This window comes from Lactuca saligna, chromosome 5, assembly GCF_052625555.1.
Source record: "Lactuca saligna cultivar CGN05327 chromosome 5, ASM5262555v1, whole genome shotgun sequence".
Lineage (NCBI taxonomy): Eukaryota > Viridiplantae > Streptophyta > Magnoliopsida > Asterales > Asteraceae > Lactuca > Lactuca saligna.
In genome coordinates, this window is record NC_136421.1 from 147491092 (window position 1) to 147563180 (window position 72089).

General features: G+C 39.7%; 1 protein-coding gene across 1 annotated transcript; it reads right to left on the reverse strand.

Moving 5' to 3' along the window:
- Positions 1-49337: 49337 nt before the first annotated feature.
- LOC144998252 (uncharacterized) lies at positions 49338-52574 on the reverse strand. The gene is made up of 8 exons (XM_078958054.1): positions 52363-52574; positions 52059-52150; positions 51693-51840; positions 51433-51564; positions 51123-51260; positions 50343-50918; positions 50042-50196; positions 49338-49780 (listed from the first exon to the last, which is right to left on the reverse strand). The coding sequence occupies exons 1-8, from the start codon at positions 52423-52425 to the stop codon at positions 49666-49668; spliced, it is 1419 nt and encodes a 472-aa protein (XP_078814180.1). The 5' UTR covers positions 52426-52574; the 3' UTR covers positions 49338-49665.
- Positions 52575-72089: the final 19515 nt, after the last annotated feature.

The following is a 72089-nucleotide window of genomic DNA, read 5'->3' on the forward strand; positions in this document are numbered from 1 at the left end:
AGTGTAGAATTCTCTCTAAGTTATTCCAAGTGTTTATGGTGTTGTGTGAACCATTTGAGGTGTCACACTTGGGGCACTAGGCACTCAAGCTTCATGAAGACATTCTACATCAAAGAGGTATGTATTCTATCTTGTTATATTCATAGTTTTGTATGCTAGATTAGGATAATACCTTGGATGTTCATATTTGCATGTATAATAGAGAAAACATAGATCCAAGGTATTTAGGGTTGCATGTACACTTAGGAGTGTTAGAATGCTCAAAACCCAACAATACTTCCACGTTGACCTCTCGGATTCGGTTGGCTTGCACTCCGGATTGATAGCACTGGTTGGCAAGTTTGCCAACCATGATCAGAAGTGCTCGGTCTGCTGATCCCCCGCCTCTGACATCATAGAAGTCTCAGAACATGTCGTAGGGAGGGCGTAAGCTTTGTTGTTGGCTCCAATGATGGAGGTGACTTCCCCACACAGGAGTGGGTCCTTAGAAGTTCCTCATGTGGACGGGAGGTTGTGGGATTGGTGGATTGATAATTTCTGGCTCCGAATCTATGCCAGAGTCATCTCCTTCCTCCAACTCTATAGGCTCTTCGTCTTCTTCAGGATCTTCTTCGATCCATCCTCCGTTACCTTGGTTGGGGTAGTAGGGGTCATTGGGGTGATGGAATCCCGCCATTGAGTCTGTACGAGAATAGGGTTAAGAATTGACTATAAGCTAAAGCACATGAAACTTACTCTTAAGTTTAATGGTTGATGACAACATAAAAACTCCCTTAGTATTATGTAATGATGTGGTTTTGGTAAGTTTTAAAATTGTTGTCCACTGCTGACACTCCTTGGCATACGTTAATCGTCTCTCGGACAAATATAGCTGATCAGGCTATATTCTTCCCAGTTCCGATTACATGTCCCAAGGTGTACCTGCACTGCACAACTTATTTATAATACTTCTAAATTTATTTGATATGAACTGTTATTAGTATGAAATGAGTTCATGCTTACCTAAAAACTAAATAAATTTAATTTCAAAAGTATGACTCTTCTCAGAGTGTTTTTTCCCTGGTGAGTTTACAGTTGTATACCAAAAAGAAATGGTTTTGATATACTTAATTCCCTATAAACAAAGCTCTGATACCAATCTGTCACACCCCCAAACCAGAACGGTGGAAACATTCGGGGGCGGAGGACGTCATATTCAGTATCATAACAGTTCATAGAAAGGAAAGTACACACCACCATACATATATAAAGGTTTTAAAAATGTTTACATAATTGTATTCATTACATGTTCAAAAGATAAATACATAAACAGCTTTCAAAAGAAGTAATTAACGCCAGCGCGTCAATCCCAAAAGGGTATTTCCAAACCTGCTTAGCGGTTCCCTGAGAATACAAGTTATTTCAAAGAGAAAGTGTCAACAATTAAGTTGGTGAGTTCGTAAGTGGTTTAGAAAAATTTAATGTCATTCCAAAATGGGTGTATGTTTTCCAAGAAAATCCCTTATTTTCTTAATAGTTGTTTAATGTTCAAGAATAAAGATTGGAAGCAAGTCACATGCTTTTAAACATAGATCTATATAATAAATCTATCAGAGGATTTCCGTTTGTTAGATAAAGAACAGTTTTAATAACTACTCGTTCATCAATCAGAAGTACTATAATAATTGTGTATCCGATGAGTTTTATAACCATACTAAACATAATATGCCTGTAGCGACGTTCTTCAGGCGTCGCAGCGTTATGATAACTGTCACCCCAAAGGACGGACTGTAGCTAACAGTCAGGGAGCGGGATCATGACTTCCCGTATAGATCTATACACATTTGACACGTTCTCCTAACGGGAGACTCTGGTTATAGACAGGACTTGCAACATTACTTTCTAATAAGAAAGTAGTGTTTGAAGATATACACATCTCATGGATTCTCAACTAAGTCTGTATTAAAGTGATAGTTTTGTATGCAAAGTTTATCCTTTTTCACAACGTTTTACAAAGCATAAATCATAAGTTTTTGGAATGTATAAAATGACTTAGCAACGAAAGGTACTTTGAAATCACTATATACTTTGTATAAGTCTAATGCACGCAAAGTATTACAAGAGTTTTCCCATAGTAGTAAGGAATTACAAGTGGTTTATTCGATAAAACAAGTGAAGTGAAACTTTATAAAATACACGATAATAACCGTATGTTTACTTGTATTCCCCCCCTTATGGAGTATAAAAACATTTAAAATGTATTTAAAGTGTGTTTGAAAGGGGTATGAACTCACTTGATAGTTTGAAGAAGGTGTGATGAAAATCGAGCAGAACTTTGGCTTGAAAAAGCGGATTTTCTCGGGATTTCTCGGGAGTAAAATCGACCTTCGAGACTTGCACAAAATGACCAGGGCTTCGGGGTAGTTCGAGCACGGAAAATGATGCAAAACGCAAGAAAAGTGAGAGAGAATGAGCAATTTTTCCGGGAACCCTCGCATCCCTTTTATAGGAGGCTGGAACTGCCTCGGTACGCAGGGCGTACGCGTACGTCACGCATGACCGAGTCCTCGACTGCCTCGGACTTCGGATGGGATGGGGGTAGGCTCGCATAGGGGCGACGTGAACGATCCGAGGCCAAGGCGTTGAGTGCGCTGGGCGTACTCGTGTACGCAGGGCGTACTTGCGTGACTCAGACTTCGGATAATACCGAAGTTTTCAATAAAAATATATATTAATTATTTATCAAACTTCAAAAATTCATATCTCCTTCATACGAACTCCGTTTTCGACGTTCTTTATATCCACGCGTAGGTGAGACTAAGATCTACAATTTTCATTTAGATTCCGTCAGAAAATTCCAAAATTATTTTTATTATTTATTTATTAAAATGACGTGATTAAGGAATTTCTTTAAAAATTCATAACTTTTTCATACGACGTCCGATTTGAGCGTTCTTTTTATGCACGTTTGTAGTTTAACGATATCTATGACTTTCATTTAGACACCTAAGGTCAAAAAGTTTTTTATTGAAACTTTGCGTTTTTACGTAACTTCATATCGCCGGTTTTTGTCGGAAAACTTAGAATGGTCATAACTTCTTCGTTATAACTCGGATTTTTGTGTTATTTATATGTTTGGAAACCTTAAGACGATATTTACTACATAGCATACTCCAAACAGAGCTTTTGAATACTTCATTTTTCGATGATATTCTAATCCCTTTTTTCAAAGAGGTTACAAGACTCGATCTTTGATGACTTGAAATGACGGGTTGTTACACCGGGGACCCAAGTTCCCTGTCTTCATAAAGTGTATCACACCCTTCCAGGGTAAGACCTTCAGTAGCACCATATCGTCGACCTAGAACTCCAAATCTAATCAATGGCGATCGACATAACTCTTCTGCCGACTCTGAGATGTCTGCAATCTCTGACTGATCTGTTGGATGAGCTCTATAGTCTGAAGGACTACGTAAGTACCCCCATGACTTTGTAACCAACCTCCCCTCAACAAAATGGGGTAGGACATCTCGAACCATATATAATCTTGAAGGAAGGTGCACTAATTTTGGAGTGATAGTTGTTGTTGTAGGAAAACTTTGTAAGTGGGAGGTAGGAATCGAAACTCCCACCAAAATCCACGACACAAGCCCACAACATATCCTCAAGTGTCTGAATGGTCCGCTCACTCTGGCCGTCGGTCTACGAATGATAAGCAATGTTGAAATGTAGCCTCGTACCTAGTTCCTTGTGGAACTTCTGCTAGAATCGGGAAGTAAACTGAACATCTCGATCTTATATAATGGAGACTGAAACGCCCTGATGAGCAACAATCTCACGAACATACACATCGGCCAACTTCTTGGCCGAGGAGCTCTCCTAGATGGCCAAAAAGTGGGCACTCTTGGTCAATCGATCCACGATGACCCAGATAACATCAAAAAACTTTACAGTCTTCGGTAGCTTGGTGATAAAATCCATGGTGATATGTTCCCACTTCCACATGGGAACTTCCAAAGATTTCAGCTTTCCATGCGGCCTCTGATGCTCGGCCTTGACCATCCTACAGGTTAATCACCTCTCAACATACCAAGCTTTCTCCTTCTTCATACACAGCCACCAGTAACATAGTATTAAGTCCTGATACATCTTAGTGGCTCCTAGGTGTATCGAAAAGCGAGACTTATGTGCCTCCTCCAAAACTACCTGTCTGATCCTACGAGAAACTGGAACCCATACCTGAGCACACCGGGTCAATAATCCCCAACTATCCGAGACAAATCTATTGATCTCGACCCTAATCCTCTCCTGTTTCTAGTTCTCCTTGTAACGCCCTGTTCTAAATCATTTCCAATGTGGGGGTAGTGAATCGAAGACCGGGTATCATCAAGCTTAGGGCCTTTGAGGAAAAGATATTTAGACCTATGTGGGTGTGGGAAATGTAATTTGGATGATCCGGGAGTTCGGTTTGTGTTTTAGCGCCAATGGGTATTTCGGTAACGTGTTAGTTCGGGTTTTTATGAAATTTGGATTTTTTTCAGAAAGTTTTAAGGAAATGATGAGTTGATAGAAGTTTATAGCTTCTCATTACCTTTCCATGGATATAAAGAATGTCAAAATTGGAGTTAGAACGAAGAAGTTATGCCCATTTGAAGGTTGGTCGGTTTGGGTTATGGTGAGTACACTAAGCGTACAGAGGGGCATATGTTGGGCGTACTGAGGCATCCTGAGTATGTTGAGCGTACATAGGGGAGTACGTTGGGTATACTGAAGCACCCTGAGTATGCTAGGTGTACGCAATCAGTACCCAAACCCTATTTTCGTGGTTTGAGCCCTATTTAAGCTCCTTAACTCCCCCAAACCCACTCCATTCTCAGCCTCCACCCCTCCAACACCCCTTCCATGAAACCCTAACCCTTTTGAGCTTTGTGTGCTAAAAGAAGGTGTTTTTGAGTGCTTTATAATATGCATGGTGCACCTTAGAGAAGAAGGAACTTCTTGGATAAGTTTTGGTTGCATTAGAGCTTATAGATGTGGACTTTTTTCACCTTGATGTATCTTCTAAAGGTATAAAGTTTGAATCTTGATGATGCATATTTTAGATTTAACTAGTTTTGGATTTTATGAGCTTTTCGTCATTATATTGCACAAAGTTTAGATCTTGAAAGTTTGTGAACTTGTTATTGATAAAGTTGGGAACTTTATCCATCTAAACATCATTTTGATTTAGATTTGAAAGTTGGAGACTTGTACTTAATGGATTAAGTTGAAAAATATGAACTTTTGGGTCCTTTGAGACTTAAAGACGTGATCAACTTTTAGAATTTGGAACAAAATTCCTTGGACGATGGTTTTGAACAAAAGTTTCATTTCTTTGTTGTTGAAAAATCGGTGTTCAAACTGGTTTTTGAACTTTAGATTGACCCTTTGAAAAATCAATTTTCTTTTGAGTAGGTTTCTTTTGATCAAAATTCTTATTTTGAGAAAACGACTTAACTTATTTAGTTGGTTTTTGCTTAAAAACTTTTTGCTTTTGAAAGTTTTGAAATTTTCCAATAGACTTTGTTTCGTGCCTTTGACATCAAAACTTCTTCCTCTTTTGCAAATTTTCGAACATTCTCAATGAATATTTGTGCATTTGTTTTCTGAGTTTTCAAAATTGGTTCATTTGTTTGAGTATCAACTTTTGATTTTTCTGATTTAACTTCCCAAACTTGTTTAGGTTTTTATCGGTAAAAATCGTTGAGTTCTTGTTTGGGGTATTTTTTACCGTGCTTTGGTTAGATAAAAACCCTTCTTTTTGTTGCTACTTTGTTATCTTCCTCAACAATTTAGTTGATTTTAGGATTCACTTTGTCACCATTTCTAGCGGTAACAAACACTTGATTAGGGAACACAACTTCATCAGTGCATTTGAAATTCGGATAAACAACAGAGTTGGATTCAAGATAACGAGGACCATTTTCTTTCATCACCTTTTCGAAGTATTTTGTTTCCTCATAAACCTGTTCGACAACAACTCGGGGAATAGTTGTTTCAATCAGAACATTGTCACAACTAGAATTTTAGCTTGGAAATTCTATGCCTATGTAACCATTCAACTATTGTAAATCATATACTCTAAGTAAATCTCTCTCAATGCTCATTTAGATTCATCAATTATGTTCATCAAAGAGTCTGAAGCCCTAAGAACCATGGTTTAAGTCCATATTGGACTAGGATTTCCTGATTGGGCCTAATGGACCAATAAGCATCCAATTCAACCATTTTGGGCTTGGAAACCTTATTTGGAGTCTAATTGGACCCACTTCCATAAACTTAGCCTTTTGGGCCATTTTGGGTCCAAAACAAATTAGTTTACCCTTAATGGGCCTTATGGGCCATAAACTCCCTTTTTTCTTTCAAAATGGGCCATAAGCTATCTAATGAGCCCAATGGGCTGAAAATTTTATGTTTAGGTTCCAAAAAATCCTAGCTAGATTTTAATGGGCTCAAACTATTCCATCCCTACCCCTCTTGGACCAAACATCTCAGCCCAACATCAATTACCAACAAAGGGGGGGGGGGGGGGGGGGGGGAATGTGATGATAGTTAACTTAGGAGGTACCACCTCCATATTGTTTAACATGTAACAATGTTAGATCCCCCATACTTCCATGCAAGTCACCTCACCAACTCTCTCCCCTCTCCTCTTGATATTTCGGCCAAGAACCAAACACACACACACACAAAAAAATTCTCTCCAAAACATCTCTAAAAATCATCCTCTTCATCAAAGATCTCAAGGTTTGGCTTGTGCTCCAAGAGTAATCTTCAAGGTTGCAACTTCTTGGTAACTGTTTATTATATATAAACACATATTATCCATCTTAATGCTAAATTTTTTTTCTTACATAACCTCCTTTCATGTTCTAACTCATTAGAATCACCTAAGTTCGAAAACTACTCAAGGAATTTGCTAGGGCCGAAAATCACTTCATCTCTTTCCATTCTTCTTCAAAAACCGAAACATCAAGCAAAGACGAGTTCATATGTCACACACCAAAACCGGAACGGCGGAAACGTTCTGGGGCGGAGAACGTCATGTACAGTATCACAATAAAGCATAATAGTAAACAAGAAACAACACCATCCATTGCATTAACAATATAATTTAATACAAGTGTGTTCAGTATAGTTTATAAGACATCAAAAATATGAATCAAAATAAGAGATGGGTCTTGAATGTCCTCCATCTTCTCAAAAGCTGGCATTTGTACCTGTCTACTGATGACCTGAGAATACAAGTTATTTTGAAAGAGTTTATCAGCTTTAAAGCTGGTGACTTCATAAGCATTTTAGTGTCATTGTTTGTAAGTGTTTGATGCATTAGTTTGTAAAAGTATGTAGTAAATGTTTGTATCTCCTAGAAAATACTATATTTTCTACTAAAAGTAGCCTTCTACCAAGGCATCAATGTTTTGTATGTTTGTTTATTGTAAAAGTGCATATTTTCCCCAAGTGTGACTATCATTAACAAAATATAGTTTATACATTACCGATTATGTAAAAAGATCACAATGTGAATGCAATGGGAAAACAATAAAGTACTGTAGTGTTATAGTATAGTAACTACTACTGTACTAACTACCTTAAACCGATTGTTAATTAATGTATAATGTGATTTAATTGTAACCATACTTGATCGACTTGTAAAACATGGTGCTCGAAGACGTCGAAATGGTATGACATTCATCACTCGTAGACCTGCAGGTCCCACTGTAGCTAGCAGCAAAGTGTAAGACAGTCAGTCCCATATAGATCTATACATAAATTCAGGCTTTCCCTCCAGGAGACTCTAGTTACAAAACGAGCCATAGCAGTGATGCCATGCCACGAAGTAGTGACTCACATTTATGTTATAGTATTCTTGTATATGTAATGTATGTACTAGTGTAGTTTATGTTCTCTCTGTCTAGTATGTAGTATGTTTTCTTTTATAGTGTATAGTATGTATTGTTTCTCATTATAGTATTCTCTATTTGTTTCTCTTTATAGTATGTATTGTTTCTCATTATAGTATTCTCTATCTGTTTCTCTTTATAGTATGTATTGTTTCTCGTTATAGTATTCTCTATTTGTTTCTCTTTATAGTATGTATTGACTCATGTATGAACTGACTCTTTGTATGTTTCATGGAACTAGAAATAGTGAGTAGAGACATCCTAAACTATACCTATTATAGTTTACTAGTAGAATTGTTTGTATAAATGGACATGTTTGTACACCTTTGCTACCCAAAGGTATTGAACTGAGATAAAATCTTTTATGTCTATACATATATACATTATATATAACTATAAATCAAACGACACTCGGAAAAACAACAGGGTACTCTAAGTCCACAACCAAACAAGGAACAGGAAATAAAGTGAGTTATCAGTCCTAAGTCCTTCCAACCTTACTTATATAACTATATATGTATTAGAACGGTTTTGACAATATATAAGTTTGAAAGAGTTAAAAGAAAAGGTTTGGCATATAAGAACAAGTTGGATAAAGAGTTTTGCATGTAAAAGAGTTTGATAAACATTTTGAAGTAGTTTGTTTGATAAAACAGTTAAAAGTATAGTAAATCCATTTGTTTGATAGTTATTAATCACATGTGATTGATATAATAACTATAATGTTTCAACTTGTATCACCCCCCCCCCCCACATAAAAGCATTTAAAATCATTTAAAAGTATATTAAGGGATAAGAACTCACTTGTAGTGAGTAGATTGGACGAACGAGTTGTATAGGGTGCTAAGTGCCAAGTGAAGACTTGAGCACACACGGATCCTATTTATCACATAATGATACATATATGTATACAATTAGTGTTTAAACAACTAATTATGCAAGTAAAGACACCCTAGGACATGGAAAACACTTCAATTCAAGTGCTAGAAGAACAAAGGGTTTCATCTAAGGGGTGTAGGGCCTCACATAATGTAACGACCCGTTTCCGGTATGTTAATTAATTTGATTTGGGCTAAGTTTTCAAGAGGGACTCGGCGAGTTCTAGCCTGACTCGCCGAGTCGGGTCGCGCATCTTGTGCACGCGGGAGCCGGCGACTCGGCGAGTCCATATCCTGGACTCGGCGAGTCCGTCCGTCTGGGTGAAACCCTAACTCCCCGGGTTTGCTCACTATTTAAACCCCATTATAGCCTCCATCTCGTCACTTTCCCCCTGAGAGCACTGTGAGAAACCCTAAACCTTCCTCTTGTGAGCTTATAAGTGATCTTGTTCCATTTTGTGAAGGGGTGAAGAAGGAGAAGAAGAAGGAAGCAAGGAAACGAGTTCTAGTGCCAAGATCCAAGATCAAGTGTGAACTTATTGAGGTATTTTCGGAGTTCTCTTCTGGTTTCATGTTTAAACTTCCATTAGAACTCTTTTAAGGGCTATTTGATGCTTGTTCCAAGCTTTATGCTTGCTTGAATGTGTTATTAAGCCGAAATACCTTTGGATCTGAGTGTTGGGGTGTTGTAGAGTCCAGATCTACTGTCTTTTTGGAGTTACATTGCTTATTAGCCATGGATCTACCCTTATTGTGCATATTTTAGTCTTATTTCCCTCATTCATGTGGTTGTGCACGTAAAGTTGGAAACTTTACGTGGTAAAACAGCTTAATGGACCTAGATCTATCATTTGCATGTGTTGGATTCAAGAGAAATCGAGTAGAAATATGTTGCATGGCGGCGACTCGGCGAGTCGGAAGAACGACTCGACGAGTCAGGTCGCGAGTCCCGAGTTCCTCAGTTTCTTCAGTGTCGAGTGGACGGGGTGAGTTAGGGAGTGGACTCAGCGAGTTAAGAGTAGACTCAGTGATGGAGGGACTCGGCGAGTTTGTTCATACAACTCGGCGAGTCCAAGGCAATCTTCTTGAGGATCAAGAACAACTCGTCGAGTCTGTTCATCTGACTCGGCGAGTCGGATGAAGATCATCTGAGTTCTTGGATCCAGAGGGTACTCGTCGATTCGATGCCACACTCGACGAGTAACAGCATGTAAGAGTTGAGCGGAGAGTCTAGGACTCGGCGAGTCGGGTATCCCGACTCGGCGAGTCAGCCCTGAGTAAGTCAACTTTGACCAAGGGTAAAAGAGTCATTTTACCCTGAGTGTAGTGCTAGTGATTGATTGAGTGTGTTTATGGATTTGTAGCCGAGGAGATTCAGGAGCAGCAGCCGTTAGCTTTCCGAGCCACACTCATCCGCTAGCTTACGAGGTGAGTTTCCTTCCCGTAGGGGCGGGTCTAAGGCCACAATGCCGGCCCATCCAGTTAATAGTAGTTTCCGGACTTCGGTCCGATGTAGTAGTTAGTATGTTTGATGCCTTCGTGGTTCAGACATAATTCATGTGCTATGTGTTATGTGTTTTACGTTCCGGGTTGCGGCCCGATGCAGTATGCAATATGTTTGTTATGATATGCTATGCTATGCTCAGTCAGTTCCGGGCTTCGGTCCGATGCAGGGGACACGGTCCCAGTCAGTTCCGGACTTCGGTCCGATGCAGTCAGTTCCGGACTTCGGTCCGATGCAGCCAGTTCCGGACTTCGGTCCGATGCAGTCAGTTCCGGACTCCGGTCCGATGCAGTTAGTTCCGGACTCCGGTCCGATGCAGTTAGTTCCGGACTTTGGTCCGATGCAGGGGACAGGGTCCCAGTCAGTTCCGGACTTCGGTCCGATGCAGTTTCCGGGCCCCGGCCCGATGCAGTGGGCAAGGCCCAATATGTGTTTATATGTTGTTGTATGGTATGTGGTAAGTTGGGGGAGCTCACTAAGCTTCGTGCTTACAAATTTCAGTTTTGGTTTCAGGTACTTCCGCAAGCAAAGGGAGGAGCTCTGGGTGACGGCATCGCACACACCACCGTTTCAGCTTTAGTCTGGATTTGATTTAGTTGTTGTTTTTGGATATAGTATGTTACAGTTTCCGCACAGTACTTTATTATATTTTGGGGCATATCACGCATGGTTTATTTATATGATACTCTGATTATAGTTTTGATGGTATTAAAAACGAAATTTTTTTTGGGTCGTATTTCTGGGTCGTTTCAAGTTGGTATCAGAGCCCTGGTTTGAGGGATTCGGATACACTCTCGGGTGTATCTGAACTCAAACTAAGGGGAAATAAAAGATTTTTAATAAAATGTTTTTACAAAAGAATTTTGAAAACACTTAGAAGGAAAAGAATTGTTTTAAGATAGAGGTGTGTGCATGCGGTCAACCGAGCTCAAGTAAGTACTCCCAAATTACCCATACAAGTTATTTGTTCAATTTCAGTTTAGTAGAACAACATGCTAGAATAGGACTAAGGGTGTAGGTGAATGCCTTATGTGCCTGCTTATGTGTTACAGCTCTATGAATATTGCATGCTAGAATTGAGTAGACAGCAGTAGGATAGCCTGTTTAGGTTATGCCTGATAGTATGAGCTTAGCATCCTGTGCTAGTGCAGTTTCTTGTTATAAGAATAGCTTGCGTGAGTCTGTTTCCCTTGTCCGAATGCTGCTTGCTTTGTGCTTAGTGGGATTCCGAGTAATGGGAGTTAGCCATTAGGTGGACACGTCACACCACATGTAATCAGGTTTGAATAATCCCAGAGTGCTGGAACTGGCCCTACTGCGCAGCTCTTGTTTGAGTCCAACCGTTGTAGGGACGGATCTTTTACTTGAAGGATTATCCGATCCTCATCACATGTGATGGTGTTCAGGTGATGGCTAACTGGCAGTGCAAGGAGACCTACAGCAGCTGAGGACCAGTCGTATTGAGCTCGAGTTTTCTCTAGGGCAAGCCTAGGGTGAGAGTAGCAGAGAATAGCAGCGGTAGAAGTGACTTGGGGAAGTCGAGGCAGTTCTTGAGGAAAGTACGGATAGATGTGGAAGGTAGTAGGGGCCCATACTACTGGAAGCAGAGGATCCGTACTCGAATCAAGGAAGGCCAAGATTAAACCAGGAAGCTAGTAGTCGTACCATGATCCCTTGAAATATTTCAATGTTCTGATGTTGTTATGATATGTTTCAGAATGGTAGTTTTGCGTCCGAGGCCAGCAGCCGGCAGTTCAGATGCCGGAGGAGGATCAGGATCGGGATCCGACCCGGAGGTCGGACAGATGGATGAGCAGACCAGAGAGTTCCTTTCTTCTGAGATTACTCGCATCATACTTGAGCAGACTCCTGTGATCTTCGGTTCGATCAAGGAGGGCATTTTGGAGATGATGAATGAGAGACTGAGTACCTTCCGTACTGAGATGGCGGCCGTGATGGGGTCGCGCACACTCACTTTCAGGGAGTTCAGGGCATGCGGGGCTCCTGACTATCACGGGGCACGGGACCCCATAGCGAGTACCAGGTGGTTGGCGGATGTGGCCAACGCATTCCGCACTAGCAGATGTCTCGAGGAGGACAAGGTCAGATTGGCATCCTGTCTCCTGAAGGACAGGGCACGTGACTGGTGGGAGGAGGTAGGACATACCATCGGGGATGATGCGGCATTGGATGCCATGACCTGGGCTGATTTCTCTACCAGGTTCAGAGCAGAGTTCGCACCGGTCATTGAGGTGCAACAGTTAGCCAGGGAGTTCCAGGATCTTACCCAGACTACCGAGACAGTGGCGGAGATCACCGCCAAGTTCAGGGAGCGGGCCCTTCTTGTTCCTCAGTATGCAGCAGATGAGGAGATGAAGAAGGCTCGTTATCACGAGATGTTGCGGAGCGACATTCGTATGTTTGTGAGCCGGTCCAGTTGCAAAACACTGGACGACATGATTGCTAGAGCCAGAGAGAGGGAGATTGATCTCGAGATGGAGAGGAAGAGGAAACCGGAGGCGGTTTCGGGTGCAGGCAGTGTGGGCAAAAAGCCCAAGGTTTCAGATCACAGGTCCAGGGGTTAGCAGAGCCACGGTCGATGTGGCAAATGTGGGAGGTTGCACGAGGGGGCGTGCAAGGCAGGGAGTTCCGGCTGCTACAAGTGCGGTCGGACCGGGCATATGAGTAGGGACTGTACGGCCCCTGCCACTACGGTTACAGCATCGGATCTGATTTGCTTTCAGTGCAATCAGAGGGGACACAAAAGGTCCCAGTGTCCCAGTTTAGCTGCAGCAGGGAAGGTGCATGCACCCGCCCCTGCTACTTTGAGGATCACGGATGGCCGTCAGGGCCGAGCTGATGCGCCGGTGGCGAAGAGCAGGGCATTTCAGATGACAGCAGAGGAGGCGCGAGCGACTCCAGATGTGGTGACGGGTATGTATATTTCTTTCATCTTTTAATTATTAATATATCGTTTGAATATTATTTGATGGTACGCTTTATTTAGGGTCGTTCTCGGTGAACGGCATCCCTGCTTTGGTATTGTTTGACTCGGGGGCCACCCGATCATTTGTATCGCTTGCGCTTAGCAAGAGATTTAGCAGAGCTCCGGGGGAACTGGATTGTCCATTAGAGGTTGAGATAGCAGATGATAGGACCGTGAGGGTCGACAAAGTATATAGAGGGTGTTCCCTTCAGATATTTGAGGAGCAGTTTTCAGTGGATTTGGTTCCGATTCCCCTGCGCGGGAATAAAGTTATTGTGGGAATGGATTGGCTAAGCCCCAATGGGGCGGTGATTGATTGTGAGCTTCAGCTAGTGAGGGTTCGCACTTCCAGTGGGGGAGAGATAGTGGTTCAAGGCGAGAGGCCCCAGCGAGGATTGACCTTCTGCTCTGCCGCTAGGGCGAGGCGCTACGTTCAGCAGGGTTGCGCCGGTTATGTAGCCTACGTCTTGGATGCCCGGGATAAGGGCAAGATGACGATCGATGATGTTCCTATTGTTCGAGATTACCCGGATGTGTTTCCCGAGGATTTGCCGGGGATACCTCCGGAGAGGCAGGTTGAGTTCAGGATCGACCTGGTTCCTGGTGCGGCTCCGATAGCCAAAGCACCATATCGACTTGCTCCCCCTGAGATGCAGGAGTTGTCTACACAGCTTCAGGAGCTGTTAGACAAGGGTTTCATTCGACCGAGTAGTTCGCCTTGGGGAGCGCCGATCTTATTTGTGAGGAAGAAAGACGGGTCGCATCGGATGTGTATTGATTACCGGGAGTTGAACGAGGTAACGGTGAAGAACCGTTACCCACTTCCGAGGATAGATGACTTGTTTGATCAGCTCCAGGGAGCGTCTTGGTTCTCCAAGATCGACCTACGCTCCGGTTACCACCAGATGAGGGTCAGGGATGAGGATGTACAGAAGACTGCTTTCAGGACCCGGTACGGTCATTATGAGTTTGTGGTGATGCCATTTGGGCTCACCAATGCCCCAGCCGCGTTCATGGATCTCATGAACCGCGTGTGCAGACCGATGCTGGATCGGTCAGTGATAGTGTTCATCGATGACATCTTGGTGTATTCCAAGATGCAGGGACAGCACGAGGAGCACCTGCGGGAGGTGTTGGAGACTTTGAGGAGGGAGAGACTGTTCGCTAAGTTCTCCAAGTGCGAGTTCTGGTTACGCGAGGTGCAGTTTCTTGGGCATCTCGTTAATCAGAAGGGTATTTTGGTTGACCCGGCCAAGATTGAGGCCGTGATGCAGTGGGAGGTCCCGAGGTCTCCATCTGAGATTCGGAGCTTCCTAGGATTGGCAGGGTATTATCGGAGGTTTATTCAGGATTTCTCCAAGATAGCAGTGCCGCTCACCCGACTAACCAAGAAGTCGGTAGTTTTTCGTTGGGGGCCTGAGCAGCAGGCGGCGTTCGAGACTCTCAGGCAGAGATTGTGCGAGGCTCCGATCCTTACCTTGCCAGAGGGTGTTGAGGATTTCGTGGTCTATTGTGATGCTTCGATCACAGGTATGGGAGCAGTGTTGATGCAGCGAGGCCATGTGGTGGCTTATGCCTCGAGACAGTTGAAGCCTCACGAGGCTAATTATCCTACCCACGACTTGGAGCTGGGGGCAGTTGTATTTGCCCTCAAGATTTGGAGGCATTACCTGTATGGGGTCCGCTGTACTATCTACACGGACCACAAGAGTTTACGATACCTTATGGATCAGCCGAGTTTGAATATGAGACAGAGGAGATGGTTGGACGTGCTGAAGGACTATGACTGTGAGATTCTGTATCATCCAGGGAAGGCCAACGTGGTGGCCGATGCCCTGAGCCGTAAGGTGTCGGCGGCCCCTATCAGGGATTTGTGTATGAGGATGACGGTAATCACTCCTTTGTTGGAGCGGATCAAGGAGGCTCAGATGGAGGGTCTCAAGGAGGAGAGGCAGAAGTGCGAGAGGATAGTGGGTCGAGTAGCTTCGTTCGACTACGACAGTCGGGGTTTGATGACGCTTCATGGTAGGGTGTGGGTACCGTACTGGGGTGGGGTACGGCAGGTATTGATGGACGAGGCTCATAAGTCTCGATTTTCTATCCATCCAGGGGCGACGAAGATGTATCGAGATCTTCGACCTGATTATTGGTGGCCCTGCATGAAGCGGGACGTCGCTTGGTACGTTGAGAGGTGCTTGACCTGCCGGAAGGTCAAGGCGGAGCACCAGAGACCTCACGGCAAGATGCAGCCATTGGATATTCCCGTGTGGAAATGGGAGGACATCACCATGGATTTTATCACCAAACTTCCCAGGACCGCACGTGGAGTAGATTCGATATGGGTAGTGGTGGATCGGTTGACGAAGAGTGCCCATTTTATCCCGATCCAGGAGAGTATATCGGCGGAAAGGTTAGCCGATATCTATGTGCGAGAGATTGTGGCACGTCATGGAGTGCCGGTATCGGTAGTGTCGGACCGAGATGTTCGCTTCACGTCCAGATTCTGGAAGCGGTTTCACGACGAGATGGGTACTCGTCTCCATTTCAGCACCGCTTTCCATCCTCAGACTGACGGGCAGAGCGAGAGGACGATTCAGACTCTCGAGGACATGCTTAGGGCATGTGTTCTGGATTTTGGGGGCTGTTGGGATACGTATCTTCCCTTAGCGGAATTCTCATATAACAACAGCTATCATGCAAGCATTGATCGACCTCCTTTTGAGATGTTATATGGCAGGAAGTGCAGGACCCCGATTTGTTGGGGCGAGGTCGGTCAGCGGGTCATGGGGAGCACCGAGGTGGTGCTCAAGACGACGGAACTGATCCAGCAGGTCCGTAGTAGACTGCAGACTGCGCAGAGTCGGCAGAAGAGCTACGCCGACAAGAGGCGTTCAGACTTGGAGTTCCAGGTGGGAGACATGGTTCTTCTGAAAGTCTCACCTTGGAAAGGTGTCATCAGGTTCCGGAAAAGGGGCAAATTGGGCCCCAGATTTATTGGTCCTTTCAGGGTTTTGGCCCGGGTGGGTCGGGTTGCTTACCGGTTAGATCTTCCTGAGGAGCTCAGTTTGATACACAACACCTTCCACGTGTCGCAGTTGAGGAAGTGTTTAGTGGACGAGACAACGGTCGTTCCCTTGGAGGATATCCAGGTCGATAGCGGCTTGAATTATATCGAGAAGCCGATAGCAATTTTGGAACGGAAGACCAAGACCTTGAGGAACAAGGTAATTCAGCTGGTAAAGGTGCAGTGGCAGCATCGGAAGGGGTCTGAATGGACATGGGAGGCTGAAGAAGAAATGAGAACGCACTACCCGGAGTTATTCGCAGATCCAGCCGTAGCAGACTTCGAGGACGAAGCCTGAAACAAGTGGGGGAGATTTGTAACGACCCGTTTCCGGTATGTTAATTAATTTGATTTGGGCTAAGTTTTCAAGAGGGACTCGGCGAGTTCTAGCCTGACTCGCCGAGTCGGGTCGCGCATCTTGTGCACGCGGGAGCCGGCGACTCGGCGAGTCCGTCCGTCTGGGTGAAACCCTAACTCCCCGGGTTTGCTCACTATTTAAACCCCATTATAGCCTCCATCTCGTCACTTTCCCCCTGAGAGCACTGTGAGAAACCCTAAACCTTCCTCTTGTGAGCTTATAAGTGATCTTGTTCCATTTTGTGAAGGGGTGAAGAAGGAGAAGAAGAAGGAAGCAAGGAAACGAGTTCTAGTGCCAAGATCCAAGATCAAGTGTGAACTTATTGAGGTATTTTCGGAGTTCTCTTCTGGTTTCATGTTTAAACTTCCATTAGAACTCTTTTAAGGGCTATTTGATGCTTGTTCCAAGCTTTATGCTTGCTTGAATGTGTTATTAAGCCGAAATACCTTTGGATCTGAGTGTTGGGGTGTTGTAGAGTCCAGATCTACTGTCTTTTTGGAGTTACATTGCTTATTAGCCATGGATCTACCCTTATTGTGCATATTTTAGTCTTATTTCCCTCATTCATGTGGTTGTGCACGTAAAGTTGGAAACATTACGTGGTAAAATAGCTTAATGGACCTAGATCTATCATTTGCATGTGTTGGATTCAAGAGAAATCGAGTAGAAATATGTTGCATGGCGGCGACTCGGCGAGTCGGAAGAACGACTCGACGAGTCAGGTCGCGAGTCCCGAGTTCCTCAGTTTCTTCAGTGTCGAGTGGACGGGGTGAGTTAGGGAGTGGACTCAGCGAGTTAAGAGTAGACTCAGTGATGGAGGGACTCGGCGAGTTTGTTCATACAACTCGGCGAGTCCAAGGCAATCTTCTTGAGGATCAAGAACAACTCGTCGAGTCTGTTCATCTGACTCGGCGAGTCGGATGAAGATCATCTGAGTTCTTGGATCCAGAGGGTACTCGTCGAGTCGATGCCACACTCGACGAGTAACAGCATGTAAGAGTTGAGCGGAGAGTCTAGGACTCGGCGAGTTGGGTATCCCGACTCGGCGAGTCAGCCCTGAGTAAGTCAACTTTGACCAAGGGTAAAAGAGTTATTTTACCCTGAGTGTAGTGCTAGTGATTGATTGAGTGTGTTTATGGATTTGTAGCCGAGGAGATTCAGGAGCAGCAGCCGTTAGCTTTCCGAGCCACACTCATCCGCTAGCTTACGAGGTGAGTTTCCTTCCCGTAGGGGCGGGTCTAAGGCCACAATGCCGGCCCATCCAGTTAATAGTAGTTTCCGGACTTCGGTCCGATGTAGTAGTTAGTATGTTTGATGCCTTCGTGGTTCAGACATAATTCATGTGCTATGTGTTATGTGTTTTACGTTCCGGGTTGCGGCCCGATGCAGTATGCAATATGTTTGTTATGATATGCTATGCTATGCTCAGTCAGTTCCGGGCTTCGGTCCGATGCAGGGGACACGGTCCCAGTCAGTTCCGGACTTCGGTCCGATGCAGTCAGTTCCGGACTTCGGTCCGATGCAGCCAGTTCCGGACTTCGGTCCGATGCAGTCAGTTCCGGACTCCGGTCCGATGCAGTTAGTTCCGGACTCCGGTCCGATGCAGTTAGTTCCGGACTTTGGTCCGATGCAGGGGACAGGGTCCCAGTCAGTTCCGGACTTCGGTCCGATGCAGTTTCCGGGCCCCGGCCCGATGCAGTGGGCAAGGCCCAATATGTGTTTATATGTTGTTGTATGGTATGTGGTAAGTTGGGGGAGCTCACTAAGCTTCGTGCTTACAAATTTCAGTTTTGGTTTCAGGTACTTCCGCAAGCAAAGGGAGGAGCTCTGGGTGACGGCATCGCACACACCACCGTTTCAGCTTTAGTCTGGATTTGATTTAGTTGTTGTTTTTGGATATAGTATGTTACAGTTTCCGCACAGTACTTTATTATATTTTGGGGCATATCACGCATGGTTTATTTATATGATACTCTGATTATAGTTTTGATGGTATTAAAAACGAAATTTTTTTTGGGTCGTATTTCTGGGTCGTTTCAAGTTGGTATCAGAGCCCTGGTTTGAGGGATTCGGATACACTCTCGGGTGTATCTGAACTCAAACTAAGGGGAAATAAAAGATTTTTAATAAAATGTTTTTACAAAAGAATTTTGAAAACACTTAGAAGGAAAAGAATTGTTTTAAGATAGAGGTGTGTGCATGCGGTCAACCGAGCTCAAGTAAGTACTCCCAAATTACCCATACAAGTTATTTGTTCAATTTCAGTTTAGTAGAACAACATGCTAGAATAGGACTAAGGGTGTAGGTGAATGCCTTATGTGCCTGCTTATGTGTTACAGCTCTATGAATATTGCATGCTAGAATTGAGTAGACAGCAGTAGGATAGCCTGTTTAGGTTATGCCTGATAGTATGAGCTTAGCATCCTGTGCTAGTGCAGTTTCTTGTTATAAGAATAGCTTGCGTGAGTCTGTTTCCCTTGTCCGAATGCTGCTTGCTTTGTGCTTAGTGGGATTCCGAGTAATGGGAGTTAGCCATTAGGTGGACACGTCACACCACATGTAATCAGGTTTGAATAATCCCAGAGTGCTGGAACTGGCCCTACTGCGCAGCTCTTGTTTGAGTCCAACCGTTGTAGGGACGGATCTTTTACTTGAAGGATTATCCGATCCTCATCACATGTGATGGTGTTCAGGTGATGGCTAACTGGCAGTGCAAGGAGACCTACAGCAGCTGAGGACCAGTCGTATTGAGCTCGAGTTTTCTCTAGGGCAAGCCTAGGGTGAGAGTAGCAGAGAATAGCAGCGGTAGAAGTGACTTGGGGAAGTCGAGGCAGTTCTTGAGGAAAGTACGGATAGATGTGGAAGGTAGTAGGGGCCCATACTACTGGAAGCAGAGGATCCGTACTCGAATCAAGGAAGGCCAAGATTAAACCAGGAAGCTAGTAGTCGTACCATGATCCCTTGAAATATTTCAATGTTCTGATGTTGTTATGATATGTTTCAGAATGGTAGTTTTGCGTCCGAGGCCAGCAGCCGGCAGTTCAGATGCCGGAGGAGGATCAGGATCGGGATCCGACCCGGAGGTCGGACAGATGGATGAGCAGACCAGAGAGTTCCTTTCTTCTGAGATTACTCGCATCATACTTGAGCAGACTCCTGTGATCTTCGGTTCGATCAAGGAGGGCATTTTGGAGATGATGAATGAGAGACTGAGTACCTTCCGTACTGAGATGGCGGCCGTGATGGGGTCGCGCACACTCACTTTCAGGGAGTTCAGGGCATGCGGGGCTCCTGACTATCACGGGGCACGGGACCCCATAGCGAGTACCAGGTGGTTGGCGGATGTGGCCAACGCATTCCGCACTAGCAGATGTCTCGAGGAGGACAAGGTCAGATTGGCGTCCTGTCTCCTGAAGGACAGGGCACGTGACTGGTGGGAGGAGGTAGGACATACCATCGGGGATGATGCGGCATTGGATGCCATGACCTGGGCTGATTTCTCTACCAGGTTCAGAGCAGAGTTCGCACCGGTCATTGAGGTGCAACAGTTAGCCAGGGAGTTCCAGGATCTTACCCAGACTACCGAGACAGTGGCGGAGATCACCGCCAAGTTCAGGGAGCGGGCCCTTCTTGTTCCTCAGTATGCAGCAGATGAGGAGATGAAGAAGGCTCGTTATCACGAGATGTTGCGGAGCGACATTCGTATGTTTGTGAGCCGGTCCAGTTGCAAAACACTGGACGACATGATTGCTAGAGCCAGAGAGAGGGAGATTGATCTCGAGATGGAGAGGAAGAGGAAACCGGAGGCGGTTTCGGGTGCAGGCAGTGTGGGCAAAAAGCCCAAGGTTTCAGATCACAGGTCCAGGGGTCAGCAGAGCCACGGTCGATGTGGCAAGTGTGGGAGGTTGCACGAGGGGGCGTGCAAGGCAGGGAGTTCCGGCTGCTACAAGTGCGGTCGGACCGGGCATATGAGTAGGGACTGTACGGCCCCTGCCACTACGGTTACAGCATCGGATCTGATTTGCTTTCAGTGCAATCAGAGGGGACACAAAAGGTCCCAGTGTCCCAGTTTAGCTGCAGCAGGGAAGGTGCATGCACCCGCCCCTGCTACTTTGAGGATCACGGATGGCCGTCAGGGCCGAGCTGATGCGCCGGTGGCGAAGAGCAGGGCATTTCAGATGACAGCAGAGGAGGCGCGAGCGACTCCAGATGTGGTGACGGGTATGTATATTTCTTTCATCTTTTAATTATTAATATATCGTTTGAATATTATTTGATGGTACGCTTTATTTAGGGTCGTTCTCGGTGAACGGCATCCCTGCTTTGGTATTGTTTGACTCGGGGGCCACCCGATCATTTGTATCGCTTGCGCTTAGCAAGAGATTTAGCAGAGCTCCGGGGGAACTGGATTGTCCATTAGAGGTTGAGATAGCAGATGATAGGACCGTGAGGGTCGACAAAGTATATAGAGGGTGTTCCCTTCAGATATTTGAGGAGCAGTTTTCAGTGGATTTGGTTCCGATTCCCCTGCGCGGGAATAAAGTTATTGTGGGAATGGATTGGCTAAGCCCCAATGGGGCGGTGATTGATTGTGAGCTTCAGCTAGTGAGGGTTCGCACTTCCAGTGGGGGAGAGATAGTGGTTCAAGGCGAGAGGCCCCAGCGAGGATTGACCTTCTGCTCTGCCGCTAGGGCGAGGCGCTACGTTCAGCAGGGTTGCGCCGGTTATGTAGCCTACGTCTTGGATGCCCGGGATAAGGGCAAGACGACGATCGATGATGTTCCTATTGTTCGAGATTACCCGGATGTGTTTCCCGAGGATTTGCCGGGGATACCTCCGGAGAGGCAGGTTGAGTTCAGGATCGACCTGGTTCCTGGTGCGGCTCCGATAGCCAAAGCACCATATCGACTTGCTCCCCCTGAGATGCAGGAGTTGTCTACACAGCTTCAGGAGCTGTTAGACAAGGGTTTCATTCGACCGAGTAGTTCGCCTTGGGGAGCGCCGATCTTATTTGTGAGGAAGAAAGACGGGTCGCATCGGATGTGTATTGATTACCGGGAGTTGAACGAGGTAACGGTGAAGAACCGTTACCCACTTCCGAGGATAGATGACTTGTTTGATCAGCTCCAGGGAGCGTCTTGGTTCTCCAAGATCGACCTACGCTCCGGTTACCACCAGATGAGGGTCAGGGATGAGGATGTACAGAAGACTGCTTTCAGGACCCGGTACGGTCATTATGAGTTTGTGGTGATGCCATTTGGGCTCACCAATGCCCCAGCCGCGTTCATGGATCTCATGAACCGCGTGTGCAGACCGATGCTGGATCGGTCAGTGATAGTGTTCATCGATGACATCTTGGTGTATTCCAAGATGCAGGGACAGCACGAGGAGCACCTGCGGGAGGTGTTGGAGACTTTGAGGAGGGAGAGACTGTTCGCTAAGTTCTCCAAGTGCGAGTTCTGGTTACGCGAGGTGCAGTTTCTTGGGCATCTCGTTAATCAGAAGGGTATTTTGGTTGACCCGGCCAAGATTGAGGCCGTGATGCAGTGGGAGGTCCCGAGGTCTCCATCTGAGATTCGGAGCTTCCTAGGATTGGCAGGGTATTATCGGAGGTTTATTCAGGATTTCTCCAAGATAGCAGTGCCGCTCACCCGACTAACCAAGAAGTCGGTAGTTTTTCGTTGGGGGCCTGAGCAGCAGGCGGCGTTCGAGACTCTCAGGCAGAGATTGTGCGAGGCTCCGATCCTTACCTTGCCAGAGGGTGTTGAGGATTTCGTGGTCTATTGTGATGCTTCGATCACAGGTATGGGAGCAGTGTTGATGCAGCGAGGCCATGTGGTGGCTTATGCCTCGAGACAGTTGAAGCCTCACGAGGCTAATTATCCTACCCACGACTTGGAGCTGGGGGCAGTTGTATTTGCCCTCAAGATTTGGAGGCATTACCTGTATGGGGTCCGCTGTACTATCTACACGGACCACAAGAGTTTACGATACCTTATGGATCAGCCGAGTTTGAATATGAGACAGAGGAGATGGTTGGACGTGCTGAAGGACTATGACTGTGAGATTCTGTATCATCCAGGGAAGGCCAACGTGGTGGCCGATGCCCTGAGCCGTAAGGTGTCGGCGGCCCCTATCAGGGATTTGTGTATGAGGATGACGGTAATCACTCCTTTGTTGGAGCGGATCAAGGAGGCTCAGATGGAGGGTCTCAAGGAGGAGAGGCAGAAGTGCGAGAGGATAGTGGGTCGAGTAGCTTCGTTCGACTACGACAGTCGGGGTTTGATGACGCTTCATGGTAGGGTGTGGGTACCGTACTGGGGCGGGGTACGGCAGGTATTGATGGACGAGGCTCATAAGTCTCGATTTTCTATCCATCCAGGGGCGACGAAGATGTATCGAGATCTTCGACCTGATTATTGGTGGCCCTGCATGAAGCGGGACGTCACTTGGTACGTTGAGAGGTGCTTGACCTACCGGAAGGTCAAGGCGGAGCACCAGAGACCTCACGGCAAGATGCAGCCATTGGATATTCCCGTGTGGAAATGGGAGGACATCACCATGGATTTTATCACCAAACTTCCCAGGACCGCACGTGGAGTAGATTCGATATGGGTAGTGGTGGATCGGTTGACGAAGAGTGCCCATTTTATCCCGATCCAGGAGAGTATATCGGCGGAAAGGTTAGCCGATATCTATGTGCGAGAGATTGTGGCACGTCATGGAGTGCCGGTATCGGTAGTGTCGGACCGAGATGTTCGCTTCACGTCCAGATTCTGGAAGCGATTTCACGACGAGATGGGTACTCGTCTCCATTTCAGCACCGCTTTCCATCCTCAGACTGACGGGTAGAGCGAGAGGACGATTCAGACTCTCGAGGACATGCTTAGGGCATGTGTTCTGGATTTTGGGGGCTGTTGGGATACGTATCTTCCCTTAGCGGAATTCTCATATAACAACAGCTATCATGCAAGCATTGATCGACCTCCTTTTGAGATGTTATATGGCAGGAAGTGCAGGACCCCGATTTGTTGGGGCGAGGTCGGTCAGCGGGTCATGGGGAGCACCGAGGTGGTGCTCAAGACGACGGAACTGATCCAGCAGGTCCGTAGTAGACTGCAGACTGCGCAGAGTCGGCAGAAGAGCTACGCCGACAAGAGGCGTTCAGACTTGGAGTTCCAGGTGGGAGACATGGTTCTTCTGAAAGTCTCACCTTGGAAAGGTGTCATCAGGTTCCGGAAAAGGGGCAAATTGGGCCCCAGATTTATTGGTCCTTTCAGGGTTTTGGCCCGGGTGGGTCGGGTTGCTTACCGGTTAGATCTTCCTGAGGAGCTCAGTTTGATACACAACACCTTCCACGTGTCGCAGTTGAGGAAGTGTTTAGTGGACGAGACAACGGTCGTTCCCTTGGAGGATATCCAGGTCGATAGCGGCTTGAATTATATCGAGAAGCCGATAGCAATTTTGGAACGGAAGACCAAGACCTTGAGGAACAAGGTAATTCAGCTGGTAAAGGTGCAGTGGCAGCATCGGAAGGGGTCTGAATGGACATGGGAGGCTGAAGAAGAAATGAGAACGCACTACCCGGAGTTATTCGCAGATCCAGCCGTAGCAGACTTCGAGGACGAAGCCTGAAACAAGTGGGGGAGATTTGTAACGACCCGTTTCCGGTATGTTAATTAATTTGATTTGGGCTAAGTTTTCAAGAGGGACTCGGCGAGTTCTAGCCTGACTCGCCTAGTCGGGTCGCGCATCTTGTGCACGCGGGAGCCGGCGACTCGGCGAGTCCGTCCGTCTGGGTGAAACCCTAACTCCCCGGGTTTGCTCACTATTTAAACCCCATTATAGCCTCCATCTCGTCACTTTCCCCCTGAGAGCACTGTGAGAAACCCTAAACCTTCCTCTTGTGAGCTTATAAGTGATCTTGTTCCATTTTGTGAAGGGGTGAAGAAGGAGAAGAAGAAGGAAGCAAGGAAACGAGTTCTAGTGCCAAGATCCAAGATCAAGTGTGAACTTATTGAGGTATTTTCGGAGTTCTCTTCTGGTTTCATGTTTAAACTTCCATTAGAACTCTTTTAAGGGCTATTTGATGCTTGTTCCAAGCTTTATGCTTGCTTGAATGTGTTATTAAGCCGAAATACCTTTGGATCTGAGTGTTGGGGTGTTGTAGAGTCCAGATCTACTGTCTTTTTGGAGTTACATTGCTTATTAGCCATGGATCTACCCTTATTGTGCATATTTTAGTCTTAATTCCCTCATTCATGTGGTTGTGCACGTAAAGTTGGAAACTTTACGTGGTAAAACAGCTTAATGGACCTAGATCTATCATTTGCATGTGTTGGATTCAAGAGAAATCGAGTAGAAATATGTTGCATGGCGGCGACTCGGCGAGTCGGAAGAACGACTCGACGAGTCAGGTCGCGAGTCCCGAGTTCCTCAGTTTCTTCAGTGTCGAGTGGACGGGGTGAGTTAGGGAGTGGACTCAGCGAGTTAAGAGTAGACTCAGTGATGGAGGGACTCGGCGAGTTTGTTCATACAACTCGGCGAGTCCAAGGCAATCTTCTTGAGGATCAAGAACAACTCGTCGAGTCTGTTCATCTGACTCGGCGAGTCGGATGAAGATCATCTGAGTTCTTGGATCCAGAGGGTACTCGTCGATTCGATGCCACACTCGACGAGTAACAGCATGTAAGAGTTGAGCGGAGAGTCTAGGACTCGGCGAGTCGGGTATCCCGACTCGGCGAGTCAGCCCTGAGTAAGTCAACTTTGACCAAGGGTAAAAGAGTCATTTTACCCTGAGTGTAGTGCTAGTGATTGATTGAGTGTGTTTATGGATTTGTAGCCGAGGAGATTCAGGAGCAGCAGCCGTTAGCTTTCCGAGCCACACTCATCCGCTAGCTTACGAGGTGAGTTTCCTTCCCGTAGGGGCGGGTCTAAGGCCACAATGCCGGCCCGTCCAGTTAATAGTAGTTTCCGGACTTCGGTCCGATGTAGTAGTTAGTATGTTTGATGCCTTCGTGGTTCAGACATAATTCATGTGCTATGTGTTATGTGTTTTACGTTCCGGGTTGCGGCCCGATGCAGTATGCAATATGTTTGTTATGATATGCTATGCTATGCTCAGTCAGTTCCGGGCTTCGGTCCGATGCAGGGGACACGGTCCCAGTCAGTTCCGGACTTCGGTCCGATGCAGTCAGTTCCGGACTTCGGTCCGATGCAGCCAGTTCCGGACTTCGGTCCGATGCAGTCAGTTCCGGACTCCGGTCCGATGCAGTTAGTTCCGGACTTTGGTCCGATGCAGGGGACAGGGTCCCAGTCAGTTCCGGACTTCGGTCCGATGCAGTTTCCGGGCCCCGGCCCGATGCAGTGGGCAAGGCCCAATATGTGTTTATATGTTGTTGTATGGTATGTGGTAAGTTGGGGGAGCTCACTAAGCTTCGTGCTTACAAATTTCAGTTTTGGTTTCAGGTACTTCCGCAAGCAAAGGGAGGAGCTCTGGGTGACGGCATCGCACACACCGCCGTTTCAGCTTTAGTTTGGATTTGATTTAGTTGTTGTTTTTGGATATAGTATGTTACAGTTTCCGCACAGTACTTTATTATATTTTGGGGCATATCACGCATGGTTTATTTATATGATACTCTGATTATAGTTTTGATGGTATTAAAAACGAAATTTTTTTTGGGTCGTATTTCTGGGTCGTTTCACATAAGAGTTTACAGCCCAATGCTAAAACCCCCATGAGTGTACGGGCCATGGGTTTACCGCCCAATGAGTTTACGGCCCTAAGCTCATGGTATCTTGTACCATTTTGTGTTTTAAGGTCCTATGGTCTTCCTTGAAGTGTTCTAGACTCAAATCCAAGGCTTAGGAAGGAGTGGTGGCACCATCGCACCACTAATTAGGGTTTACGGCCAAGGGACATGCTCTTGGCCATAAACACCCTTTTTATCTTGATTTCATGTTGTTATCAAGGTGTTTAATATGTGATTCAAGTATATAACAAGCTAAGGGAAGAGTACTTACTATATAGAAGCTTGATAGGGTGATTAAGGTCCAAAAACACTAGTGTGTTCTTGGTGCTCTTGGTGAAATGAAGAACACTTGAAGATCTAACCAAAAGAAGAGATTTCATAGATGAAATCATGTATATTCACTAGACATGGAAGGATATCAAGTCGAAAATGGAAAGATTACTTACTAGATTGAAGATTTTCGTCGGTTCAAAAAAAAAGATTGAAGATTTTGATGAATGTTCTTGATGATAGTTGAGAGAGAATTGGATTCTAGCCTTGAAAAGATGAAGAATGAGGAAGAAATGACGGAATATATATATATATATATATATATATATATATATATATATATATAACATGAGTTTACGGCCACCATGTGTTTATGGCCATAAAATCACATGGTGTGGTCGTAAACTCCACATGATAAAGTTTAAAGCTTGATTGTTAGGTTATAACCTCAATACACACTTCCTATCACCCATTCCTATGGTGTACTTAGGCTCAAAATGCTCAAAATGACTCCAAATAGGGATAAAAGTTAGCAGAAACAAGTTTGTCTTTAATTGAAGTGAATGGTTTGTACAAGATAGAAATTTGGGTTGTCACATCATCCCCCCGTTAGAGGGAATTTCGTCCCAAAATTAGAGTTTAAGCAACTAAGTAGTTACAGATAACTAAGCGAAAAGATGAGGATATTTCACTTTCATTTGATCCTCGTGCTCCCGAGTGAATTCAGGTCCTCGCTTGGTGTTCCAGCGAACCTTCATTATCGTGATACGACTTTGCTTCGTTCGCTTGACCTCTCGATCTATGGTCTCTACAGGTTCTTCCACGCAGTTGAGGCTCTCGTTGATCTCAATCTCGTTGAGGGGGATTACAAGAGTCTTGTCGGACAGAAACTTTTTCAAGTTCAATACATGGAAAGTAGAATGTACGTTACTAAGTTCATGATGTAGATTGAGTTTGTAAGTTACAGGGTCGATTCTAGCGAGAATCTCGAAAGGCCCTACATATCTTGGATTTAGCTTCCCAAGCTTTCTAAAGCGTATCAAGCCCTTCCAGGGTGAGACCTTCAATAGAACTCGGTTTCCCACCTAGAATTCCAAAGGTTTCCTTCGTTTGTCTGCGTAGCTTTTCTGTCGATCTCTAGAGGCTTTCAATCGTTCACGAATCTGAACGATCTACTCTGTCATTTCCCGAAGGATCTCTGGACCTGTGAGAGTGGTGTCAAGAACTCGTCCTTTAGCTAACTGGGTGTCACCTACCTCAGCCCAGCTAAGAGGAGATCTGCACTTTGGACCATAGAGGGCTTCAAATGGAGCAACCTTTATGCTCGTGATATAATTGTTGTTGTAGGAAAACTCGACAAGGGGTAAATGAGTATCCCAGGCCTTCCCAAATTCGATCACACAGGCTCGCAACATATCTTCCAAGGTTTGGATAGCTCTCTCACTTTGTCTATCGGTCTATGGATGGTAGGATGTACTCATGTCCAGCCTCGTTCCTAGGGAACTTTGTAGCGACTGCCAGAACCTCGAAGTGAATCTACTATCTCTATCATAGATAATGGATATGGGAACATCGTGCAGTCATACTACTTCCCTAATGTACGTTCTGGTGACCTTTTCCATCTTGTGAGTTTCTTTGACGGGCAGGAAGTGTGTGGACTTTGTTAACCTATCAACGACCACCCAAATGGTATCAAGACCACCCGTTCTCTTGGGCAACTTGGTTAGAAGTACATGGTGATCCACTCCCACTTCCATTCGGGTATCTCCGGTTGCTGTAGTAAACCTGACGATGTCTAGTATTCAACCTTTACCTTGGTGCAAGTAAGGCATTTACTCATAAAGGTAGCAATCTCTACTTTCATGTTAGGCCACCAGTATAACTTTTTAAGATCTAGATACATCTTATCTGAACCTTGGTGGATGGAATATCGAGCGTTGTGCGCTTAGGTCATGACCAAGTCTCTGAATCCACCGTGTTTCATTGTCCAGATCCGGTCCATGAGATATAAGGCTTTGCCACCCTTGACTTCCAAGTTCTTATTGATCCCTCTTAAGGATTCACTTGCCACATTTTCAGGTTTCAAAGCTTCTAGTTGAGCCTCCTTAATTTGTGTGGACAAGTGCGAATGGATGGACATAGTCAATGATTTGACTCTACGACCAGTGTATTCTTTCTGACTCAGGGCGTCAGCTACTACATTGTCCTTGGCGGGACGATAACGAATTTCACATTCGTAATCACTGAGTAGCTCGACCCACCTTCATTGTCTCATGTTGAGCTCCTTCTGGTCGAATATGTGTTGTAAACTTTTGTTTTCTGTAAAGATAATGATTTTCATACCATACAGGTAGTGTTTCCAGATCTTCAGAGCAAGCACAACTGCTCCTAACTCAAGATCATGTGTGGTGTAGTTGACCTCGTGTGTCTTCAGCTGTCGTGAGGCATAGGCGATGACATGACCTCGTTGCATCAGAGCACAGTCGAGCCCCTGGTTGGATGCATCTCGATATACTACGAAGTCTTCTATCCCTTCAGGGAGGGATAGTATCGGTGCGGTGCAAAAGGCTCGCTTCAGCGTTTGAAATGCTTTTTATTGCTTCTCTTCCAAGTCAAAGGTCACGCCTTTCTGGGTCAATGTCGTAAGAGGTTTTGCAATTCACAAGAAGTTCTGTATGAATCTAAGATAGTAGCCAGCTAGGCCTAGAAATTGAAGAATTTCAGTAGGCGTCTTTGGGGCTGACCAGTTCTCAATAACTTTAATTTTCGAAGGGTCCATGTGGATTCCTTCTTCTCTAACCACGTGTCCTAAGAATTCAACTCTACGGATCCAAAATTCGCATTTAGAGAACTTCGCATAAAGTTTCTCTGATTGCAATGTTTTTAAGACTTGCTGTAGATGATGACTATGCTCCTCCTTACTTCAAGAGTAGATAAGTATGTCATCGATGAAAACAATGACAAACTGATCCAAGTAAGGACGGCAAACCCTATTCATCAAGTCTATGAATACGGCGGGCACGTTACTCAATCTAAATGGCATCACTACAAACTCGTAGTGTCCATAAAGAGTTCGGAAGGGTGTCTTCAGGACATCCTCCTCAAGCACTCGTGACTGGTGATACCCGGATCTCAGATCTATCTTCGAAAAGTAGTTCGCCCCTTGCAGTTGGTTGAAAAAATCGTCTATGTGAGGAAGAGGGTAACGATTCGTGACCGTAAGTTTTTTGAGCTCTCTGTATTCGATGTACATACGGAACGATCCGTCTTTCTTCTTCACGAATAAGACCAGTGCTCCCCACGATGAGAAGCTTGGTCAAATAAATCCCTTACTGAGGAGTTCATTAAGTTGACAAGATAGTTCCTGCATCTCAGCTGGTGCTAGACGATAGGGCGATTTGGCTAAGGGGTAGCTCCTGGTACTAAGTCAATTTTGAACTCGACTTGTCGTTGTGGAGGTAATCATGGTAGTTCTTCTGGAAAGATGTCGGAAAAGTCGCGTACTACTGGAATGTTCTTTAGGTCTTTCGTTTCTTGGCTCGTATCGACAACATGGGCAAGGAATGTGCGATATTCCTTATGCAAGTACTTCTAGGCTTGAATACTTGAGATGATACGAAGGTTCGTGCTGGGTTTGTCGCCATAGATAACTAGAGTTTCACTAGATGGAGGGTTAAGACGAACAACTTTTTCGTAACATATGATGTCGGTGCGATGCAGACTCAACCAATCCATGCCGATAATGACGTCGAAACTTTTAATTGAGACCAGCATGAGGTCGATTGGAAATAAATGGCTATCTAGAGTTAGAGTACATCCTACGTATATATTTCTAGTGCTCTTAGTTTTTTCGTTAGCCATTTCTATAGTGAACGGTTCTTTAAGTGCTCGTGGTTTTTGCTTAAGTAAGGGAGCAAATTTTTGGTTCACGAAACTCCTATCCGCTCCACTATCAAACAATATACATACATAATAGTTATCGAGGAGAAACGTACCCGTGACCACTGTAGGGTCGGAAACCGCTTCCTTGTGGCCTATGGCCAAAACTCTCCCAACTCCATCGGCATTCCCTACCTTAGGGCAGTTCCTTTTTTAGTGGCCCACCTCGCCACAACCGTAGCAAGACTGGCCCACACCGGTGCCGGAGACTTGGTTGATTGGCCTTGCTAGAGCTTTGTAGAAACGGGCGGCGTGTCCCTTCTTGTCGCAGTTAGAACTCTGCATTTCTCGGCAGCGTCTATTGTGGTGGAAGTTCCATTTGTTGCACTTCGGCAAGTTTCCAGCGTACTGCTTCACCGGAGTAGCAGCGGCAGGTGCTATCGCAGCATGAAGCGTCACGACCTACTGCTTTTTGGCAGCTTTTTTCTTCTTCTTGTCATCCCAAAACTTCCGCTTATTGTCAGCGGCTTTGGAGGGTTCTAAGATGGCTAAGGTTGTTTTTGTTGACGGGGTACTGACCCCATGGTCAATGAGCCGTTGTGCCAATCGCTTGGCACTATTGAAGTTAGCGGGGTTTGAAGCGAGTACATTCCCCTGAAATGGAGGCGCCAACCCCTAGATATACCTTTCCACCTTGTTTTCTTCAGAAGGGACCATTCCCAGACATTGCGCTACCAGATCGCTGAACCTGGCAGTGTAAGAAACTATGTTGGAGCCCTTCATAGATAGGCTCCAGAGCTCCTGCTCCAGCTTCTGAACTTCGCCCCTCAGGCAATATTCTTCGATCATGAGCTCCTGAGGAGCTTCCTAGCCTATAACATTTTCCACTATAAGAGATAGTGACTTGACATGGCTATTCCACCATGTCAGAGCTCGGTCCGCGAAGGTGCATGCGGCAAGTTTTACCTTTCTCCCTTTCGGATAGGAACAGATCTCAAAGATAGATTCTGTCTTCTCGAACCATTGCGAGAGGGCGATGCTTCTGCCTATTCCATTGAAGGCCCTGGGTTTGTAGCTGGTGAAGTCCTTGTACGAGTACTCCCTAGCACGTACTGCAGTTTCGACAATAGTGGGAGGCACATAAGTCCCACTCCCACTAGTACTAGTAGTGGTGAATTGTGCCAGAGCTGCCGTAATAGCCGCATTCACAGCAGCTTGGATAATTATTGGGTCGTATGGAGGATGAGGTGTTAGAGTTTGACTCATATTTATTGGAGTAGTGCGTCTCGTTGATTGATGAGGAGGCATCTTGTAGCTATAAGATCACAAAGATGAAGATATTGGTAAGAATTCAATAGAGAGAATGATTAGAGTGACTCATGGACTAACTCTCCATATCCCAACAACACAATGGAAGTATGATTGAATGTAGATCTAGCACTAAAAAGATGACAACATTTGGATAATAATTTCCATGAGATTAGATATCTGTCAATAATACTGGTATTACAGATGTAACAAGTTTGGGAAAAATGACCTAGAAGTAGGTCTTACATCAGACCAAGATAGGAAAATTTTGATAGAGCTACGATCTAACAAGACTTAATAGATTCAAAGTCTTCACATAGTTAGGAAAATTAAACTAGAGTTTTTACATAGGTTAAGTTATATTCAAAAGAGAAATTTGAGTAGGCTCTATCTACGATGAGAACCACTAGAATGAGTCCTTGATTCCGACAGACGGCACTCCATGTCTCTCATGCGCCTTTCAGACATTGTTTGTCGAGCTTGAAGTTCCCTGACTTCAGCTTCGGTTGTAGTAAGATTTCTCTGCAGGGATGCATTCTGATTCTAAGTCGTTTCATAAGCAGACTCCAGATGGCGAATGCAAACGGTATTGACTCCCGCATCGGCATCAACTTCCATGATTTGGTTGATGGCTGCTCTACCCTACTCATCATTACGAGCAATCCTGCAGACCAGAACAGGCAGGACTCTGTCCACTGAGCCTCCCACGCTCAAATTATAGAAGATTTTATCTTCATTGTAAGGTAAGGGTTAACCCTGTTCGTGGCTCCATATGTTCAAGATTGTTTCCCACAGAGGTGTGGGACCTTGAAATGCTGGTCGGGGGTTAAGGTTTCGTATTGGAGCCTCTTGGGGTTGGTTTTTGACTTCGGGTTCAGAGTCAAAATCCTCCGAGAAGTTCTCTGCAAAGTCGTCATCCAGAGGGATTGGATGATTCTTTTCTGGCTCTGCATCAAGCCATCCTCCGTTACCTTGATTAGGAAAGTACGGGTCGCTGTGGGGATGGAATCCAACCATGATATCTACGCGAGAAATGGGTATAAGAATCTTATATAAATAGATGTACTAATTAAGATAATTATAAGATGATCCTTACCAGTAACTTCAATACTTGCATAGTGCATACCAGTTATATGAAACCAAAACAGGATAGACCTTCAAATAACTAACCCTAACTCCAAATCCACAACCAAACAAGGAACATGAAGTGAAGCAAAGATCACAGATTCTAAGTCTATGACACCTTACTCATATATAACCTTAGCATATCCACTTAGCAACTATTGACCTACTAGTAAAGACCTTTTTAGTTCTCAAATAAGTAATTATATTAATACAAAATACTCCTATAATATTTTAGATTCATGTTTTGTTCTAATGTTATCATTGTAGTAGTGTTGGTAAGTTTTTAGACTTGTTGCAACCTCACAACCATTCTTAGGCACATGCTAGTCACTCCTCGGAAAAATATAGTTGATTAGGCTATATCACTCCCAGATTTGACTATATGTCTCTAAGCCTAATTGTGTTGTTCAACAAACGTAATACGTTTGTTCTGTCCTAGTGACACTGATTTTAGTATGAATACAGGTAGGTATACTTGGTTAAATATTTTATTATTTAAAAGTATAAACTCTTGGTCAGAGTATTTTAACCCCATTGTGTTTATAGTTTCTATATCTTTTATGGGTTGATATACTCGATTCACTATAAACAATGCTCTGATACCAATTTATCATACCCCAAAACCGGAACGGCGGAAACCATCTGGGGCGGAGGATGTCATGTACAATATCACAACAAAGGATAATAGTAAACAAGCAACAACACCATCCATTGCATTAATAATATAATTTAATATAAGTGTGTTCTGTATATAGTTTATAATACACCAAAAATATGAATCGAAATAAGAGACGAGTCTTGAATGTGCTCCATCTTCTCAAAAGCTGGCATCAGTACCTGTCTACTGATGACCTGAGAATACAAGTTATTTTGAAAGAGTTTGTCATCTTTAAAGCTGGTGACTTCATAAGCATTTTAGTGTCATTGTTTGTATGAAAATGGTTGTAAGTGATTGATGTATAAGTTTGTAGTAAATGTTTGTATCTCCTAGAAAATCCTATATTTTCTACTAAAAGTAGCCTTCTACCAAGGCATCAATGTTCTGTATGTTTGTTATTTGTAGAAGTGCATATTTTCCCCAAGTTTGACTATCATTAACAAAATATAGTTTATACATTATCGATTATGTAAGAAGATCACAATGTGAATGCAATGGGAAAATAATAAAGTGTTGTAGTGTTGTATTATAGTAACTACAGTTATACTAACTACCTTAAACCAATTGTTAATTAAGGTATAATTTGATTTAATTGTAACCATACTTGATCGACTAGTAAAACATGACGCTCGAAGACGTCGAAATGGTATGACATTCGTCACCCGTAGACCTGCAGGTCCCACTGTAGCTAGTAGCAAGGTGTAGGACGGTCAGTCCTGTATAGATCTATACACAAATTCATGCTCTCCTTCCAGGAGACTCAAGTTACAAAACGAGCCATAGCAGTGATGCCATGCCCCGAAGTAGTGACTCACATTTATGTTATAGTATACTTGTATATGTATTGTATGTACTAGTGTAGTGTATGTTCTCTCAATCAGTATGTAGTATGTTCTCTTTGTTTCTCTTCATAGTATGTTCTCTTGTATAGTGTATAGTACGTACTATTTCTCGTTATAGTATTCTCTATCTATTTCTCTTTATAGTATGTATTGTTTCTCGTTATAATATTCTCTATCTGTTTCTCTTTATAGTATGTATTGTTTCTTGTTATAGTATTCTCTATTTGTTTCTCTTTATAGTATGTATTGACTCATGTATGAACTGACTCTTTGTATGTTTCATGGAACTAGAAATAGTGAGTAGTGACATCCTAAATTATACCTAATATAGTTTACTAGTAGATTTGTTTGTATAAATGGACATGTTTGTACACCTTTGTTGCCCAAAGGTATTAAACTGAGATAAAAGCTTTTATGTCTATACATATATACATAATATATAACTATGGATCAAACGACACTCGGACAAACAATAGGGTACTCTAAGTCCACAACCAAACAAGGAACATGAAATAAAGTGAGTTATCTATCCTAAGTCCTTCCAACCTTACTTATATAACTATATATCTATTAGACACAGTTTTGACAATATATAAGTTTGAAAGAGTTAAAAGAAAAGGTTTGGCATATAATAACAAGTTTGATAAAGAGTGTAGCATGTAAAAGAGTTTGATAAACATTTTGAAGTATTTTTTTTATAAAATAGTTAAAAGTATAGTAAATCCATTTGTTTGATAGTTATTAATCACATGTGATTGATATAATAACTATAATGTTTCAACTTGTATCCCCCCATAAAAGCATTTAAAATAATTTAAAAGGTATATTAAGAGATATAAACTCACCTATAGTGAGTAGATTGGACGAACGAGTGGTATAGGGTGCTAAGTGCCAAGTGAAGACTTGAGCACACACACAGATCCTATTTATCATATAATGATACATATATGTATATAATTAGTGTTTAAACAACTAATTATGCAAGTAAAGACACCCTAGGACATGGAAAACACTTCAATTCAAGTGCTAGAAGAACAAAGGGTTTTATCTAAGGGGTGTAGGGCCTCACATAAGAGTTTACGGCCCAATGCTAAAACCCCAATGCGTTTACGGCCCATGGGTTTACCGCCCAATGAGTTTACGGCCCTAAACTCATGGTATCTTGTACCATTTTGTGTTTTAAGGTCCTATGGTCTTCCTTGAAGTGTTCTAGACTCAAATCCAAGGCTGAGGAAGGAGTGGTGGCACCATCGCACCACTAATTAGGGTTTACGGCCAAGGGACATGCTCTTGGCCGTAAAAACCCTTTTTATCTTGATTTCATGTTGTTTTCAAGGTGTTTAATATGTGATTCAAGTATATAACAAGCTAATGGAAGAGTACTTACTATATAGAAGCTTCATAGTGTAATTAAGGTCAAAAAACACTAGCGTGTTCTTGGTGAAATGAAGAACACTTGAAGATCTAACCCAAAGAAGAGATTTCATAGATGAAATCATGTATTATTCACTAGATATGGAAGGATATCAAGTCGAAAATGGAAAGATTACTTACTAAATTGAAGATTTTGATGAATGTTCTTGATGATAGTTGAGAGAGAATTGGATTCTAGCCTTGAAAATATGACGAATGAGGAAGAAATGATGGAATATCATGTATATAACATGAGTTTACGACCACCATGTGTTTACGGCCGTAAACACACATGCTGTGGCCATAAACTCCACATGATGAAGTTTAAAGCTTGATTGTTTGGTTATAACCTCAATAGACACTTCCTATCAACTATTCCTTTGGTGTACGTAGGCTCAAAATGCTAAAAAACACTCCAAATAGGGCTAAAAGTTAGCGGAAACAAGTCTGTCTTTGATTGAAGTGAATGGTTTGTACAAGATAGAAATTTAGGGTTGTCACATCATACCCCCTTGTTTTCGGTTCTCATATGATTTTTGGGGGAGAATGCAAGTAAAAATGTTTAGATCTATGTATTATATGCATGTTTTGTGTGAATTCTTAGTTTATTGGTAAAACTGTGTTAGATCTTAGCAAATCTCAAAATTTTAGTCATATTGAACAAAGATCTATGAACTATGACATTATATACATCACATTATCAAGCCAAAAGTGATTACATGTTTAGCATACAAAAAATTTCAACAAAAACTTTGTTAAAGGTCAAAAATTGTCAAGAAAACAAAAGACAAGGGCAAAAGTGACATTTATGTTTTATAGGGACCAAACATGTCCTACTTGTATAAAACGGGATTTTTATGACAAACATACTTTCCAAAGGGCCAAAAATGTAAATTTAGTTTAATGGGCCAATTTTTTGGGGCCTCACGGTTTTGGGCCCAAAATTGCCAAAAAAAAAATGAGGTTTTGGGGATTAAAAATTTAAATTGGCCAAAATTTGAATCATAAATGTAAATAAACCAAATTTTGGGGTAAAAATACCATTTATTCCAAAATTGGACCAAAAATGTAACTTTTATCAAAGATTGGGCCGAAAGTGACAACTTTTACAAATAAGAGGCTGAAAATGAAATTTTCTACAAAACTAGGCCATAAATGTCAAAACATAAAATTTTGGATTCAATTTGTGAATTTCTAAACATTTGGGATAAAATTGCAAATTTTTATAAATTATGGACTAAAATGTCATTTTTACGAAACTTTGGGCCTTAATTGAAAATTTGTAGGATTATTGGCCAAAAATGTCATTTTTACAAAAAGAAAGCTTCTTATCATCAATCTAGTAAACCTCAAGCTAAAACAAACAACGGAACAAAACAAATGAACGAAATACGTCGATAACTATTTATTGGACCTAATATTCACGTTACTTGGCCATTGGGCCCTAAGGGCTCATTTAAGTGTATATTGAGCCCAATGTTTTCCATGACGTGTTTATTAGGCCTTGCGACCCACTTACATGTTAATTTGGGCCTAAGTTATGGATTACATGTTTATTAGGCTCTTGTGGCCCATTTACATGTCTATTGGGCCTAAATTACCTTCTTACATGTTATTGGGCCTTTGTGGTCTAATTACATGCTAATAGGGCTTGGAATGGAAATTTCACATGCTAATAGACTGTAACTATACCTTTGCGTAATCATTAAACTTCGTATACTTATATATGTACCTTTCGAATACAAAAACATTCCATATATATATAAACATTAAACATAGTACAAAAAGGGGTTGAGAATCTAGTGAGACATGTCGGTTGGCACCTTTGAGTGTACAATCATAGCCTGTAGTTATAATCAGAGTTTTCTAGTAGGAAAGCAGGAGTTTGTGTACAGATATATACGGGTTGACCCCCCACGCCTTAGTTGTTCACTATAGCTAGACTAGGCCAGTCTAGGGCGACAAAATCTTGAGCAATACCGGCATTTGGAAAAATGCCAAGACGGGCAACCTAGTCATTATCATGCATGGTTATAATGGCTCATATAGGGATTCAATACCAAAAATTTAACCTTTCGAAGATAAACTCTTCAATTGTGTCAACGCAAAACGACTTATTTAACAAGACAAGAATCTAGACGTTGTTATAAAACAGAAAATATCGGATTTTCTGGGGGAATTATTCATACACATTTACCATTTATTCACAATACAATGAATCTATACTACACTCATACAAGTTATAACCATGAAATTTACACATGCATTTATACTTGATTTTCACATCATTTTCAGACAATTTACAGAAAATATCGGATTTTCTGGGTTTTTCCGAAAGATACAAAGGCTTTTATTCAACCATACTTATGAACTCACCAACATTATATATGTTGACTGTTTTCAAAATAACTTGTATTCTCAGGTAACCGTTAAGCAGGAAGGATTTGCAAGAATGTATGAATTTATTTTGTGTAACATCATCTATCGTACTTTTAAAAGCTTGAAACTATGTAACTTATAACAATGCACTTGATGTGAACAATGCTAGTTGTTGTATGTAATGTTGGGGATGAATGTGTTATGTTTCATGTATATTCATTGTGATGATAATTCAATTGTTAGTCACATGAGCCCCCAGACGTTTCCATCGTCTGGTTCGGGAGTGTGACAAACATCATCTTCATCACTATCAGTCTCACAATCTTCGACAACCACATGATTATAATCATGAACTTTCGATGTAGAGGGTTGTTCAGTGCTAACTTCTCCATTGAAAACATGAAAATTTTCTATACCCTTGGAGATCGAAGTGACATTTATGATAAATAATTGAGAATAGCCAATAGTTTCCTTTTCTTCAATTTCACTAATATTGTCAAAATCATCTTCGATTTCATTAAAAAAAATTTGAGAGTCTAAAGTTGAAGTCTCAGTCAAATTCAAAATTTTGATTTGTTCAGTTTTAGTAAGAGTCTCATTCACAATACTCACTAAATCATTAGCATCAAAACATTCATCAATTCTAACAATCCCATAAGCATAAGAATCATTGGGGACTTTGTCAAATTCTGATATCTTTTTCTCACAATCATAGGAAGTTGTATCTATTTTCTCTCTTTTGTAAACCAAGAAAGGCAATAAATTCCTATGTTGTTCTTTGCTAATTTCAGAGGAGTGATGAAGTGCAGTTAGTTTAGCATACAATCGTTTCGCACCGTTATAGTAAATGTTTCTTTGTTTCATCAGCATAACATTTTTTTCCCTAACAAAAGCCCTATCTAGAGTGATATTATTCAGTTGTAGCTCTAGACTATCTATTCGAATTCTCTTAGACTCCAAATGTTTCTGAGTATCTAGCAACAAAGTTTTTTATTTTTCAGCTTCGCTACTAAGAGAAATAAGCATGTCATTAACATAAGAAAGAGTATCATCAAAGTCAGATAGAAAATTAAGATAAGAACTGCAAGGAATGTTAAAAGATTCAAGAAGAGTACGTACCTTCGATGTCATAGGCGATTTTTCCACTCCTATTGACACGAAGAATTTCCCAGTCACATTCTCCTCTTCAGAACTGAGCTCTTCGAACCTTACATACATTATTTCAAGTATGGGGTTCCTCATTTCCTCATCGTCGGAACCAGATGACCAAATCTGGTATGTTCCATCCCCATCAACACTTCCCTTAGCAATGAGTGACATTCCTTTCGTCTTCGCTCTCAGTTCTTCCAATCTCTCGACATAATATGCCTAATCCTTAACATGCTCCTTCTTCCCCCCTCTCTTTCTCAACATGCAATCAACAGCCAGATGGTTCGCACCATTACAGTAATTGCAGTCAAACCCAAAATCTCCCTTTAGCTTATTTTCAACCTTTTCAACAACAGTCTTACTCTTTTTCTTCTTTTCCTTCAACTCTACTCTAACTCCTTTCCCAGATGAGGTGTTTCCCTTGAAATCATTATTGTTTTTATATGTCGGATTGAAAGGCTTCTTAAAGAACTTCTTCACTTTTTTGTTGAAATAATACGCCACAACCTCATCCTCCGGATTCACAAGAAAACCTTCATCTTTAGGTCGGCCTTCTCAGCCACTTCGATCTTAGACTCTTTTGCAGACACCTTCGACATCAAAGCAAGAGGACTTCCCAGATTCATCTTTCCCTATTAAGCTATTTCATTGATTTCGATCTCATGAGCTTTTAGTACATTGTAAAGATCTCTCAATGAGTAGCCATCAAAGCTTTATTGTGTCTTGATCATTAAGTTGATGTTTCTCCATTCCTTTCAAAGTCCCATCAAGAAAGTAAGATTGTATTCAAGAGTTGATGGTGTAACTCCATAACGATTACACTTGAATATCAATTCACTCAAGCGATCGTAGTAGAGTTCGATGGTTTCACGATCCTTTTGTTTGAATTCATCGAGTTCAAGTAGACACTGCTTCATTGAGATCTTCTTCGTCTTCTTGCTTCCCTGATACTTTTCTTTCAAAGTATCACAGATTTTTTTTGTCGATTTGCATCCCTAAACAAAATTGTAAACCACAAGTGGAAGAGCACCGCGAAGTTCGCACAAGCACTTCCAGAGAGACTCTCTAACTGAGAGGAATGAAGGAGGAGCATGAGAAGTGTGACAACCGAACCAACAAGAGTAACGAGGAGTATTATTAGGACTTTTGTAGTGTTTCCAACAAACAAAAACGTTTAAGTACCATATGTTTGTAATGAATTTGGTATGTTTGCTAAAATTACCGTTTTTCAAAAAGTAGTTAAAATATTCTTTCAATCAATCACATCAAAGACACTCATATATGACCTTAGGATCATTACCAGTAAGCTGTGATGAATTGATGTATACATCAGGATGAATTATAATCAAAATACTACAAAATTAAAGTGAATAATTCCTTCCTAATTCCTGTTCCATGTCTGGTGATGGTAATCGGATAGAGCCACTCACTCATCGATTTCATCAATGTCAAATTACATACGACTTAATACAGGTGTCATCGGGAAAACCCGGTGTCTTCATTTGATATGGAATGGTTTGGATCATCACCTTATCAATTGCATATGTTACAAGAAGACCTCCACCTAACCAGTTGGATATCAAAGCCCTGGTCTCTCATTAACCTTAAATCTAATTCTGACCCTCGGGTCATCCTTCGTTGTGAAACCACGAAGCACTCTCCGAAGGTGTGTTATACCTTCTGTAACCTTTCAATTTATTCCTAGTAAACTCCTCGAGGATATCACTCGTATAACAGGTTAAGATCAAGCATGGGAGCTTGGGACGAATACGGTTAGCCTATCATTGCTATGGGTATATGTGAGGATAATATGTAATTAAGATTCTACGAGCATCGGATGTGTGCTTCCGCCCTATTTCTTGTTCCTTGTCTGGTTGTGGACTTGGGGCAGAGTCACCCATCCAACTATCTTACCAACACTAATTACATACGACCATTATGCACGAGTTAGAGATAGGTGGACCAGGTACGAGTCCCACCAGGAACTTCGAGACAAGACTACTCAGGAGTGCGAGTAATCGATCTACCATCCGAATAAGTCTAGTCGCATAAAGCAAACCCATATGCTCCTAACCAAGCTAATCAATTGAGGAACACTACGACAGGCCCTATGCAACACTCCGAGGAGAAGTTATTACTTATGACTTAAGACCGCTAAAGACGTACGGAGTCAGCTAGGTCACGCATGACCTCGAATTAGGAGTCCAACTAGGTCCAAACAAGATGTATTTGAACCTTAAGAAACATTACTGGTGGCCGAACATGAAAGCCAACATCGCTGCATAGAGGGAAAAATATCTAACTTGTGCCAATGACAAGGTAGAATAACGGAAGTCTTCGCATTTCTTACAACAACCAGTGATACCCGAAAGGAAGTGGGAGTGGCGAACCATGGACTTCATGACCAAGTTACCTAATACAATGGGTGGTCTCGATACCATTTGGTTAATCGCTGACAGACTGGCCGAATCCACACACTCCCTACCAATCCAAGAAACCGACAAGATGGAGGAATAAACTAGAACGTACATCAAAGAGATTACACGACTACATGGGGTGTCAATATCCATCATCTATGACAGAGATAATAGATTGATTTCGCGACTCTGGCAACCCTTGCAGGGACTGGGCTAGAATTGGGTATGGCCTACCACCAACAAACTGAAGGACAAAGCAAGAGGAACTGTTCAAACATTGGAAGACATGTTAATAGCTTGGGTGATTGACTTTGGTAAAGCGTGGGAATGCCCACTTACCACTTATTAAATTTTCACACAATAACAACTATCACACTAGCATCAAAGGTGCTCCCTTCGAAGCTCTTTATAATCGCAAGTGTCTATCACCCCTGTGTTGGGCAGAAGTGGGGGACACCCAGCTAGGTAGGGGGAAAGTCCCTAACAACACCCTCACTGACCCTGAAATCATAAGAGAGACAATGGAAAAGATTGTACAATTTCAAGAAAGACTGAAAGCGTCTCGAGATCGACAAGAGAGCTACACAAATAAGCGACTCAAACCCTTGGAATTCCAGGTTGGTGACCATGTACTACTGAAGGTCACACCATGGAAAAGAACGACACGTTTTGGTAAACATAGGAACTAAATCCAAGATATATCGGTCCATTTGAAATCTTTGCCAGGATTGGCTACTGGCATACAAACTTCGACTGCCACAAGAACTTAATTACGTACATCCTACCTTCCACGTATCGAACTTAAAAGAAATGTCCATCCGACGAGACCCTCGTGATACCACTCAACAAAATCAAAATCAACGAGAGTCTCCACTTCATAAAGAAACCGGTTGAAATCATGGATCGAGAAATCAATGGAACAAAACAAAGTCGTATTCCAATTGCGAATGTTCGTTGGAACGCTAAACGAGGACCCGAATTTACATGGGAACGCGAGGATCAAATGAAACGAAAGTATCCACAACTTTTCCCAAACTCTTGAAGTCCCCATCAAAATGCCAATTTCGGGACAAAATTCCTTCTAACAGGGAGGGGGCTGCTGTGACAACCGTCAAATTCTGGTCAAGTCAAGGTCAAACAAAGTCAACAAATCAAACCGGTCAACTTAACTAACCCTTATATACTAGATTTTATGTTACGTAGCTACTGTACAACTCGTTATTCTAATGAGAAATCATCAATTGAAAAGTTCGTGTATCTAGATTTCCTTAAACTAAAACTATGGTAAGTAATGAACCAAACCAATAAAACAATGTTGCATACTCATCGGGAATGTGTAGGACCCTTAAACATGGCTAAACGGGATTTACGGACCTTGCATTGTGAAGTCAGACACTCAAAAATGTCACAAACGAAACCTCTCTCGATCGTTTTCACTCTATCTCTCTCTCTATATTGGAAATCTCTCCCAAATCTCTCTCAAAAGTTCCTGTAACTTTTTGAAAGCATTAGGGTCATCTCGACCCTTAACCGGGTCAAAAAAGGCTTGAAACGGGGTAAAAATGAGTGAAATAGACTTAAGGATCCAAAACCCCTCTTAAAGGGGCGAACCTTCTTAGGGCCAAAGGTCCTCTTAAGGACCGAACTGCTGAGAAACGAAACCTCAGGTCCGAACCCGAAGCCTCAGGACCGAACCCGAAGCCTTCGAGCCCGAACCTCGCATGAAGAACCAAAGCCACCTTCAGGCCGAACTCTCATACCTTCGCTCCACTTCGCCTTCGGCCCGTGACTAGAAGGGACCGAACCTCGGCCAGGACCGAGAGGTCTCGCAGGAAGCTCAATTTTTCCCGGTTTTCGACTACGACTTCATTTTAAGCCCGTTTTTCATCATTTTAACGCGGGATTTTCACCCAAAACTTTATTTTAACATATAAGGCCCTATATTTATTAATAAACCACGTTTTTGGGGGTAAATCTTATCCAATAAGAGTGGGTGAAGTACAAGAGGTGGAGTGTTGACTTTTCTTTAGTTTATGACACAAGCAACCCCCCACACCCACTCAATGACCAGCCACACCTCCCCACCATCCCTAGTCACTTCATTGTACTTTTTTTTATCATACTCTAGCCATAACCACATTTTAGAGGCAGGGAAAAACCCACCTCTCTCCTCACTTCACTCATTTCCTCTCATTCCACCACAAAATCAAACTCTTTTCTCTCAACTCTCCTCTCTCAAGTTTGAGATTTCCAAGGAACTTTCCAAGACTTTCCTTCTCCATTTGGTAAGTATATTCATCATTCCTATGATTTTTTCGCATCCTCCTACTCAAATCATTGATTTCTTACGCAAACTCCATCATCTTTGTGTTAGATTCTCGAATCTTCAAGCAATCCTTCAAGTGTTCTTGAGTTGAACACTTCTCTCCTTCAACATCCATCTATTGAAATCACACAAGGTGAGTTCATACCCCTATCTTTTCATGTTTTCTTAAGTTTTAGGGGGGGGGGGGGGAATACAAGTTAAAACACCAAGAACACAACTAAACTCAAACATCATCTTTAAACAGAAAAGTTAATGTTCATTCACGGACTGTTTTGACTATCTTAAACTCAATATCTTTTTAAAATGTTTTATATGAAAATAGTTCAGGTTTAGACCTTTAAAATGACTACTTGAACATCTCAATACGATTTTTATACAATTTATGGTGATTTTTACAAAACTGTCTATCACTATAGCTACGAATTCGGACCAGTCTGTGAATATGGACATTTTCACACAAGTTAGAGGTTACTAAAAATCATAATAAAAATTATGAATAAACTAGACACAATTTCTAAACTCACAGAATTTACGGATTTAGTTTTTGACTCCGTATGATTTTTCTATAATTATTTCAAGAACAGGAATAGAAAAGATAAAACTATCAAATTGTTAATAACTCATTTACACCTTGTAACTTGTTGATCAAGGTGTGTACTTTTATATACAAATACATGTGTTTATATTACATCTCTTTTACCTTAGCATAAAGGTTACATCAGTTACAAAAAGGATTTTGAACATAACAAATCACTTTTGATAAGCTATTATAGAAATAGTTTATGTTTCACTTACATAGAAACAATTTCATATACATTACCAACAATTAGGATAAACTAGAATAGAACTAGTTTATGTTTGATCCACATTCCTACTCATTACAAAAGGTTTCCAGTTCATATAAATGGGGTACGAATACAAAGTATCGGGTTTATACAAAAAGGGGTACATTACAAAGTACCGGATATTCTTATACATAGGGTACAAATACAAAGTACCGGGTTCATACAAAAAGGGGTACATTATAAAAGTACCGGATATTCTTATAAATGGGGTACGAATACAAAGTATTGAGTTTATACAAAAAGGGGTACATTACAAAATATCGGATATTTTATAAATGGGGTACGAATACAAAGTACCGAGTTTATACAAAAAGGGGTACATTACAAAGTACTGGGTCTTCATATAAATAGGGTACGAATACAAAGTACCGGGTTTATACAAAAATGGGTACATTACAAAGTACCGGTTAATCATAGTATGGTTATAGCGACTCACATAAGGGGTTAACAACACATAAAGTTAAGGGGATTTTTATAAATCAAAAGGGTTTATGTCAATTTAAAATCACTTTTTATATCAATAAGTACATATATTACTATACACTTTCGGTCTTGGTATTTAAGACTACACATCATTTTTGTAAGGAAAATATTGGATTTTTCTTGGTAACACACAATACATTACAAAGAACGGTATCCAAACTCTTTATCTAAAAAGCTTATGAACTCATCAACTTAATTGTTGACACTTTTTTCAAAACTACTTGTATTCTCAAGAAATCAACGAAACCAAGTAACCACAAGCTTTTGAGGATGGAACGCTACGGCGTTGAACAACTATTTTTATATCATGTCGTGATCAATCATTGAAATATGTAATACTTGAAACCATGTAATTATTTTCTGATTATATTTATGATTGGTTGTATTTACTTTGAGTACTATTATACTCGTTGTAATACCATACATGAAGTCCGTCACCCCCGGACGTTTCCGCATCCTTGGTTTGGGGGTGTGACAAAATACATGACCATCGACCTTGACACAACACAAGCCTAAGTATACTTCGACACCTCACTACATACTTCGAACCTTACATAAGAATTTATAAACATTTGGTTGCAGACGATATAAATTGAATTTATTTTTAATAATTTATAAATATTTGGTTGTATACTATAAATTGTATATCGAATTCAATGCTTGTAAAGTTGGTTGGTTGTAGGCGGACATAAATTGAATTTATTTTTTCGTAAAGTTGGTTCTAGGTAAGGATGGACTATAGTTATTTTTAGGGGAGGAGTAAAGTATTTTATACCATTAATATTTCAATAATAATGTAGATACAATAAATAGCTATAAATAATTTTGTCTATAATTATAATAATTTTTTTGCTGCTTGATTGTTTCAAAACCGGCTTTTTAACGAGAAACTTAGTACAAAAGAGTTTCTAACCTAACGGTATCCAGTGTTACATTTCCTTGAGGTTCAGGGTTCAAGCCTCGCACTGAACATATGTGAAATAATTTAGAAGTAGTTTATTATATTTGCCGTTTAAAAAAAACAGAAACTTAGTAATGTTTCTTACTTAAAATAAAAGTTGTAATTAAATTTGAATTTTTTACAATATTGATAATCACAACGTACATGTACCGGATTATAACAAAACTCACTTCTTTTTTTCATTTAAAATTTTTTTAGACCAAGTTTTTTATCAAAAAAAAAATCCAAATATACCGTTGTTCACAATTTTTTATCCTCTTTCCATAGAGATCTATAATGATATATAAAAAGCGAACTTTTTTTTGAAAAAAAAAACCACTTAATTTTCTTATTTATTTCAATATTTAAGATTTTTTTTATAAAAACAAAAAGTTATACCAAAAATATTAATCTTTTGTACTCTATTAATAAACATCAACATCGATTAAAAAAAAATCCTCGAGCAGTGTAGATTCACACTGTGAATCTAAACTGTAAATATTTTAATTTTTAACATTTACAATATGAAAAATCTCGAACAGTTCAGATTCACATTGTGAATCAGCATTACTATTATGCACACTATGAATCTGAGAAGGTTCACACACACACCAAAAAAAAAAAAAAAAAAAAAAAAAAAAAAAAACTCGATCAGTGTAGATTCACAATGTGAATCTAAACTGTAAATATTTCAAATTTTAACATTCACAATGTAAAAAAGCTCCAATCAGTTCAGATTCACACTGTGAATTTGATTTATTATTATACACACTGTGAATCTGAGGAGGTTCACAATGTGAATCTGAACAGGTTTACAATATAAATCTAAATTGAAATATCGTTTTTTTTTTAACATGAATATGAATCTATGTTTAAAAGGTACAAAAAATATGAATTTTGATATATTTATTAATTTTTTCTATAAAAAAATAAACCTTAACCTTTTTCATTAAAGAAAAAAAAGTGAGTTTTTTTCGAAAAAAAAAAAAAAGTTTGTTTTTTATATATCATCGTGGATCTTTATGGAAAGAGGACAAAAAATCGTGAACAACGGTATATTCGGGTTTTTTGTAAAGGGTGGATTGTTTGGTATAATCTGGTGTGTGTGCGTCCAATGTAAAAGTGTATATCTATTTACTTGACCGTTGATCGTTATGATTTCCGACGCTCATGATTGGTTTCTTGGTTAATTATGGTTCTCTATTGAAACATAGTTAACCAAGGAATCAAGGAACCAATCGTGAGTGTCGGAAATCATAACAATCAACGGCAAAGGAAATAGATGTACACTTTTACATTGAATGCACACACAATGGATTATATCAAAAAATTCACCCTTTACAAAAAAAAACCCACCACTTTTTTTCGTTTTAATTGTTTTTAGGTCATGTCTTTTATTGAGAAAAAAAAAAAAAAAAAAACGAATGTACCGTTGTTTACGATTTTTCGTCATCTTTCCATAGAAATCCATAATGATATATAAAAAACGAACTTTTTTTTCCTCGAAAAAAACCCACTTCTTTTTCTTTGATGAAAAAAATTAAGGTCTATTTTTTTTTTATAGAAAAAAAAATTAATAAATATATCAAAATTCATATTTTTATACTTTTTAAACATAGATTTATATTCAAGTTAAAAAAACGATATTTCAGTTTAGATTCACATTGTAAACCTGTTCAGATTCATATTGTAAACCTATTTAGACATACATTAGGAACCTTATCAGATTCACAGTGTGCATAATAATAAGTCTGATTCACAGTATGAATTTGAACTGATCGGAGCTTTTTCACATTGTGAATGTTAAAAATTGAAATATTTACAGTTTAGATTCACAGTGTGAATCTACACTGATCGAGGTTTTTTTTTTTATTGAACCTTTTTAGATTCACAGTGTGTATAATAGTAATTCAGATTCACAATGTGAATTTGAACTGTTCAAGATTTTTCATATTGTGAATGTTAAAATTTAAAATATTTATAGTTTGATTCACAGTGTGAGTTTACACTATTCGAGGTTTTTTTTTTTAAATCGGTGTTGATGTTTATTAATAGAATACAAAAAATTAATATTTTTGTTATAATTAGTTTTTTTTATTAAAAATAAACTTAAATATTGAAAAAACTAAGAAAATTAAGTGGATTTTTTTTCGAAAAAAAAAAGTTCGTTTTTTATATATCGTCATGGATCTCTATTGAAAGAGAACGAAAAATCGTGAACAACGGTATATTCGGTTTTTTTTTCGATAAAAAACTTGGCCTAAAAATTTTTCTAATGAAAAAAAGGAAGTGGGTTTTGTTATAATTTGGTACATGTGCGTCAATTATAAAATTTACAACCCTTCTTTTTGCCATTGATCGCTTTAAATTACGACGCTTTGGATTGGTTCCTTGATTAATAATTGTTCTCTATTGAACTTTTCCCTCACTATATATGTGTGAGAAGTTTATCATCTTTTATTATTTCGGAAAAAATACTTGGAAAAGTTGTTTTTTTGGTATTATGTGTCTGTAAAGGATAAATACAACATTTGTTAGTATAATGATAAATACCTGACCATATACGAAAAGTTTTTTAGAAAAATTTACATGAAAAATACCCGAAAATTTGACATATGTTAGTAAATTAGTTAATTTTAGGAAAAGGCTTTTGAAAAGATTAATCATTAGAGATAGTATTTGACAAAAGTTTTTTTAATAATTAAAAGTTAGTAGAAAGATGATGTGCAAAAATAACAATTCTTTGTAAGGTTAACCATTGAAGATGTTCTTATAGCATACAATTTTTTCTTTTATCATCGATTTCATTATAAAATGCATTTGCCAAACACTCCCAAACGATAATATCAAGATTCTATTAATACCAAATTTCAAGATAATCGAAACCTAAGGTCTAACACAGCAAAACATTCTACATTTTTCACATGTACACTTTTTGTCATGAGATATACATTTAAAAAATCTTTAACTCCAAGATACAATACCTTAATGTGATTCCATTTTGTATTTAATGTAGTATATGCTATATATATGCCCCCCATCTTGATGCATCCGAAGGCTTTCTTATGTTTAACATTTCGTATGTTGTGTATGGGACCCATTGGTGGGGACACCCATGACTGGTGTATGCCCTTTCTGTTTATAATATAAAGACTTTCGACAATCTAATCCCCAAATTTGAACTTGTCAACCGGATATATCTTGTTTCCCTTTTCTCCTTTCCTTCTTGAGAACCCTACTATATTGGATTTGTTGTTTGTATTTCCATCACTCCTAATCCTGTTATGTAAGTTCATAGTCATTTAAAAAATCAAGTAGAAAAACAATTATAGCGTGTGAGAGAGGACTGGACAAGACTTCTAGGGCTATTTTTAGTGAGGGTATTCATGTCTTTTGTACAGATTTTCGTCCAACTTTTTTTAATGGGACAAAAGGTAACTTCATTTTTTAGCCCCAGTGACTTGACTTGACATGACATCAGTTCCAGTTCCAGTCTCAGTCCAATGCACATTAAACGCAGTACAATGATTGAGAATAAACCTGAGGTGAAGCAAAAACAAAATGCCAATAACGGCTGTGCCTTTAGCAACGGTTTTCAGCAGTGGTGCAATATAGGTTGACTTTTTCTCTGTGTTGACTATTTTCTTTTCATTTGCTTCTGCCAAACAGTTGCTACCATCGTCGTTTCTTTCATCCTGTGCAACATTGAAAAGGTTAAAGATAACTATTCGCTTAGAATCTTTCCTTAAACATGAATGGTTTTAACTTTTATGTTCGTTTTTACAGTTCAATTAAAAAAATAAAGTACATTGTTGTTATCAGTAAAGAAATGTAAATATACCTTGCTATCAGCTTTCGTTTCATCTTCAGAATAGAAATGAATGCCGATGTTTCCTTTAGTGCATAATTGGTTATCTTCTTTCTTCGCATTGTCATCATCCCCTTGTTCTTGAATACTTTCTGCAACATTTGTGATATCATCCTTCATCAACACCAACGAATCTTCGTGGGTCCCACAAATTCGATTCCCTGCTTCAATATCTCGATCCACTGAACAATCCGATTTCGCATCATCCCAGCACGATGAAAAAGCCCTAGCAGAAAATTCCAAATTTCGTACTGTTGCTTCTTCAAACCGAGACTCGAGATTACACGAAACCGACACCTTCGCGTCGAGAGTGGACGGAATCGAAGTAGTATGATCATCTGGCTCGGAATTTGCATCGAAGTCAAAGTCAAAGTCAAAGTCAAACTCGTCATGAGTCGGTGTGTATTTATCGATTATATCCGGTGAATCTCCCGAATCTAAATATTGAAAATCTGCGTATGGAGTGTCGGAAAAACTGCTTTTTGCCTCATCGGATTCTTCAAGACATGATAATTCATCCTCTTGTTGATGCGATACAACGGAATTTTTCTACACATAGTGATTGAATATTTAAACCATTATAGTTTTTTTGACCTTCAAAAAATGATTTTTTGTAAAATGGAAATAAACAAATCATATAAAGTCCTTTCTATTTCTTGCATTTAACCTTATTCTGAAACAGATAAGTTCAATTCTTTTTTTTTTTTAGGTTTAAACAGCCATTTGGTAAGTTGTTGTTAGAAAGTAGAATACCTGCCTAAATTTCAATCTTGCATGTTTACTTCTTCCATGAGTATCACTGGATGTGAATGATTCCAAACTTCTTCTGATGCATCTAATAGCTTCTGTGGACATGGCTACTGTTTTCGTGACAATATCAAAATCGGGAACCTAAATATCAAGAAAGTGTATAATTGTATAATCATGTATTATATCAAAAATCTTTCCAACTTTTCAATGATCATCTTGGTAGTATTTTGTGACACATCATATTTTGAAAGGGGAAAATATTTCATGTAAGTAAGCAACAATTTGGAGAGAATATGTGAGATATATTACTCACATCTAATTGCTTAGACCTAGCTTTCTTTGATAGAGATCTTATACATATACATACTTTCCTAGTGTCCCTCTTCTCCACAACATCAGATGGGGAAAAAAGATCCACACCACTCAATCCCATAACTTTGCATACCTGCAACAAACAAAAATATAAAAGACATAAATGCCCTCCTCATCCTAATCAAAATAGTTTTCCTTTTTCCAAGGAGAATGTTGAAAAATATAGAAATTGAAGACTACTACGGGTTTTAAGGAGCTTGCCTTCAAAAATGAATCAACGTTTGAGTAAGGTCTATATCTCCCACTGCTTTTCCTTGTATCAACTGGTATAAACATACGCGCTTTAATATTTTTGAGCTCCATATATTTAACAAGCAACATATTCCATAATTGTTTTGAAACTTCAAATCTGTCAAGTTAAATGAGGTTATTATAATCATAAACAAACTCTACTCATAAGTCATGCATGTGAAGTCACATAATTTTATATGGATTTATACTAAAAAGGTTATGTTAGAGTAAAATAGTGACAGAAAATGCAAAAAAGATAATGTTTTTCGAGCACATCGAAAAAAATCAATATAGCACAGGGACCAAAAGTGTAATTTACTCAAAGTGATGACTTACAGCAGCTCGCCGTCAGAAAGTAGATCACATATGCTTATTTCTTCATCAAATCGTGTGTGCAGCACTTCTGCAAGCCATATTCTTGCTTGAGACTAAACATATGAAAACAGATAAGGATTAAAACACTTAGAAATGTGGTTGGTGTTAAAATTGCAAGGAAATATACATCAATTTTGCATCTAAGAACTGCTAGATTTGACCTCATTAATCAAATAGTAACTTTCGCTACATCAGAAACTACTCTCCTAGTGAAAGGCAATTACACAAACACTTGGTGGGCGAAAAAAGGTAAAACAAAGATTACCTGTAAGAAGACATCGTCAAGCTCACGGAAGCTAGGTGAAGAAGATGAGTCGTCAACAACCATGGCTGACACACCATCACCTGGATGAACTTATTCACAAATTGAAGTGGGTTTCTCCCGAAAATAACATCGAAACCCCAATTTAGAGAGTGAGGTAATTATCGGCAAGGTTATTATGATAACAGGTATGGAGAGGAAGCATTGAATTTCAACAGATGACGTCATAAAGGACTTGATTGTTGTTTGATTTAAAATATAATAAAAAAATGTATGGGAATAGAATAATGATTTTGTCACTATCTTCGGATGGTCCGCCAGTTTAAACTCATCAATGAACGTGGCGCGAAGAATACCTGTTACTCCACCATTAATATTGATTTTAATGCCAATTTGCACACGTATTTTTATATAATTTAATTTATTATCTATTCAATTTTTTTAAATGAATATTTGTGGTGTATTTTTTAAAATAAATATTTTTGGTGAATTTAGAGGTAAATTACAATACTACATAAAAAAAATAGTAGTATATTATAAGTATTTGGCATGAAGCTTTTCAGAGCTTTTATAAACTTTAAGTTTGGTAGCAGAAATTTTTTACCTTTATTTTTTATAAAATTTATACTTTTAAAACAATTATTTTTTACAAATACTTTTATATGACTAAAAGTTTCCAGTTAGTTTTGTGTGTCTATATATATATATATATATATATATATATATATATATATATATATATATATATATATATATATATATATATATATATATATATATATATATATATATATACATACAAGTAGGTTCGAAAATATAAATAAATTGCGAAAAGACAAAATTGCAAAAATGGTCCCTGTGGTATGCATTTTTTTAGGGTTTTAGTCCAAACCTTGACTTTTTTGGATTGATGGTCCTTATGAGCTGGTTTGCTTGTAGTTTTGGTCCCTCGAAAAACTGAAAAGACTAAAATACCCTTGATGTATTTCTTTTTCAGTTTTCTTTCATTTTTTATCTATTTTATAATTAAAAAAAATTAAGAATACTCTCTCTCTCTCTCTCTCTCTCTCTCTCTCTCTCTCTCTCTCTCTCTCTCTCTCTCTCTCTAAACAAACGAGCCTTAAATCCCAAAATCCATTACACATCTCACTATATCACCCACGTTAAGAATTGGAACATCTCTTCTTCTCAAAATCGATCGATAGTCTCCATAATTTTTTTCACAATTGATAGACACCCACCTGGTGTAGCCTTCTGAATCAATTACAGGTTTCCCTCCCCTATCATCTTCTTTGTTATGCATAGTGACCTCAGGTTAACCATAATATGAGAATAGGGCTTTTGATGATTTCTTATTCAAGAAAAAGGAATAAATTCGATTCTTATCTATCAATCTGGAATTGCAAATCGATTTCTTCAAGGTTCAATGTGTATGTATTCGAGAAACTAGAACAAAATCGATTTGGACCCATAAATCTGGAACAAAATGATTTTGACCAACACCCAAACCATTGTCTTTTTCTACCTCTTCCTGTGTTGGCTTTCCTGTGAATACTTAATTAATCAATAATGAGCAAAAACACCATCCCATGGAGTTATCAAAGGAGGTGGGAAATGGAAACGCCAATGGTGGGAGGTTTGGTTCAGCAGCAATCGATCGAAGGATGATTAGATGGGGATAATTTAGGGGTATCGTTCCCTTTTCCTGTGGATAGCTGACTTCAGGCGATAACAGAGACCGGCGATGAGGCAAAGGTGCATAACTAAATCAGAGAAGAAGCTGAAGGTGTGGGGTGAAGCAAGGAGCGATGAAGGTGAATGGTTCGGCTAGGGAAGAATGGGGGTGGGGATCGTGTGTTGTTCTTCAACTTCTCAATCGATTTCTCCTGTTGTTCTTGAAGAGAAAACCCAGAAATCGGCAACTCTTTCATCCCCAAATCAATAGTTTTAAACCCTATCGCAGGTTTTAGGTGTAACAAACCAAAATCAAAATCAAATAGCATCCTCCTGGGTTATCTTTTACTGTCTTTTAGGAAGAATTGCATTTTCCAGGGCCGAATTGTGTGTGGGTCTGGTGGTGTGAGGAGGTTGTGAATACGATGAATGGGTAAGTGAAGTAGAGGGATCGATGGTGTGGGTGGATTTAAATCCACAGTGTTCAATCTCCGACAAGTAAAATGCTTCTCCGGTCAACCAATTTTTAGTTCTTTTGTCACATAGAGAGAGAAGCACCGGAAGAATCAAAGCTCGTCTTTTGTTCATTACCAGTTAACTCATGTTATTGAAGACGAACTTATGAAGGTATGGGTTCAACTGGGTTTAAAGAAAGGTGTATAGGAGAGAGAGAGAGAGAGAGAGAGAGAGAGAGAGAGAGAGAAGTCCCATAATTATTATTAATAAAAATTTAAATTAAATAGAAAATATCATAAAAAATGTATCAGAAGGGCATTTTAGTCTTTTCAATTTGCTAAGGGACCAAAAACGCAACGAAACTAGCTCAAAATGACCATGAATCCAAAAAACTCGGGGTTTGGACTAAAACCCCAAAAATTTGCATACCATAAGGACCATTTTTGCAATTTAGTCTTGCGAAAATACAAAAACATGTTTTATCTTATAAAAATCAAACACATGTAATTTAGAAATTAATTTTATTAGTAATAAATTAAAGATAATAAATTTACATTGAAGTATGTTATGGTAATATAGATTTAAATGTGGTTTTAACAAACGTTTTTTTCACATCCTTAACCATTTTTAAATTCAAGTTTTCATATTAAATATGTCAAAAAATATGTTTTACTAATATGAAACAATTTCTCATCTATCATCGATTATTATCATGTAGTTCAAAGTTGGATGATTTTTTTTTCCAAAATATAAGGTTGAAGTGACACAATCTCATTGGTTTTCCTCGTTTTCGCAAATTATTTGCATTTTCACATTAGCCATATATATATATATATATATATATATATATATATATATATATATATATATATATATATATATATATATATATATATATATATATATATATATATAATAAATTAAGATCGATTTTGCTACATGTCAATCTCTCATAAGTTTTGACACTTGTCATTTTATGATATTTTTAAAATAAAATAAGTGTTAATTTCTAGATTTTTTTTAAATTTTTTTAATTTTTATAATTAAAGTCACATAACTTTTGGGATTTGATTATCACTTACATCTTCATCACTAATATCGATAACACTAGAAGAGGGTGGAGAAAAACTTGGTGTAGATGGAGCAAGTTTCTTGTGGGAGCATCCATTTTCCTCAAATTGTTTTCTAACTTTTCTATAATATTCCAGTTTTGCCCCTGTGATTTATTGATATTGAAGACCAGTGAAGTTGCGAGAGGGAAGTGGCAAACTTACAAAAGATGAAGCTGCAAACGCGTGCGATGGAGGTGAGTTTCATTGACTGAGAGGCAGGGCGGAGCTGGAGGTGGGTATTGCGGAATGCGGGAGAGGTGTTGTTCACTAAACTTCTGGTGAGAAGGATATATCACAGGAGGTGCTACAATTGAGGTTCAAAATCCTAAAACCCCAAAATATGCAGACTTCAATTCATCAAAAGATTCCTAATTACAATAGTCATCCATTTGAACATAATTAAAAGTTTCTACCTTTTCAATTTCATTAATTGTTGATGCAAGGGATCCAAATACCCGCATATGATTAGATAGGAAGATACCATTTGGGTTGTATGTGTTCGCTTCACGTAATTCCAAGAGGAATAAAAGAGTGACAAATGAGTAAGGAACCATCAAAATCGGAAATCATCAAAGGAAGGAAATAGGAATCGTTACTTTCAATCGCAATGGAAAGAGTTAGATAGAGGATTAAGGAGCACAAAGCCCTAATCAGGCGATGTTGAGAAATAGATGGAGGTGTTGGTTATCAGCGAGGGTGAGCAGCGGCATATAGAGCGTTGATGGTGAGAGGTTTTTGGGTGTCAATTGTGAAAAACAAATGATGCATATGAAAGAAGACGAAGATTGAAGGAGAAATATGTGAAGATGCAGACATCTGAGGCGGTGGATTGTTACGTGGAAGGAGTATAGTAATCAAAGTGACGGTAGCAAGGGAGAAGACGACTCGTGTACACGATGAACAGTATGGGCGTGTTTGGCAAAAGTAGTTGTTAGCTGGAAGCGGGTAGCTGGTAGCGTACAGCAAGTAGCTGATAGCGGGAAGCTGTAACTTTTATTTGTTATATAAATGTTTGGCAAAAAGTAGCTGGAAACTTTTGAAATATATAAAATTAAATAATGACAATTGATTAAAAATAAATAAATATATAAATATATTTTTAAGGGTAATTACATAAATTGATTTCAAAAGCTCAGGAGCGTTTTGCTAAACGCTACATGAAGTAGCTTTTAGAATCAGAGCGTTTTGTTAAACTAAAAGTTAAACGCTCGTACAGTCAAAAGAAGTTTTATTTGTTTAAAATAGAGTGTTTTATCAAAAGCTAAAAACTAGAAGCTCTCAAACGCTTCCAAAAGCTTCGTGCCAAACACGCCCTATATATATATATATATATATATATATATATATATATATATATATATATATATATATATATATATATATATATATATATATATATATATATATATATATATATATGGGAAAAGTGAATATACCCTTAAGGGTATATAAGCTTATATACCCAAACCCACTATAATTAGTTGTTTTGTTTGATATATTCATTATAATGTTATTAAACTTCAACCTTAACTTGATTTACTTTGAAGATTTTCGAAATTTCACGATTGTTTTTCTCTTATATCACTTTTTTGCCGAACACCTATTAGGTTATATATATTAGAGTTGAAAATGAAAATTATGTAAGAGGAAGATAAATGTGAAATTTATAAAAATCTTAGAAGTAAATCAAGTTAGAAGTTGAATTATAAGAACATTGGACAATTATAATGTATACATATGATACAAACAACATAGTATGGTGACTTTGGGTACCTAAGTTTATATACCCTTAAGGGTATATTCACTTTTCCATATATATATATATATATATATATATATATATATATATATATATATATATATATATATATATATATATATATATATATATATATACTAGCCGTTACCCGCGCACAGCAGCGGGGACAAATAGCTTCTTTCAACGATATTTTTTTAAAGAAAAATGTTATGTTCCAAAAGAAAGTTCATGCCGTGGGTGAAAGGAATGACGGTAGTCGTGATAGTGGTTGGTTGAAGGCGGAAGGAGGCAGAGCGGCTGTGGTGGTGGTGGTTATACTGTCTTGGTTACTGGTTAGGGTTCTTCGAGAGAGTGTGCGTATATTTCTTACTTTGAAGGGATTACGAAGATAAATATTATGAGATGGCTTGTTACCAATGTGAGAAAAAAGATTCTCTATAAATTGTTGACATTGACCGCTTCAAATGGCTGAAGTGTTGAGATTGACGGGTTCAATTTGCAAATTAATTTTTCTATTAATTTGATACGAGATTTTTAGGGGATAAAGGATAAGGTTAAAGTTTTAATATTATTATATTATAAATGGGTTGTACTTCAAGCTTAATAGTTTGAACGTCTTAAAAAATAATATTATTATATTCAATCTATTTATAGAAATAGTTAGATTTCTTTTATAAGTAGTATATATATATATATATATATATATATATATATATATATATATATATATATATATATATATATATATATATATATATATATATATATATATATATATATATATATATATATATATATATAAAGAAGTGTTGTTTAAGAAAAAAACAAAAAAGAAAATATAAAAGTGGTTAGTGTTCTTTCTAAGTATATATAATTTATTCGATGGCATTAAAAGTGAAATGAAATATATCATTAATATAATTATAGAACTTCAAGATCGTTTTATGTGAATATATAATTAATAATTTTTCATAAATTCAAAAATATAATAGTGCTTATCCGATCCCTTGCTTACATTTTTCTTAATCATATTAAGATAGAGAAATAAACAAACAAAAATGAAAAACCACAGTTTTGGCATTTTTCTCTTGCGTAGCAACCCCGCCACGAGGGTGTTTTCCTCTCTCAGTTCAAAGTGCACTAATTAATAATTATTATTTAATTAATGATAATGATTTTGTAATTAAAAATAATAATAAATAAAAGAACTTATGTATTTGTATTTCCAAAACTATTATACCAAAAAAAAAAAAAAAAAAGTGATTATAATCAAAATAATTTTATTTATAAATTTGTAATTTACATTCCTTTGTTGTATGGAGACATCCAAGGATGATTTTGTCAAAAAATATGATTTTCTTCCGTTAAAATTTAAACTGTAAGATCATATTTAGTATAGAAAGTCTATATCATATCTATATCTATATCTATATCTATATCTATATATTTATATTTATCTTTATCTATTTATTTCTATTCTATTCTATAAAGGTCATTAAAATTAATATGTTTAAAGATAAATTGTTATTTCAAATCATATAGATTTAAAACCTAGGTCTTTTCATATTAGTTATAAATTTCTAATATCTTTTTGTATTTCTACTTATGTATATATTTTATTACTATAAGAAGGATCAATCATTTTAGTAAACACACCCACACACAAATCACGTAAATGAATTAGAGAGAATGTGAAGATAAAAAAAGTAATAGGTCCTACTTTCTTTACATTTCAAAAAAAAATGTGTATGCTTGTATATTTAGAGTCAGAAGAAAAAGATGATCACGTTTCAGTTTAATTGTTACTATTATTGGGGAATTTAGTTTACTAATACAATGTACATGCGAAAAATCTCTTAACACTTAAGGGTATATGCAACTTAAATTGGATATATATATATATATATATATATATATATATATATATATATATTCACATTTAATAGCAACATACTTATGAAGAACACAACCAAAACCCTATGAATTTGAAATTCATGTTTTGAAAGCATACCATTTACCAAAGGGCTTCTAGCCAAACGGTATCTGGTGTTGCCCTCCCTCATTGAGGTTGAGGATTCAAGTTCCGCCGTGGATATAGGTGGAGTTAATGAGTAGTATAGGTAAGAGTAGACTAGATTTGACGTTTAAAAAACAAACCATTTGTAGATCCATACAAGCTAATCAAAATATTCTTGTCTCTTTGGAAACCCTAGCTCCAACAATATGCAAGCCTCTAATGTTTCACACACACAACACAATAAAGTCTAAGATTGAGACGAGATAGGGGAGAAAAGTGAGATTTTCGGATTTCACTCTTAGGAAGGGTTAGTCAGAAATCCAAGGGGTTAAGGCTCCTTTTATAGCTGTCTAGAAAACCCTAAAAACCCTAGATTTGAACATTTAATAATAATATTTCAAATCAGGTAATTATCTAGTTTCCTGGTTATCAAATGGAGGCTTCCAGAACCTTATCAACTATTGAACAACTACAACTCAGCCCTTATGCCTTTTATTAATTTTAATTAACCAAAAATTAATTATAAACTAACTCTGATTCATTATTAATTAATATATTAATCATATAATATATTAATAAATCATATATCTCTCTCTTCTAATCAATCCAAGCTATTTCTTGGTTATAAGAGCAACCCAAAAGGACTTGAATTTTATTCTTCAACATTGTACCAATTTAGTTAGGACCTTAGACACCTTAATCCAACAATCTCTCACTTGGATAAATCGCTAACTATAATTACAAGTACAAATCTGAATAATCAGTAAATAGTATTTTCCAAAGACACTGTCAGACTCTAATTAGACGTTGGTCCTAAGATAAGTGATCAACTATCCCTTTGTTCTTCCTGATATCGTATGGACACGAGACATGGAGTTAAATCAATCTCATTATGCAATATTATGTTTCCTGATTTCTCCATTTGTGATGACATCATTAGAATACTAATTGAACACATTAATTTAGTCATGGTTGGGCCCAACATTATAATGTCAACATCAAATCACCGAGGGGCCCAAATATCTCTCTTTTTTTGTTAAGGAAAAAGAAAGAATAAACTTTGACTATATAATCATTAATTTCACTCACCAAATCATGCATGAAATTACACTTTATAACACCCAGTTACGAGATGCGTTGGAGTAAACCAGTACACAACTGATTAATAATATATGACTTATATATCTCTATTTTAAGAATAGAAGATATTATCGTCTTAGAATTACTTGTGATTGAATCCACGAGGTAATCTCTAAGCACGAGTTTAATTAATACTTAAACCCTTTCTGAGAGGATCATCAGGATTCTCTTCTGATGTGACAAGATTCACAAGGAGTGCTCCTTCTTCAACTTTATGTATGATGTAGTGGTACTTTCTCCCAATGTGCCTAGATCTACCATGATCCTTAGTTTCTTTAGTGAAAGCCACCACACCCTGGTTATTGTAGAAAATCGTTATTGGTTCTTGGATTGATGGAACAACTCCAAGATCTCTAATAAAATTCCTCAACCACATGGCCTCCTTTACCGCCTCACTTGATGCGATGTACTCTGATTCACAAGTAGAATCAACCATCGTTTGCTGCTTGGAACTCTTCCAAGTTACTGCTCCACCATTCAATAGAGAAACCCAACAGATTGAGAGTAACCATTATCTTGATCTGTTTGAAAACTGGCGTCACTATATCCACTCATTTTAAGTTTATCTTTTCCACCAAAAACCAAGATCGTATCTTTTATTTTTCGCAAATACTTAAGAATATTTTCACTCTAGTCCAATGAGCTATACCAGGATTCCCTTTATATCTACTAACCATGATCAAAGCATAAGCCACATTAGGTCTGTAACATCCCAAAAATAAGACCCAAAAAAATTTATTTTCTTTAAATTAATAAAACCAATATTAAACATCATAATAAAAATCCAAATATAACAAATGTATCAATCGTCATAACATATCAAAGTAAATCACAAAATACGGAACGAGGTGGTGTGTGCTCTACAATCATCCCGGGCTCTTCCTTTTAGAACTAGAAGTACCTTCAACATAAACTGAAAACTATAAGCACAAAGCTTAGTGAATTCCCCAAACATACCACATACCATACATAAATAAACATATAATGGGCCCCACCCAAAGAGTGTAACAGGCCCCGCCCACACTCGCATAATGGACCCTGCCCAACGAGTATAACGAACCCCACCCAAACTTGCATATCGGGCCCCACCTACTTAGTATAACGGCCCCTCTCAAACTCATATAATGGGCCCCGCCCAACACATAAATCACATAAGCATATACACAGACAAGAGTCACACAAACATATAGTATCCTAGCATACCTGATTATGGGCCGACATAGGTGCCTTAGACCCGCTAAACATAGGGAGGAACGGATCTCAGAAATAAATCTCTGGCCGCTGGCCCGCTAAAAATCCCTACGCTATCAATCACAAAATAATCATCCAATCAATAATCGGATCCCGAATCTGACTAATAGTATAAACTAAGGTAAGAAGACCTCTTTACCCTATCCCTAACTTGACCCAATCTAAAGGCCCAAAATGGTCAAGAACACTCAAAGATGCTATTAGGGTTCGAGAGTAGGGTTTTAGGACAATGGAGGCTGATAAAGAGGCCAAATCTTGGGACTTAAGGTGATTATATATGGATTGAACCCAAAAAATTAGGGTTTTATGTCTGATCACGTACGTCGTGTGTACTCCACGTACGTACAACGTACGTGAATGAGCTCCGCATCCATGCAAGGCTATTATGCTAAGCGTACCACTCCAGTACACCCCGCATACTAACTAAGGGACCGTTTTGCAAAAATTTTGACAACAAGGTCAAATAAGAAACTTACCAATATCCAAGTGTTGAAATTATTCCCCACTTGAATCAGACTTCGTTCTCAAAGTCTATTGCTCCAAATAACTTTGGATAATGCTCCCTCATCTCATCCTCCGGCTCCTAAGTCCACTATAAACCCTTATGATGTTGCCACTAAACCTTTACCAATTCAACAACCTTGTTCCTCAAGTTTTTGTCTTCCAATCAAGAATCTGATTGAGCTCATATGGAAGATCCAAACATGGAAATTGCTCTAGAGGCACCACTGCTGTGTCATACACTAAGCGCTTCCACAACTGAGAAACATGCAAAGTTTTGTGGATCTGGTTGAGCTCTGCTAGAAGATCCAATTGGTACGCCACCTTGCCCACCTGGTCCATAACCCTTAAAGGGCCGATGTACATGGGGCTCAGCTTTCCCCACTTCCTGATCTGGATGGCACCTTCAGGAGGACCATATCATCCACCTGAAACTCTAGGTCTGAATGCCGCTTGTCGGTATAGCTCTTCTTTCGACTCTGAGTAGTCTGGAGCCTGCTCCATACCTACTGGATACTCTGTGTAGTCTTGAGTACTACCTCGGTACTCCCCGTGACTCTGTGAATGACCTCGCCCAAACAGATTGGGGTCCTACATTTCCTCCCATAGAGCATCTCAAAGAGAGGTCGGTCTATGTTGGTGTGGTAACTGTTGTTATACGAAAATTCTGCTAACGGAAGATACGTATCCCAACTGGTACTGAAATCCAAGATTCATGTGCATAACATGTCCTCGAGAGTCTGTATCATCCTCTCGCTCTGTCCTTCCGTCCGAGGGTGGAAAGCGGCGCTGAAGTGGAGATGAGTACGCATCTCATCATGAAACCGCTTTCAAAATCTAGAAGTGAAACAGACATCTCGGTCTGACACCACCGAGACAGGCACTCCATGTCGTGCTACTATCCTACGCACATAAATCTCAGCCAGCTTCTCAGCCAATATACTCTCCTGGATCGGAATAAAATGAGCACTCTTGGTCAACCGATCCACAATGACCCATATCAAATCTACCCCACTTGCGATCCTAGGAAGCTTGGTGCTGAAATCCATGGTGATATCCTCCCATTTCTGCATGGGAAAATCCAACGGTTGCATTTTGCTGTGGGGTCACTGGTGCTCAACCTTGACCTTCCTGTAGGTCAAGAACCTCTCCATATACCACACTACATCCTGCTTCATGCAGGGCCACCATTAATCAGGGTGAAGATCCTGATACATCTCATCACCCCGGGATGGATGGAGAACCTTGACTTTGATGGGTTTGAGCCATAAGAACTTTCCTATGTGCACATACAAACCCTAATGCTTGGATCTAGGTTTCTCTAATTGAAAATGCAATGTATCAAAGACTTCTATTGATAGATCTAGTATAAACATTCAATTATAACATAAGAAATTAGATCTAAAGGAATACCTTGAATTGCTTGCTTGAATCTTCTTGTCCTTGGAGCTTAGAGTCACAATTGTCACTCCTCTAATGGCTTACAAACACCAACTAGCAAAAGGATGATAATAGAGAGAGATAGAAGGGTGAGAAATCGGCCAGGGTTTCTTCAAGTGCAAGATTGTCGATTTCCTCAACCCTACGGGTGTATTTATACTAGTGAGCCTCCTAGGGTTTCACCCTTAAAACCCTAATTGGATAACTTAGGCCCTAAGCAATCCAATATCCTTAATGATAAGCCTTGGACAATTTCTAGGCTCTTCCAAACCCTAAAATCGTCCACCCCCTTATCCATAAGGAGTCACTGCTCATAATACAACTATCATACAATTGACAGTTTATGCCCCTTTATTTAATTGATCTCTTTAAGTCACCAAATTAATTCATAATTAATTTATGACTTATATTAATCAAATAACAATATTATTATTCCTTATATTATACTCATAATATATAAATAATATTTCTTCTCTCATTATAAATCATCCTGTCAAGTTGCTATGGTGAAGGGAACCCAAAAGGACCATGCTCAATCGGGTCAAGTACTTACCAAATATAGTTGCAGCCTTAGACACTATTCTAACAATTTCCCACTTGGATAAGTCTAGTAACTATAAATACAAACCAATTAGCAATCGTAGCTCTCAAAGATGCTGTCAAACTCTGATCTTATCAGTCCTGTCCTTTAGATAAGGGATCGTATAGTCCTCTGTTAAGATATTATGCAGACAATTCTATGGAACCAATTGTCCAACAGTTGGTTTCTCGATCTTAGATTTATTTGACATAGAACTTAATCTAACACATCAATTTAGTTCTGACCGGGCCCGACACATAAGTCAAATCAAATCATCGAGCGGTCGAGATATCGCTTTTACCCTCTCATGATAAAAGTAACAGATAAACTTCGACTTATATGCATTTACTTATTCATTAATCAATTATACACAACAATGCATTTTATAACATTAATTTACTGATGCGGTTTCGCATTATCAATGTACAACCAATTAACAAATAACAAACCATATATCTAGGTTTTAAGACCATATGATATTATCATTTTGCAATCACTTACAATATATCTTAATGTGATTCCAACAAATGCGGGTTTGTTCCAATGCTCAAAACTAGTTCATAAGCACTCATGAACGTTGTAGCAAACCTTTGCTATGTCTAACACCATTTAGACAATCTACATACCAATTCATGACAATCTTCTTTCATATCTACTTCCAACATATGAACGATTTTGGATCATTTGAATAATTCAATTATTCTTAATAACTCAATTACTCAGGAAGTCAAAACATGCAAAGTGAAACAATATTTAAACATAAGACAGTAACTTTACTTATAAATAATACTCCTTTATTTAATCATCAAATGTCAATTATATTTATATATTACAAGTTTCTAAAACTATCTAGTCTAAACTAATATCATCCTTCAGCCCAATACTCCTAGCATGTTGCAAATGCTTAACCCTACTCAGTCCCTTCGTAAGCGGATATGCTGGGTCATCTTCAGATGATATCCTCTTAACCACGAGGTGTCCTTCTTCAACTCGATGTCTAATAGAGTGATATTTTCTGTCGATATGTTGAGATCTACCATGATCCCTCGGTTCCTTGGTCAAGGCAACCACTCCTTCATTATCACAAAATTTTTCCATAAGCTCCTTTATGGCAGGTATAACTCCAAGATCACCAATGAAGTTCTTCAACCATATTGCCTCCTTCGATGCTTCACTCGCTGCAATGTACTCTTATTCGCACGTTGAATCAGCTACGGTTTCCTACTTGGAACTTTTCCAAGTTACTGCTCCTCCATTAAGGGTAAAGACCCAGCCCGACTGCGAACGGTAGTTGTCCCTGTTGGTCTGGAAACTGGTGTCACTATACCCTCGCACCTTTAAGTCATCACTCCCCCCGAGGACTAAAAATCATTCCTTGGTCCTCCGAAGGTACTTAAGGATATTCTTGACTGCAGTCCAATGGGCTCTGCCAGGGTTCCCTTGATATCTACTGACCATGCTCAAAGAAAAGGCTACATCAGGGCGAGTACAAGTCATAACATACATGATTGAGCCAACTGCGGAAGTGTAAGGTACTCGGATCATCTCTGCTATCTCGGCTTCGGTACTCGGACTTTGAGTCTTACTTAACTTGGCATTACTTTGTATCGGTAATTCTCCCTTCTTCGAATTTTCCGTACTAAAATGTTTTAGTACTTTATCTAAGTAAGTGTTCTGACTAAGTCCTATTAGTCTCCTACTTCTTTCTCTCACTATCCTTATTCCCAAAATATAGGAAGCCTCTCCGAGGTCCTTCATAGCGAAGCACTTCCCGAGCTAGGACTTAACCTCCTGCAGTATCGGGACGCCACTTCCTATGAGAAGTATGTCATCGACATATAGAACGAGGAAGCTGACTATACTCCCACTGGATTTGACATATACACATGACTCATCTTCGCTTCGTACAAATCCAAACTCTCTGACTTTTTCATCGAAGCAAAGATTTCATCTGCGAGACGCTTGCTTAAGTCTATAAATGGACTTCTCAAGATTACACACTCTATTGGGATGCTTTGGAACAACAAAACCCTCTGGCTGAGCCATGTAAACATCCTCAACCAACTTCCTGTTAAGGAAAGCAGTCTTGACATCCATTTGCCAAATCTCATAATCATGAAATGCAACAATAGCTAGCATCACTCTAATAGACTTTATCTTCGCAACTGGTGAGAAGGTCTCATCATAGTCAACTCCGGGAGTTTGAGTAAAGCCCTTCGCAACCAATCACGCCTTATATGTGGGTACATTCCCATCCACGTCGGTCTTCTTCTTGAAGATCCATTTGCACCCAACGGTCTTACGTCCGGGCACATTATCAACCAAATTCCAAACTTGGTTGTCATACATGGATTGGATCTCGCTGTCCATTGCCTCTTTCCATTTTGCAGATTCCGGGCCTGCCATGGCTTCCTTATAGCTATTAGGTTCATCTAGATTTATTAGTGTACCATCACTAATATATGTGTCCCCTTCGGTAGTAATATGAAAACCATAAAACTGGGGTTGAACTCTAACTCTTTCGGAACATCTAAGAGGTAAGGACTCGTCAATTGGTTCAACCGGAGTTTCCTCCTCGGGTTGAGTGCCAGCTGTAGAGGTTCCTTCATCACTCGATTCTTGAATCTCTTCAAGTTCGATCTGCCTCCCATTGTCTCCTTGGCTTATGAGTTCTCGCTCTCCAAAAACCCTTCTCCTCGTAATGAAGACAATATTGTGATTCGGTCTATAGAAGAGATATCCAAAGGATTTCTGCGGGTAGCTGATGAAAACACATCGCTCACTTCGAGGTTTGAGCTTGTCGTGAGTATCTCGTCTTACGAAAGCCTCGCAGCCCCAAACCTTGATATGTTCCAACGAGGGAGCTTTCCCTATCCACATCTCGTGAGGTGTTTTGGCAACCTTCTTTGTAGGGACTCGGTTAAGGATATGGGCGGCAGTCTCTAAGGCATACCCCAAGAATGAGATAGGTAGTGAAGCATGACTCATCATAGAACGAACCATGTCTAACAAGGTTCGATTACGCCTTTCTGCCACACCATTCAACTACGGTGTCCTAGGTAGCGTCAATTGCGAAACTATTTTGCATTCTTTGAGATAGTCGTGGAATTCAAGACTTAGGTACTCTCCTCCTCGATCGGATCGAAGCATCTTGATTTTCCTACCCAATTGATTCTCCACTTCATGTTTGATATCTTTGAACTTTTCAAACGTTTCTGACTTGTGCTTGATTAAGTAAATATACCCATATCTACTATAATCATCGGTGAAAGTCACATAGAAGCGGTTTGCATCCTTTGTGGTGGATCTAAAGGGTCCACATACATCGGTATGTATGAGATCCAACAAACCCTCAACCCTCTCACAAGTACCAGTGAAGGGTGATTTGGTCATCTTTCCAAGCAAACAAGATTCGCATGTGTCATCTTCCCTAAGGTCGAATGACTCCAACACTCCATCCTTTTGGAGTTGGGCTATGCGCTTCTTGTTGACATGTCCAAGACGACAATGCCACAAGAATGCTCTATCCAAACTATTGGAAGAATCCATGCATAAAACATCATTTCCTAGGTTATCTACAATCATAACAGTTTCATAAATTCCATTACATGGCATTGCTTCAAAATATAAGACACCATTTAGATAAGCATAAATTGAACCATTCTCATTATTAAAAGAAAATCTATATCCTTGTTTAAACAAACCATGAAATGAAATGATGTTTCTTGCCATATATGGCGAGTAGCAACAATTATTTAAATCTAAACTTAATCCATTACTAAGCACTAAAGAATACACTCCAATCTTGGTCACAGGCGACGATCTTCTGTTCCCCATGATTAGATTTATTCTTCCGCGCTCCACATCCCTATTTCTACTTAGTCCCTACAATTCACAACAAATGTGGTAATCGCACCCGGTATCAAGAACCTAAGAAATATCATGAGATGAATCATTAGATTTAATTGTGTAAATACCTGCAAAAGATGGCTTGATCTTTCCATCCTTGATGGCTTGCAGATATTCCTGGCAGCTTCTCTTCCAATGCCCTATTTTGTGGCAATGGTGGCACTCTGCCTCCTTCGGGTTAGGGTTGGGTTTAGCAGGATCAACCTTGGTCCCACTAGAGGAGGAACCATCTCGGGACTTTCCCTTTCGGTGGCTCTTTGACAGAGCTTTCCTCTTCTTACCCCTTCCCTGCCCTATAGCCAAAACAGGAGCAGTGGGTGGATTGGGACTCGGTGCAACAGACTTGTCCTTAAGGTTACTCTCAGCAACCCTTAGGAGCCCTTGGAGCTTGCTTAGGGTGACCTCTTCCTTGTTCATGTGGTAGGTCATCCTAAATTGGTTGTAACACGGAGGGAAAGAGTGAAGGACCATGTCGATAGCTAACTCTTCCCCAAAGTCGACATTCAGCTTGCGAAGACGATCGACATACCTTTGCATATTTTGCAAGTGCTCGGTTAGAGATTCTACATTTCCCAGTTTAGTAGTGATCATGTTAGTGAAGTTCTGGTAACGTTTCTGCCTCGCGTTTTAATGGTATCTCTCCAATAAGTCTTGATGCATTTCGTACGGACACATGTCCTTATAGGAATTTTGGAATTCGGGGTTCATTGTGGCTATCATGATGCAATGAACTTTCGTTGCATCACGCTCATGAGTCTCAAAGACAGTCATTTCAGCCGGAGTAGCGATTTCTGGATTGACGTTTTCAAGCTTCTCGTCAAGGGCATACTCCTTGTCCTCTTAGCGAGCAATCGTGCGAATGTATCTTATCCATTCGCTAAAGTTCGTACCATCAAAAGTCACCTTTTGGCAAAGGTTCATTAACGTGAGTGAGCTAGCAGCAGCGTTGTTTGCGTTTGACCTCTACAAATAGAAAAGGACAAAGTTTGATTAGAATTGAATCCTTAATTATCACCCAATATGAAAAATTAGGGCTAGGATCCAACAACATTATTTACATATTAGAAAAGGGATGCCGTAATCCAACATGCAAACAATTTGAAGGTAAGTGAATGACGAGTCATTAATTCTCCACCATGAAAACATTACCTTTAAGTTTTAAACGCATTGAGAATTCCTAGGTTTCGATGAGATTCATTGAACTTTTCAATGGCATTTTAAATCTCGATATGCCCCTCTCGTTTGTGACTGGGATGCCGAGGATCACAAAGTGGGTGTGAATAACCATACAAATCTACACGGTGCCTTCATTGTTACAATCACCTATTCAATGTGCCGGTAAACCACACACGCTCCACCAAACTATGATAAACAATGAATCACCCTTTGCCAACTTTGCTTAGAACCAATTAGTGTGCCGGTAAACCACACACGCTCCACTAACTTCTTAGCAAGGGTGCAAAGTGTAATTTCATGGGATTGCATCAATTCACTTTTCCTAAAGTAACTAGGATTGGGAATTTGAAAAACATGTAGTTACTTTGTATTATACTTTTAATGACAAGATAGAGTTGCCCTATCCTACCCGTTCGGCTAACGACCCTCCACCAATCAAGCAAGCGGTGGGTGTGAGTGTACACCCATTAAGCACGATTTTATAGGCAACAACCTTATACCCACCTTATAGATCAGCGTCGTGAATGAGGCCTACTAACGGTAAGACTAGCATTTTAATTATACATACATACCTACATATATATATATATATATATATATATATATATATATATATATATATATATATATATATATATATTAAGCTTGTAATCATATAATAGTTTAGGGTTGAATTTTAAACTTGTAAAATTCTTGGGTTTGAAATTTAAAGTGTCCAAATTAAACTTTTAATCACAAAACTAAATTTCAAAACTAGAGGATTAGTTTTTAACTTTTCAAAACACAAGGGATCAAATAACAAATAATTTAAATTAAGCAATTAATCTCATAATTATCCATATTTGATTTATGTAAATATTTCTTGCAAAACAATTTACCAATTTAATTAAAATAATCAATTAATATCATATAAGGAAATTATTATTCAATTAATTGGTAAATATATTGAATTAGGTCAAGGATATACTCAAATGTATGTTAAAATCGGATTTATATTGACCCATTAAGATAAAGGCAAGTTTCCATAAGATAAACAACAAGAAATCCCGAAACTAGCTCCTTCTGACGCTCGAACTCGCCGAGTACCACAATGGACTCGCCGAGTCCACTATGGAACTCGCCGAGTTCATCAGGCAGATGGACAAAAATTGAATTTTGCAATCAACAAGCAATCAACCAATGCATCAATTCAATAGAAACCAATCAAGGCTCTGATACCACTGATGGGTTTGAGCCATAAGAACTTTCCTATGTGTACATACAAACCCTAATGCTTGGATCTAGGTTTCTCTAATTGAACATGCAATGTATCCAAGACTTCTATTGATAGATCTAGTATAAATATTCAATTATAACATAAGAAATCAGATCTAATGGAATACCTTGAATTGCTTGCTTGAATCTTCTTGTCCTTGGAGCTTAGAGTCACAATTGTCACTCCTCTAATGGCTTACAAACACCAACTAGCAAGAGGATGATAATAGAGAGAGATAGAAGGGTGAGAAATCGGACAAGGTTTCTTCAAGTGCAAGAGTGCTGATTTCCTCAACCCTATGGGTGTATTTATACTAGTGAGCCTCCTAGGGTTTCACCCTTAAAACCCTAATTGGATAACTTAGGCCCTAAGCAATCCAATATCCTTAATGATAAGCCTTGGACAATTTATAGGCTCTTCCAAACCCTAAAATCATCCACCCCCTTATCCATAAGGAGTCACTGCTCATAATACAACTATCATACAATTGACAGTTTATGCCCCTTTATTTAATTAATCTCTTTAAGTCACCAAATTAATTCATAATTAATTTATGGCTTATATTAATCAAATAACAATATTATTATTCCTTATATTATACTCATAATATATAAATAATATTTCTTCTCTCATTATAAATCATCATGTCAAGTTGCTATGGTGAAGGCAACCCAAAAGGACCATGCTCAATCGGGTCATGTACTTACCAAATATAGTTGCAGCCTTAAACACTATGCCAACAGACTTATGGGTCTCATACATCAGAACTTGTCGTACTCCACCCCAGTATGGAACCCAGACCCTCCCATGCAGGGTCAAGAACCCACAACTATCATAATCAACTGAGGCCACCTGGCTTATGATCCGCTCACACTTCTGATGCTCCTCCTTTAGGCGCTCGACCTGCGCCTCCCGAATCTGCTCTAGTAATGGGGTAATCACTGTCATCCTCAGACATATATCTTGAATCGGAGCTGCCACTGCCTTGCGGCTTAGAGCATCGACCACCATATTGGCCTTGCCCGGGTGCTAAAGGATCTCGTAGTCGTAATCCTTCACCACATCTAACCACCGACGCTGCCTCATGTTCAGATTTGGCTGATCCATGAGGTACCTCTAACTCTTGTGGTTCATGTAAATGGTAGAACGGACCCCATAGAGGTAATGCTGCCAAATCTTGAGGGTGAAAACCATAGCCGCCAGCTCTAAGTCATGCGTCCGATAGTTAGCCTTGTGAGGCTTCAACTGCCTCGAATCGTAAGCTATCACATGACTACGTTGCATTAATATCATACCCATATCCATGATCGAAGTGTCACAGTAAACCACGAAGTCATCGATGCCCTATGGAAAAGTCAGAATCGGTGCCTTGCATAACCGTTGTATGAAAGTTTCGGAGGCTCCCTGCTGCTCAGGCCTCCAGCGGAATGTCACTGACTTCTTATTCAGTCTGGTCAAAG

What these genes read in the sequence shown, in the direction of transcription:
- LOC144998252 (XM_078958054.1), bottom strand. Translation starts at nt 52,425, where the DNA reads ATGGTTGTTGACGACTCATCTTCTTCACCTAGCTTCCGTGAGCTTGAC. An exon ending in CTTTCTGACGGCGAGCTGCT is followed by an intron (nt 51,841 to 52,058) that starts GTAAGTCATCAC and finishes TTAACTTGACAG; the next exon opens with ATTTGAAGTTTCAAAACAAT. An exon ending in ACGTTGATTCATTTTTGAAG is followed by an intron (nt 51,565 to 51,692) that starts GCAAGCTCCTTA and finishes TGTTTGTTGCAG; the next exon opens with GTATGCAAAGTTATGGGATT.